The 72,089-nt window shown below is 38.0% G+C and overlaps 1 protein-coding gene across 5 annotated transcripts; it reads left to right on the top strand.

Moving 5' to 3' along the window:
• Positions 1–20,974: 20,974 nt before the first annotated feature.
• Positions 20,975–66,641, top strand: TBX5 (T-box transcription factor 5). 5 transcript variants are annotated; one of them, XM_072148052.1, is made up of 9 exons: positions 20,975–21,128; positions 26,900–27,060; positions 27,527–27,690; positions 31,696–31,815; positions 40,506–40,653; positions 59,435–59,587; positions 61,671–61,762; positions 63,705–63,934; positions 64,796–66,641. In XM_072148052.1, exons 2-9 carry the CDS (start codon positions 26,914–26,916, stop codon positions 65,368–65,370), a joined length of 1,629 nt encoding a protein of 542 aa, XP_072004153.1. In that variant the 5' UTR covers positions 20,975–21,128; positions 26,900–26,913; the 3' UTR covers positions 65,371–66,641. The 5 variants fall into 5 exon arrangements, with proteins under 5 accessions (XP_072004153.1, XP_072004143.1, XP_072004135.1 ...); XM_072148042.1 differs by having other exon boundaries at positions 26,895–27,060; XM_072148034.1 differs by lacking the exon at positions 20,975–21,128 and adding an exon at positions 22,440–23,071.
• The last annotated feature ends 5,448 nt before the right edge of the window (positions 66,642–72,089 follow it).

The following is a 72,089-nucleotide window of genomic DNA, read 5'->3' as shown; positions in this document are numbered from 1 at the left end:
ATGAAAGGGTTTCATTTATGCAACAGGTGTTTAGTTTAAGTTTGTAAGATCTTGGAATTCAAAGTCGTGAAACACCCTTTAAAGGGGTTTTCCAACTGTTTGTGGCAAGATCCAGTGGTGGCCTCAGCGCAAACGGTAATTGTCTGTCACTGCTGTTATTTGCCCCTCCCCCTTTATTAATTCTTTTATTTAGTCCTTGTTAAAGGATTATTTGTTGACAATAAAACAGATCATTACCAATAGCCAACAATCAGTAAAAACATCAGGAATAGTTATAATTGAAGAGCTTCAGTAAGTTATTTCATAAATCTGTTTTCCAGTACAAGAAATGTCTGCCTGTCTTCCTTGTGTTCTATGGTTCTCCTCCCCGCTCACTCACTAACAGTCTCTCTGTCTCCTCTTTGTCTTTTCTTATCTCTTATCTTTCTCTCTATGTCCTAACTCAAAGCACTTTCTCCCTTTGTGCCCCTCCTCCAAGCATCCTCACATCTCCTGTCTGCTTTTTCTCCTGAGCTAACTTTCAAATTGTAATTTCTGGTAAGTCACATTAGTCATTTCTATCAAAGAAGCAACTCTACGAGTGCTGTCACATTCCTCCATTGTGTTCTATGTACATAGAGGTACAGAGATGTTACACCGGGATTAGTGCAGGCCATCAGTGTCATGTAGACCTCAGAATACACATGTGAATATATACAGCAGTAACCATTTCTACAAATATATAGATTACTACACACATATCTGCAGAATTTCGAATCATGGAGGTTAATGATCTGACCTCATATAGGATGTAGTGGTACAGTCAGTATAGGATGTGGTCAGTGAAACAGACAGGTATCAATCAATGTTCCTCAGCATATCTGCAGCTCATTCCGATCTCTTAGAAGTTAAAAATATTGTTAAAATCGTGTGTTGTACCATAACAAACTCACCACATCTGTAAGAAGTTCTATCAAATCTAATACCAACATAAACTATCATTTGTAATTATATAAATTAATGTTGACATTATTGTCTGAACCTGATCATTTCAGCTCCACCAGTCAAACATCTATTGTGTATTGGCAAAGTAGTAGATATTGGGAATAAGAAGGAAAGCTCCACCAGAGATTTAAGCTGGCAATATCCTTATTATTACAATGGGGTTAGCCAACTGTCTAATGCGTATGGAGCCCTAGTCAATCTCTCTAGCGGCAGATGTCGGGGAGCTAAGGATTAAGAAGTTAGATTTTAATGGCATAATCATTTTGCTCTTTCCGAGTTAATAGCAAACAAACAAGAGAAATACCAAAAGGTAAATATATTAAGAACAATGTTCTAATATTCAACCAAATTGAAAAGGCCCAAGGTCTCCTTGGCATCCCTGAATAACACCAAGCTTACTCAGGTTAACCTTAGAATAATATATTGCCTATTGTATCCCAAAACTTGGGAAAATAAAGCCAAAGGATAACAATAAAAGAAAAAAAAGATACATCTTTTTTACTCATAAATTGATATGCAAACAGCTGGTGGTGTAACGCAGACAAGAAGTTATCCCCTATGGTACTCAGAGAAAGTGCAATAACTATACATCTCCGTATGAATCAAGTACACAAATGAATAAATGGTAGCTAATCAGATTCCGTTTTCACAAGAGCGATAGTGCATGGGTAAAGGAAGAAGTCACAATAGTCACCATGACTATATCAGGGTAACACTGTACCCGACGCTTGGGGCATGGAATAGTCTTTGTCTGGGTTGAGTAACACATGCATTGCTCACACCAACCAGTGTATGGCCAGCTTTAGACCCCAGCCTTATTCATAAAATGTGCCTGTAGCTGATGTATTGATGGAGACTTACAGAGCACACTGTAAAAACTTTAGGGACTTTTATATATGTATACCTTATAGCAGTGATAGCTAACCTATGACACTGGTGCCAGAGGTGGCACTCAGAGCCCTTTCTGTGGGCACTCAGGGCATCACCATAGATGACTCCAGGTATCTTCCTGCAATCCCAGACAGCCCAGGACTTGCTGTGCACAGAGCTATTTTAAAGTGACAGCTCTACCAGGGACTATTTTCTGCTTTATTGGTGTCCTCAGGGTGCTGGTATCAATGAAAACTGTGACAGAGAAGGGAGTATAAATCACAAATTAAATTTCTGTGTTGGCAATCTGCGATAAATAAGCGGGTCTTTGTTGTATTTTGGGCACTCGGCCTCTAAAAGGTTTGCCATCACTGCCCTATAGGATAAAATTTACAAATATTACAAATGCAGTATTGTAAGAAGGGCTTGTATTATAACAGTTTCCTTTGAGGAGAAGTAACCAATCACAGAACAGATTAATTTTTCAGGAGCAGACTATAAAATAAAGACTGGATTGTGATTAGTTGAATTGGGCAAGAAAAGCATAGTCATTCAGACATATAAACCCAAGATTATTGCACAAAAATAATAGAATTAAAATAGTAACATTATTAAAGTGCCCACCCTAGACTAATGCAAAGGTTACATCTGCCCAGAAGACTTTATTAAATGCACTTTGGTATTCAATGTCCCTTGAACAGAAACTCGTCTGAACAGAAGGTAGGGAGAGCATAAGCAACTAATATTTTGTTATTTTTCTAAAATCCAAATATTCCCAAATAAACCAATTTAGAGCTCCTTGGCAAAGTGTTCCACCACTCGTTCCTCCTAATGCATCCAGGAATAATTCTTGTGAACCATTAAGTTTCTGGAACACATATATATGTCTATTTTGCAAAATTTGGAAATAAGAAAACTTCTCAATATTCACTTCCAAAATAAAAAAAAATGCATCAGGTTTTTCCAAGAAGAAGCCATATTTCTATGTCCTTTGTCTACAATCACTGGAGGCAACAGTTAAGTACATTAAGGGACAACGTGGCCAACATGCTCCCAACCTCATCTTTATATGACATAGCTGCCTTTTCTTTTGAGTTTTTTTCAAGTGATATTAACTTTACACAATAGGCATTTTAGAGCTCGATTGATTACCCTATAAGGTTCAGTTCACACCTGTGTTGAGGGTGTAACGGAAATTAAAGAAAGTCTCTGTTCACTTTCCATTAGCCATTGACTTTAATGTAAATAAGGCTGCCTTCTATTACAAATTTGCTGGCTAGTTGCTGTTATTTTTTTCTGCTATTTCATAACGGAAGGTGAAACGGATCCTGGTGAATGCAGATTTTAAGTGAAACCTCAGTTGCTTCAATTGAGTGAAGTGGGCAGACAGATCACTGAAACTTATCAATGATCAAAAATGGGGGCTTCCTTTCAAGGTAGCAAAAGGAGGCATTTGTTTTCCATTCAATACCTTGGAAAACATATTTGCATAATTCCCAGAATTTCCTAGTGGAAATCTATGGCTTTAAGTCTCCACATGCCCACAAGGCAGCCTTAATTGGCAATATCTCCATAAGGAGAACTCTTACCTTCTGACCCTAGTCAATAGCCTCTCACTCAGCCAAACCAGGTCCCTAGGCTGTACTGAGGAGACCTAACCAGGTCGAAACAGCGCTGTCTACAGTTGGGAGTCTGTCCTTCTGGAATAGATATACTGGTTTGGCTTAATCCAACATCATGTTTTTAGACTTCTTGTAGGTCATACTTGGTGTTAAGGGGGCTGCCTTTCAAGGTAGCAAAAGGAGGCATTGTTTTCCATTGAACACCTTGAACATATTTGCATACTTCCCAGAATTCCCTAGTGGAGCATCTATGGCTCTACAGCCTATAAGGTGGCCTTAATTGGCAAACTCTTCATAAGGAGATCTCTTACCTTCGGACCTTGAGAAAGGTTATGGAAGTTACCATTCTGCTAAAAGTGTCCATGACTTCTACCACAATATCACAACAAGGACAAAGGCAGTATTCAGCAATACTTTTGGTTTCATTATTCCTTCCTTTTTGATATCAAGAACTTTTTCTAGAGCACTTCCTTATGATATTGGGGTGCAAATATAACCCAGGTGCTCCACTTTAACTTTATCTGACCATTCATCCAAGCACGATGAGCTAATAACCTTGGCCCGCAAACACATTTGGGGTAATATATTATTATCTTTGAAGTGGAAAACTGGCAATGTTCTTATGCCCTTTCTGCGCCTCTTGCGCTTAAATTTATGAAGTGTTGCCACCACAATATTGGTGTTTTCCGACCCTCTGTTTTCCGACCCTATTTTTGGTGCCACTTGTGAATCCAAGAGATTTCTGGAGCTTCTATTTTTCGACTCATTTTTCGGCACAATTTGTGGCTGCTCTAGGGTGTTGTAAACCATTTACTCTGTGCACCAATTCATTAATCCCTTAATGCCACAAACTTACATCTCACTGAAAAATATAGCACGGTTCCAGTGCAACCCTGTGTCCAAATTAATTAATGCCCCTCATTACCTACGAATCGATACATTGGTCCAAAGGCTTGTTACAAATCTGGCATTTATCTCTAAATCCAATCCAAATATTTTCTGATTCTCTTCTGATGAATATTTAGAAATGGCAGCTAGCTAATACTGTCATTTATCCCAGAGCTTAGGGAGAGGATATGGGAAAAGGAAAATGTAAAATAAATTATTACAAACTATCAAAATGAGATTCCATCCAGACCGATTTGACTTGGACCTAAAACAGATCTTTTGAAAGATTTGACAAAGCTTCTATGAACCAAGTCTTGGATGATTTGTTCATCTCTACCTGTGGAGTTTGATTCACTTAGGTTCTTTTCACACCAGATTTATTGGCTTCAATTAAAAAAAAAAATTCAGATAATCATAATTAAAAATAATAACTAATATCTACTCTTGATCAGATGCCTCTTCTGGGCTTTCTGTCTGACATTGCTAAATGGGAGTCTCTCTCATCTCATTTGACCACTGATCTGCCTTGCTCATAGTCTGTCAACATCACACTACACCAAAACTTTGCTCTTTCCTTTGGAGATAAGTCATATGACTTTATGATGTATTGTTCCTTTGGTCAGAAGTGTTGAAGCTGAGTACAAGAAAAGTAGTTATCAATCATACTCATATACTCAGCCAGGGATCAAAGCTAGGAAACTGTGTTTAGGGTGTGTTGCCCCATTCATTCATTACATCAGATTTTCACATGAGATAATTAGACTTCAGTCAAGTTCAGTTCAGTTGCTTAAAAGTGCAACCACTAAAGAATTGGCAAGGAGAGTTTTCAACAAAAGCTGTGTCCACAAACACACTGAACCTGCTATCTGTTTATCTTGGCTCAGAGCAGTAGAGCAGTTAAATCATTCTTATCTGTATGGGGTTGTGCTGGCAATTACTAGTGGTGTGAAAGGGCCCAGGGTCTGCAAAGTGCCCTCCTTTTATCACTTTATTGACTGACATACTAAAAGGAAATCATCCAATTTATTGGTAAGATACCCGTGCAGATACTGAGGACTTAAGGAGCACATCACTATTGATTGCCTTTATCCTAATCACACAAATGTATTTTAAAGCTTTTTATAAAAAAAATAATATATATTTTTTATTTTTATGTTTAAATATCTTTTTTTAATTTTCATTTATTACATTTTTTTTCCTCATAACTATATAATATAAATTGCCACCAAAATAGTTTTCCTTATCAAATATGGACCTTTTTTCATATAGGTCCTTATAGAACATTTGCTTGTACTGATTTTCTCTGTAACTAGAACCGCAGAGCCGAATCTGGGTCTCTTGAGATCTGGCATCTGATGTCCACAGTGCTGGATGGTGGAAGCTACATGCCAGCTCCTCATTCAATACTGTGTAATAGACAATGCAGGCATGGTAAAAAAAAAACTGCCATTGCTTGTCATGCCATTCCTTACAGAGTTGCGGTCAGCAAGTGGTTAACATTGTTTTTTAATTCACTTTCCTACCCAAAACTGGTTTTATTGCTTTGTTTTATTTATTTTTTTACTACACTCATAAAAATTTTATTTTGAAGCCTTATTGTGTGAGGAAATTTAAACTTCCAATTCTCTAAGTTTACGGTATTTAACTACCTAATATGTGAATTATTAGCTAAAATGGACAAAATGTATCCAAGTAAAAGAAATTTCCATTTTGTAGAAAAAGGAATCAGTGAAATAATATTGCAACAATGTGCTAGAAGTCATTCATTTAAATATTCATTCTACCCATCAAGATATATACCCAGCCTAAGCGAACCATGAGATACATTTGTCGAGTAATGTCCTACTCATACATTAAGAAATATTAAGGAGATTGTAGCAAACTAGTCAAGTTTAACATGATTGTTTAAAGATTATTGGGTTAGATAGTTACCAGCGAAGGAAGAGTGATCTAATGGAAACTGTAGAGAAAATTATTGGACAAGTTTTGAAAATCAATGATGGTTGAAACTAATCTAAATAGGTTAAAGATCCGTATCACATGGATAATGGATATCCTGGAAATATTTAATGCAGAATCTGCAGATTTTATTCTACTTTATTAGAATTTTTTTACAATTTACAATTACATCCCTATGCCAAAATAATAATACTGGGACATGTCAAAAATTCCAAAAGCCTATGCAAGCCAGAGTCAGATATTTCCATAACCCTCACAATCCTAACATTCTTTTCTTTTTACTTTTTTTAATATCTTGATTATTTACTATGTTTGCCTGTTTTATTCTAGTCTTCCCGGACCACTTTCCATTAGGCTTATAAATCTGTAGTTAGGTAGTTATGACCCTGCAGCTCTTCCATAATCAAAACTTCTCGCTCATCCACTGGAAAGGGGGTAAGTGTATGAATGGTAGAAGTCCAACCATAGGGACTCCAACATACACAACATAGGCAGTATTCTGTCTCACTGTTTGAATGGAGCCATGGTTTAGCAAGTGCAATAAGTCTCCACTCAAATTCTGCCATAGATAACCGAAGGTTGTCCTCACACATCTTTGGCAAGTCCATTGACTTTGAAAGGGGCTGCAGTGACCCAGACTAAATTCCTTCCAGCCACAGACTGAAAAATGGTTGAATAGACCCGAATATCCAGTAATGTATGATAATAATAATAACACTGTACATTCTGGGTTAATATGTATAATTGCATTTACAGTATCTGTCTTTGACATGTCCTAAAATAGTCGCTGCTGTTGTCTTGAGACAAGCCTGCTACTATTTTTTTGGAGCCAACCGACGCCACCTTCCACTTCAGACAACTTATTTCAGATTTAATTTAAATCCAAATATAGTAAAGAGATATATGAAGTCCCTTCATGGCACTGGAAACCTCAGGAACTGGTTGTGACTTTTTTGAGACTTTTAGTCAAAAAGTAGTAAATACTCTTCTAAAATTAAACAATAGGGTAAGTTCATCATTAGGCAGGTTTCTCATATCAGATTTTTGAAATGTCCGTGAAACTGTTTTGGTGTATGTAGTACATTAGATTTAGGCCTCATGCACACAGCTGTTGTATAAGGCTTTGTGCGATCGTCTCTTCCATGGTTGGCACAAATTACAGACTAAACTACAAATTCGTCTGAGAACTACAGAGGGGGTTCTTCCGAAAGGCATGTTTCTGGAAATGTTCTTGGCTATAACTACTGCAAAGATTTTGACACATTGATAATTATCCACCTTGTTGCTGTTTGATGGATATATAGGTGCATGAACAGGCAGCATACTGTAAAATAAGTTTTCTTCTGACAAAGTAAAATCCTGATCTTCTATTCTCTTTGTAATTGTTGCTTTATAATTCCATGCATATTATTAGAAGAAAAATCACTCCATGTGCTCAGTGGATTTAGATGTGATCTTGCTTCCTCTCTTCTCCCTCTTATCTTTTCTCTCTCCATTTCTCTCTTTAAACTGGAGGTCTGACACACTCTTTGAATTGATCTGATTCATGGATGGTTAGAAGTATTAGGTCAGTAAGTCCTATCAATCCCTTCTAAACTTGTCTAATAAACATGCATAGATATTTACATTTAAAATCAGTCTCAATAAATCTATTATTGAACGAATAACACAAAGGATTAAAAAAACAGTTGGGAAATTATTGAAATATCTGTCCAGATGTCAGAATAACTATCGAACTTCCATTTAATTTATACACACATCATGTGTATTAGAATTCAAGATACTGGAAATCATTTGCTGTATGTAAGAATATAACATAATAAATGAATAGATTCTTAGGTATCTATTCCTAACATGTGTAAACTGTCATTTGTTTTGTTATGTCAAGATTACAAACGTATACAAATATTTATTTAAGTGTATTTTTTTCGGATTATTTTTTCGTTGACATGTTAGGACATGTTCATTACCGTTCAAACCTCTGTTCCTTACCCCTGTTTAAAAAAAAGGTAATATATCATATCAATTAATAATGATATCAATGTAAATTTTATGTCATCCATTATGTTCAGTTAGGAGAAAAACTACTGCAGACACTATCATTAGATGCCTGCCTAACTGAACATAAGAGATGACATAAAACTTACATTGTGGTTTTTAATTGATACATTAATCCTCCATTCTTTACTTTTTTAACTGAGGTAAGGAACGTAGTTTTGAAGAGTAGTGTAAATTTAGCCTTACATATTACAGTCCATTAAACATGTTCATCCCTATAAATGTGTAAAGGAATATCTACCATCAGAAAGATCTTTTGTGTTATATGTATTACCAAATTCTCATTCAATCATAAATGAGTGATATTAGGCCAGTAATAAGGTCACCTACATGTAACTTGACTTGACGTGGATTTTCTTAACTTGAACTGGGAACTCCATGAATTGATGGACTGAAGCACCATTTGGCATCATGTGCTCTTAGAATTGGATATGTCCACATGTATGTTGATAGATATTAATTCCATTCACTTCATTAGAAATGCAAAGGTATGCACGTAGAGTCTATATATATTATGTATAGATCCAATAAAAGGAAATCCATTCAGATGTTTAGTTTTTAGTATATTAATATGCTACAGTTTGCACCCATGTCCAAGCCGTTTTAGCTTATTTTGATATCCAATTTTCTCCCTGAGTGCTCCACGCACCTGAGTAGTGGTGTTTACATAGCTATGCTACATGAAGGAAGTGAGATTGATTTACAAAATAGCTAATAACTTAGAATCAAGCTCTTCTATGGACCGAAAGAAAATATAAGTAATGAAGTAAAATACTAAATTACAACCAAAAAACACAACATCATTCTGAGTAATACATGAACTCTCACTTCCAAATATTATTTGACTAATCTTAACAAAGAAATTGTTTTTTTTCTGAATTTAGCTCAGTTACACAGAATTAAGTTAAACATTTTGCTGTTTTTATAGTGGATTACGTAACTTGATCTTATCCATGATTTTAGTAATGTATTAGTTTCTTCATGCTAACTTTTACTTTAGTTTTATTAGTTTTATGTATCATTTATATAGTAGAAACATAGTCCATAGTGCAGCACATAGAATGATTAAAGGTGCATTTTTAGCAAGATTTGCAGCTTCTACATAGTCGGTCATAAACATTAGATTTGCCATCCTTCGTATGGCAAGACAAGAGCTAATGTGTATGGAGGCATTTCTACTACAACCAGGTTGGGCCTGTATAGTCGTGCAGTAGCCAGACACAAAAAAATTGCTTGTATGCCAGATGCCTGCAAGGATCCACTCTAAAAGAATGGCATCGGTTCAGGCATTTGTTACCCTCTGGAATTGAAATAAAAGAGCAGGCATATGTGAACCCAGTGCTATTACGCTCTACATACTGGAAAATATACTTGCTCAGTCCCTCCGAGTAGGTATGTTTATGCGGGATACAAATAGGATAACTATTCAGACCACCACACACAAACACACAATTGTTATATTTACTAATAACACGAAAAGGCTTCACTTTTCACAGGAAAACTCTTCTTTAGTCAGTAGACCTTCACCACAAAGTTTGGGTTTGTACTGAACTTTGCCGGTTCAGTTCCTCCAGACTCGACCCAAAGTTCAGCTCTGGCTTCGACTCAACCTCCCAGCTGTTAACACCCCCAGCATTAACTCTTTAAATTCCACTGGCAAAATCGCCAGCTGCATTCATATAGGTGCTACCATTTTGAGGAGCATTGTTGCTCCCCAATGACGTCCCTTCCAGAAAATGGCTGCGTGCGGAACTGCCTGCATGCAGGCGCAGCCATTTAAACTCTGCATATCTGCTCATGACTACTCTTCTCCTATGCCTCATCCAAGGTGTTGGTCATATGGGATGTAGTGCAAGCATGAACACTATAACTATAACTAACTATAAAGTGGTCATCTGACAGTTATCTCTTCCAATTCCATAATACATGATCGATTATTTTCATGTGTAGAAAATAGAGAATGTTGCTCTCAGACACCTCTTGCAGAAACCTACCCTACCTACTGATATCTGCAGGGGCATAACTAGAAAAGACTGTTCCTCATAGTAAAATTGGCTGGGCCTGCCTTACTCCTCATAAGTATGAACTTCATAATCAAAAATGCACAACAGTTGTCATCTGGGCACTATGCATCCTGGCACTGGTGGATGGATGAGAATTAGCTCTTATTATCCGGCTATATCAACAAGTACAGACAGACATAGCCAGGCAACAAGTAGTAAGTCACATGGGTTTACATTAACCTAGCGTTGTAATGTTTTGAAGGGTACCTACTGCATTGTCATCTATCCCAACCTACAGATGGTTATAGCAAAGGGATTGAAAGGTGTAGGCAGTTCTGCATATAGTAAGGTGGGCATCACTATTGTGTGCCAATAAGTCTGAACTTCTCGGGAGTGAATGCTAAACCCCAATCAGCAGTTTTGGTAAGTATATGGGGTCTTCAGATTGGGTTCACATTTGAACAGAGAATTTAGAACATTCTCACCTTCCATTTCTCATATGTAGTTGCCAGGTAGGGATGCTGTTTTTTCCTTCATATATTTTTTACCATGTGTACCTATAACCTATTTTGGTTTTTAATGAGATGAAATAATGAATGGAATTTTTAAGAAACAGTGGAAGCAGGATGAATATTTTCTGCTTCTTGGTTCACATTTGATTTGCTTTCCCAAGAGAACTATTGCATTAACAGAAATTGACAATTTTAAAACTGCTGGCACTGGCGTGAAGTTTTTCCGCTGGTAGATCATACATTTTTTAAATGCTCAGTGTCAGGATATTGCTTCTTTAAAATTGTTCAAGAGCTCCTTTTTACTTGTGTAGAGTGCAATGTATGCACTGGAAGAAAATACTAGAAGCCACTTCTAGTTTACTGATCTACAATAGCAAGTAGCAGTTCCCTGCCAGTGTCTGTGTTCAGTGGCACTGGACATATAAGGTAAACATTCTGAGGAGGAATCTAGATCCAAAAAAATATGTAATATGTAGTTTCAGCAAAATTTTATTGAAGGAAAACAGAATGGTGCCTTACAATAGGTCACGGCAAAACACAAACCACTCGCAGGGGGAATTCACAGAGTTTGAATGATACCCGTATATACTCGAGTATAAGCCGACCCGAGTATAAGCCGAGGCCCCTAATTTTACCACAAAATACTGGGAAAACCTATTGACTCGAGTATAAGCCGAGGGTGGGAAATACATTGGTCACAGCCTCCCCAGTATATAGCCAGCCAGGCTCTGCCCCAGTGTATATAGCCAGCCAGCCCCTGCCCCAGTGTATATAGCCTGCCAGACCCTGCGCCAGTGTATATAGCCTGCCAGACCCTGCCCCGGTGTATATAGCCTGCCAGACCCTGCCCCGGTGTATATAGCCTGCCAGACCCTGCCCCAGTGTATATAGCCTGCCAGACCCTGCCCCAGTGTATATAGCCTGCCAGACCCTGCCCCAGTGTATATAGCCTGCCAGACCCTGCCCCAGTGTATATAGCCTGCCAGACCCTGCCCCAGTGTATATAGCCTGCCAGACCCTGCCCAAGTGTATATAGCCTGATAGGCCCTGCCCCTGTGTATATAGCCTGATAGGCCCTGCCCCAGTGTATATAGCCTGCCAGACCCTGCCCCAGTGTATATAGCCTGCCAGACCCTGCCCCAGTGTATATAGCCTGCCAGACCCTGCCCCAGTGTATATAGCCTGCCAGACCCTGCCCCAGTGTATATAGCCTGTCAGCGCTGCTGGACAGATCGCACAGAAGATATACAGGGGTTACTGGAAAGGTGAGTTTAGATATATTTATTTTTTTGACTCGAGTATAAGCTGAGTTTGGGTTTTTCAGCACATTTTTTGTGCCGAAAAACTAGGCTTATACTCGAGTATATAAGGTACATAGCCAGCTACTGTATCTATCTAAAAATAAAGAAAACGGAAGGGGGGATGAAAGGTGGGGGGCTTACGTGGGGGTTGGAAACCTGGAAATGGGATTAGTACAAGATCAGTATAGCTGTATATGTGTCAGTGTAGATTACCGGAGTAGCCATGTATACAGCTATGCCATGTGAGATTACTAAAGGTTATTATTATTAGAGCTAGAGCCATCTCAAGGGTTGGTGAACCTTGTGCTGTGATCCATGGGTTCCAAATGCCTTCAAATAGGGGTAAGGAGTCTGTCCTGTTGCCTTTATCCTTTCAAACATCATCAGTAAATTGATTCTGTTCTTAACCGCTGTGAACCATTCCTTCCATTTTTCTGCTATATGGATTCTAGTTGCTAAAGCTATAAACTCATGTAATATGTAAGCATTATATTCCAATTGAAAAATCTGATGTCCTGTATGATCTGTGGCTGGAGACAACACACTAACTGTAGTAAGTAGCTGGAGCTCTCCATCTGATCATGACCGATTGTGGAGGTAAATCTAAGGTAAAATAAATGTATATATCTCCGTGTCATTGACTATTGTAGATAGGTGGTGCTCTGACTGCATGCAGAGTGTGGGGCATATTTATCAGGACCTCTGCGCACCGCCAGTGGCGCAGAGGCCCTGAAATAATCACAAATGCTAGCTTATTGCTTGCTTTTGCGATTATTTTCCCCAATCTGCCACCTTCACGCCAGTGGGGCGTGAAGGGGCGTGAAGGGGGGCGCGGCCGGATGGGAGTGGGCCGGCGCGGGGGGCCCTGCCTGGCGTAGGATAAACGCTGCGCTACTGGCAGCCCAATACATCAAGAGGCAGAAGCCTCTTGATGTATCGGGCTGCGAATAAACAGCGGCGGGGCGATCATACGCTGGCGCACGAGCGCCAGCGTATGATAAATATCCCCCTGTGTCTCTACAGCCTCAGATAACACAGAACATAGGGGCCAATACATTAAGACAAGAAACTTTTGTGACACAGGTTATAGTAACCTTAGAAGGCCAGGACATCTTACCCTGGCCTGCCATGTTCCAGCCCCTTTCCTCCCATTATTTAGTACAATATAGAGGTGCAATTTTTATGGTGTGCACCAGAAATCACAACATTTTAATGCCTTGTGTATCGAGATATGTCATCTTCATAATTTTGTGGAGGAAAATTATCTAAAATTTCTGTTGTGTCTAAATATTGCTGTTACAGAATTGTTATGACGCCCCTTGAGGTTATTTTGATTTCCTTCACAGAGCACCCACTTCTATGCCCAGTACTTATCTACAATGCAAATGTATACCAAACCATCACAGGAACACAGGATGGCTCCATCCACATCCTGACATGCCTATTTACTTTTGTTGTAGAATTGAGAGGGGTACAGAACAGAAAAATATCTGTCAACTAATAAACCATTCAAACAAAATGTTGAGCTCACAACTTAGGCTCATTTTAATCTACCGTTCGTTCTTTAATTTTCTTCCCTCGTCGAAAAAGGAAAGAATAATGGTTTAACGGAGTTTTAAAGTATCACTTAAAAATCCCATTGACATCAATGTAAATTTAATGTCATCCGTTATGTTTAGTTTAGCCAGGGATCCATTATCCATGTGTTTTTTTTTTTAACAGAAAAAATGATCGAGGCTGCAGCACTTTTCCCCCATTTGAAAAAAACTTATGCATAACGGGTACCTGACTAACAGACCATAATGGATGACATTACATTTACATTGATGGGATTTCAACCTCCATTAAATCTCCATTCTTCACTTTTTTTAACGGAGGGAACGAACGGTAGTATGGATTTAGCCTTTTATAAGGATAATATTCAAAGATGCAGAAATTATAGGAAAATGTAACCTACATTGAGGAGTGCATTACATCTATAATAAGAGCACAGAAACTAGAACATAGATGCTAAAATTATAGTATTTTATCAAAGTGCTGAAGGAGACCAAACAATGTTAGCATAAGTGACAAAACAAGGCATGGTGGGTGAATGTGCAAAGATCCAGAATTACTACCTGTGAATAAGCAATAGTACTATCAGATCCCAGACTGCAATGTAAAGAAATCATGTTCTGCAATTGTGTCATGAAAAAAAAAACATTTTTCACAAATCCATTTTTAACATATATAAGTATAAGTTCACACTACTGTTCCTTACCTCTTTAAAAAAAAAGTAAAGGACAGAGGTTTAACGTATCAATTAAAAATCCCATTGACATCAATGTAAATGTTATGTCATCCGTTATGGTCGGTTAGGCATGGATCCATTATCCATGCATCTTCTTCAAGAGTACTGCAGCCACCGTCATATTTTCTGTAAAAAAAAAACGCATACCTGCCTAAACGGAACAGGACGGATGACATAAAATTTACATTCATGTCCATGGGTTTTAATTGGTACGTTAAACCTCCATTTTTTCCTTTTTTTTCAACAGTGGTAAGGAGGTTGGAACAGTAGTGTGAACGTGGCCTAAGAGAGTCATTCCGCTCTCTCTACTATTACCATAGGTTACATTGTAGAATCCATTAGCACAAATATAAGACACAAACATAAATCTGTAAAACAAATATGTTTTAAAAACTCACTGCAGACTTTTACTGGTATTCAATGAAAGGCAGCTCTTGCTGCCTGTGGCTCTACCAGAGCTTCACCTATTTTCTTCTCTGAAGGGCACTCTCTAAATTATTCACCATATCTTTTTAAGCTTTTAATTACAACCACAACATTGTTTTTGCATGTCACATAAAGCCTGAGTTGACTTGTGTTGATCTCCTGTTACAGGGATAAGTTCTGTTATTGAGGCACAAGCTATTCCTGAAAAAGGCCTACAGATATCACTAATGAGGGTCTTGGGGTCAGGAGCTAGGCAGACAGAGAATATATCATAGGGGAAAAATAAGCCACCTCTGATCTTAAATAGACCTTTTGTGGACTAGGTAGATAGAGTCTGACTGTAGAAGAGTGGAAGTGAGGAGAGAGGAGGTTGAAGGAGGAGATGGTAAGAGAAACCTGGTGGTAGAGGTGGTGAATATGGGGAGGGGGGCATAGTGATTTGGATGACAGGGGGGTGCCTTACACTGTCTGCTAGGAGAAGATATCAGAACTTATTGAATGGATTCTCTTCCTGCTCTGCTCCCCCTGGTCTCATATCATGAGTGTTAATGGGGATTTTATAATAATGTCCTCCACAGCTTCCAAATTGTTGTCGTAAAATGAATTTTAAAAGACTGAGAGCAAACCCGGTGTTAGCTGGCTGGCATCATTCACCTCAGCCTGGTGTCATTCATCCACTGTCTGTACACTGCAGGAAGAATGAACGGATATATATATTTTACTATGCAAAGCAAACGTTTTACAGGGAAGGGATAGAAGCCAGAAAGTGCTTCCATTTGTGACTAACGTTTCAATTAATTCTATGTGTGTATATATTACACTTCATTTACCTTGCATCATTGCTGTTCTTGATATGGGATGAAATAAAAGAATATTTCTAATACAAACACAAATTATATTTACAAGAATATCCTGAGAGTCAACAATGAAGTCAAATTATTAAAAGGTGATGGGGGGAAAAAGTCCTTTACAGAGCGCACAATGTGAACTTTCTAATCCAGAGCAGGAAAAGTTAGGAAAACTTCTGAATATAGTTTAACAAAGTTTTAGTGATTTATCTAGATTTTAAAGCATTAGAATGATGGTGATGTGTGAGGTTGCACACAGATAGTGTAATGTACACTAAATTATGTACACAATTATAAAGAAACGGGAATACCTGTGCTCTATAACACCCCACTGGTCTGAACACTGTACGATGCCTGTGATAGTAGTATATATAAGAGCAGGCATGCACAATAGAAATTACAGCAAACAGCTCCAAAGCAAATATTTGAAACGGAAAAACCCAGGAAACACGCACAACATACAAATACGGTGCGTGTTTGTATAGATTGATGTAAATATATACACACATGTATACACAATAATAAATAGAAACACAATACCACATACACACTAAAATGCTGGCAACTATGTGTGTGTATCTGTATATATATTTATATATACAAATATACACAAACGTAAATACATGTGCATTAAAAAGTAGAAACACACATCTACACACGAATATACTGCGTGTATATAATGCATATATATATATATATATATATATATATATATATTCCTTTCACATGAATGCCCATCATGAAATACATTTGTGTCTGTGTATATTTATGTATTTCCGTTCACATACATATATTTATGTTTACATGAAATTTACATACATTTATATTAATACATGGATAGAAATGTGTACATATAGAGAGGGAGATTTTGAGTGTATACATAGTTACAATTTGATATCAACTATTCTTTTTCAATGTACACTGTATACTGTAAAACGATTAAAGTACAAATGAAGTAAAAAAAAAACGTTAAACAGTTGTAATATCGAGATAAAATAAAAAGGTTTGAGTTGCTACAGAATACATAGAATATTACAGGAAGTTTGGAATATCCTTGGTGCTGTTCAATCCTTCTCTGGTTTTGCTGACGGCTTCTAGCTTTAGTTGACGGATTCCTTTTCAATAATGTTGGAATTATTTGAGAAATATAAACAAGTAAAGATAAATGTCTACATAAATATTCTCATGATGGCTCAATAATAATCAGGAAAGCGGCAGCTGTACTTAAACATATTCTACATTGTGTTACAAAGGAGAAAGAGGGTTTTAATGGCAAAAATACTATTCCTGAATGTCCATCCAAGCTTGTGCGGTACAGAGTGTCCTGGATACTATAAGTGCTCTACAGACAAAGAGATGTATCTGCTGACTAGTACAGTAATATTATGACACATGTCACAGCTCGCAGAGGGTTAAAGATAGTGCAGCCTTAGCAGTCGCTGTGATGTACAGGACTCCTATGTGCTTTATAATGGCTGGATACTAAATGAATAGTAACATCCTGGACTTCATGCACCTCTGATCTCTGTGTCATAGAGGACCTTGATGCTAGTAAAGACAAATTCACCAGCTGTATACAATATATATGTGATAAAAATGGCGCAGATGTAGCAGCACATATCACATTGTAATGCTGAGATACGTGTGTGCTATTGGATATATATTTCTGCACGTACGCATATTCGATGTGTATGTAAACGGGAATTGGAAAGATGGGTAGATAGATGGATACATAGATAGATAGATAGATAGATAGATAGATAGATAGATAGATAGATAGATAGATATGGGATAGATAGATAGATACATAGATAGGTAGATAGATGGATAGATAGATAGATAGATAGATAGATAGATAGAAGATAGATGAGATATGTATGTAGATAAATAGATATAGATATGAGAAATTATAAATAAATAGATAGACATAAGATATATAGGTATATACATGTTAGCAGATATGTGATGCAGATCAATATATAAATAATATCACATACATAGTTGTATGAGTACATTATATCAGATAAGTAAATATTAGCAAATATCATTTGATCGATAGATAGATAGATGATAGATAGATAGATAGATAGATAGATGATAGATAGATAGATAGATAGATAGATAGATAGTCTAATTGTAGAGCTTTGATACTAAGTAAATCTAAACAATACAAGGTTTCCCAAGTATTAAAGATTCCTTCAACGTTTATATCTCCTGACCTTTTGGGTATTTTTGCCAGGGTTTAGAGTGGGTTAACCCAGGGAAATGAAAATAAAAACCATAAGAGCCATTGATATATCTGATTTTGTGCCTCCATTTCCTGCTCAACTCATAAAAACCCTCTTTTTCATTTGATTTACAATGCATCTATGAACCTGCTCACGGGAACATGTGTTCGGTTTTGTAGAAGTGAACCATAAAAAGCAAATTGCTGCAGACTGGAACCCACCAAACCTACCCTCATTTTATTGGTACTTAATGGGAGAAGCTGGACTGGACTGGGTACTGCTCTCTCATTGTGGGAAGGATCAAAGAAGCCCACGAGGCGATGGGACCCTATACAGGAAACTTGGGTGCTGGACAATAAAAGTGGAGGCAGGAACAAGAGTCTTGATTCTTGATTATGTACCTTCCAGGGGTCACATATATATATATATATATATATATATATATATATATATATATATATATATATATAAGAATTGCAGATACTATTCTCCCTGGACACAACAAGTAGTGATTTACAGGCCTCCCCAAAACTTCAATTTGGGAGTGTATGGTGCATGCAGAATGCCGGCTATTCAGGGCCCCCTAATGAGCTGAATCGGTGTAATAACCTCAATCACATGTAAAGCAGAATGCACTTATTATGGAGGATTAAGGAAAAACCTAGACTTTATGAACTACATCCCCACTGCATCTCCCCCAAACATACCTAATATATTCCATAACCTGTGACAAGCTTCCATTTATTTCCTATTCCGACTGCTGGCTATCAACTTGGATTTCAGTTTAACCAGAAAAACAACTTTTTTTCTCTCTGGTAAACCATTTTAATTAAGTGTAGCAGAGGGCTTTTCTGCCCTAGACTAAAGGGACACGGGATCTCTGGAAATTAACTCTTTCGGGGAAGTAACATTTGGAATGAGAACTTCTATTATGTATGGGAAAGCCAGGAGGGGAATAATTGTAGGAATGTAGAATAGATTACAGCCTAGAAATGTCCTATTCGTATATATATATTGTGTGTATACAGAGAGAATGTGACAGATATGAGGAGGGAGAGAGGTGTGTAGATCTGGCTAAATCACCCACCTGGGCTCTCACTTCTGCTGCTTACAATGTGAAGATCTCGTTTTTGTTTTACATTAACCGTCTAAAATCTTAATCCAGGTGTTGACTAAGTGTTTATCCACTCAGCCTCAAGGGAGCGAGGACTGGAAGCCAGGAAATCTAAAGCATAGGCTATGCTAGACGAGATTGCATTTGCAGGCTGCTATTGCAGAAGGCAACAGTCTGGAATATATATATATATATATATATATATATATATATATATATATATATATATATATATACAGAGATATTATATGAAGTTTTTGTGCAGTGTGAAAGTTCAGCTCTAGATAGACTTTCGAACAAAGAGTTATGCCACAAAATGTATAGGCACAACTCCCCATAAATATTACTGAAGTATTGACTTTGCACCACTTTTATAATCTTGGCCAAAATTATGTAACTTTATAGGGTTAATATTTCATTTGAAACATACATTCAGTAACTGTCAAAAACACCTTGCATTGTAATGCAATGGCTCTTATCGTAAAATAATATTAATAATTAGAATAATAATAACGATAATGATAATAACAATATTCCTTTGTAAAAGTAGACATAGGCATGGTCTATCCTATCTCTCTCTCTATGTATTTATATATACTTAGACTGCCCATTGCTGAGTAATGGCTACGAGCTGCAGTAAATAAAGGACATGCCTTCTCACCCTTCCACTCTCCCCTCACATGATTTCATTGTTACATGTGCTCCATCATTTCTCTGGAAGACCAATCAGTCAATCTTCGTGGCTAAGCCCAGTGACTCCTCTTTCATACTGCAGACAATCTGGCAGCCCAAGTCAAGTTAATGTCAGAATTAGAACAACTAATGTCTTGACATTCCCAATGTTGCCAACTGGAATATCAAAGAAAGAGGGAAACAGTAGGGGTTAAGGGGCAATCAAATAGGGACAAGAATAGCTGGATATTAAGATATGGTGTCTAAACTAGAGATAGGTAATGGAGGGAGAGACAGAAAATTGGAGAATTCATTCATACCCAATTCCATGGGGATCCCGAGAAATTTTAAGGCGACTCTGAAATGCAATTTACAGTCAGCAACATTTAGACTATTGAGTTTTTTTCAAGAGGTGGATAATTGAGGTTGGGCTGAAAGTCTATTTATGGGTCGCAGCCAAATTTAGAAAAAAAAAAGAAAAGAAGTAAAAGTAGTTTGGGCTTTGTCACATAACTGCATATATGAACACAGCAGTATATGAGTCGGTATAATATATGTATGCTATACATGTTTCCTCTTTGTCCATGGAGAAAATCATGGCAATATAACAGCAATAACAATACACATGAGTTAACGCATCAGTCAAACCACAGAAAATAAACAGAGATAAGGGCTAAATGTGCCTGAGCGTCCTGGGCTGGGGATGCGCTGCGGCTCATCACGGGTTAATGCACAGTTTATCTAGGCAGAAGCAATGGGCGAGTCTTTATCATACAAAATAATTAGTCAGTGAAAGAGAAAAGGTCCAGGCAGGTTATCATTGGCTATATATAGCCGTGGCATGGAAGGTGTCAGTATATTCATTTGACGTCCCACTATATGTAAGCAATGAAATAAAAACAAAGTAAAAAAGACACACACACAAGTACCATAGACTTTCTATGCGCCATCTGCTCCTTCTATTTGAAAGCCTCCTGGTATCAGAGAAAGTACAAATAAAACAACTAGAAATCCTCTGCATGGTGATAAAGGGTGGAGGTCGTCTGCCCATCTCTGCACCAGGCATGCCCAGCAGCAGACAAGGGTGCAGGTGATGACGTCACCCAGCCCTGGAGGTGCCCTGTCTGCTCCCTCAGACAGACTCTCTGTATGCTCTGCTTCCACCAGTCATAAACAACAAGATTTCAATTTTTTTTTTTTTCTACAGGCATCTAAAAGTTGACTTTACTTCTACTATCCTAACTTTTCCTCAGTCAGGGAGGAGGATATCATTGCTTCTAGCTGTATCCAGAACCTCAGGGTATTGCCCCTACTGCGCCACTCATCTGGATCACTTGTGCCACCTTATCAGAGGTAAGAGCCAAAATTCACTGCAGACTACTGCTTGGTGTGCTCGCCTGTTATGTATCCCTATCACGAGATGAAACATTTCTACATATAGAAATTTATGTTTGTTTTTATGTTGTATTATATATATATATATATATATATATATATATATATATATATATATATATATATATATATATGTGTGTGTGTGTGTAGGTATGCAAATGCGCATACGCGGCAATTATGTATATAAAACAATGACACAAACTCTTAGTGTGTATATATATATATATATATATATATATATATATATATATATATATATATGTAATGGCTATGTGCCTGATCTTTCCATGAACAGTGCAGGGTAGTGTTTGTCTAGCACTATAAGCCCTAAGTAGTCTTCATATTGGTTGAGGCTAGTTCTTGGGAGATGCTCTTCATGCCAATAACAGCAGAGGCCTTTCCTGAGTAGAGATGTGCTTACTCCTGTGCTGTCAGTGTGAGGGATGGGAGGGAAATGTTCACCTGAAGCCCCCTCACAATAAATAAATAGGAGATCCATCATGTCACTTTACTATCATTACTATTATAATACTCTTTATTCCTTTGGTCACTAGTTATAAGCGATCATTGTCAGATTGTGATGAAAAATGTCAAAATGTAATAGATAAGAATATGGGGGAAACTTATATAAACTCATCTATACAATTACAGTGCTTATGTCCTTTGACACTTATGTGGATTAATATAAGTGTGGAGAAACTGGAACACAACTACGGGGTTTTACAATAGGTCTGAACAAGAAGTGGGGATTATGGGGTCAAACATGGAAAGTATAAAATAGTAGTAGTAAAAAGGAGCAAGAAAAAGAAAGAGGATGCTGGCCCATTTTAAGAAGAGGACATCAGGAAGAAAGAGGGGGAAGGAGCAAAGGGAAATATCCAGATAAAACCAATCTCCTTTGCAGTATGACGGTTTGATTATTTTATTATAGCCGGACCTGCTGCTTTGTATACATTGTACCATCAAGTTAAATAGTTAGAGCATTCCAAGGACTGACGACTCTATTTTTACATCTTTTGATGTCTCCTTCTTGCTGAGGGAGGCAGAGATACTATGTAGACTCACAATATGATTATTAGTTAAAGGTACAGAGAATAGATGTTACACTCTTTGGTGAAATGGCAGAAATGTCCTGGGCATGTATTGAGGAGTGTGGCAATGGAGGGGTTAATCAGGCAGGGGTTAGGGACGACTTAGCTGTGGAAGGCTTTCAGTGGAGGGTAACCACAGGCTGGGAAGATATACACGAGAGACAGAAGGGTCTGTGTGAGTGTGAGTATGAGTGAGGGATGCAGTAAGTGTGGTTGGTTGGGCAGTGTCTACACACTTGCACTGCTCCCACTCTCTCCCCTCCTCCCCATCTATACACTGGGCTGTGTGCAATACAAGTGCTTGGATTTCTCTGTGTATTCAGCGCACACTGCCCTCCAGAGAGGGATCCAGAGACACACAGAGGAGAGACACTGGGAGAGACAGCCACACAGTGCAGACCAGGCTCTAGACACCACCACCATCATCATCATCCTCCTCATCATCACAGGGCTGCCCTTCCTGTAACCCTACAACAGTGTCCCCACCTCAGGCTGGAAGAAGCCCCTCCATGCAGGCGATAAGACAAGCTCCAGGATTTATCTCCCCTCTCTGACAATCACAGGGAAGGATCCGCTGTGTCTGGGAATGAGACCCCGGCTCCTGCTCCAGCCACACAGCAAATCCAGCACGGGGTGAGCTGAGGAAGACCCTGCTGCCCCTCTGACCACATTAACACGTTCCTGCTCCACACTATCAGATAAGGACTGTGCATGCATTCCAGTGCCAGAAGCTTCACCATCTTTACTGCAAGAGCACACTACACTCCTAAGGAATAAAGCAGGGCCTTCCCACCGACAAAGGACTTCCAGGTATCGTTCTGCCCCAATTCTACCCCTACCCTCTGCTCTGGACTGGCCATGAAGGGCTCAAGCATACAATGACCACTATGATGATGATACTGCCTAGCATCACTATTCATTAGAATGTGAATGCATATTATTATCATTACTGTTATTATCAGGATACTTTCTATCACTTTTACTTTTATCTACCACTACTAATTGCTATCATTATTACTATTACTGCCATTAATATAACACTTCCTATTACTTTTACTATTGTCTACTACTACTACTAATTGCTATTGTTAGAATTACATGTATTATCACTATTATTATTGTCATTACCATTATAATGTCATAATAATCTGCCACTACTAATAAAATGACAGTAATTATTATTATTGTCGTCCCGAATATGTTCGTGTCTAAATGTGTCCTACATTCTGACACTTTATTATTGCAGTTAATATTATTGCTATAATTGTTGTGAATTTACTTCTGACTATTACTATCACTACTATTTACATTAAGAATTATTAATGCTACTTTTCCTATTGTTACCGCTATTAATATTATTATTAACATGAATATTCACTTTACTAGAATATAGCCTCATATCTTTGCTGCAGGCCTGCGTACATTGTCCACACATAAACAATTTTTCAAAATGATTTTGAATGTTGCTATAAAACTTATGATAGCCAGGAAATACTTGTTTAAGTTTTACATTTGTATGAATATTTCCTTCATATACATAGGCCTCTTCACGTCGTTTAGTTTTATATTTTCAAGTACTTACTCGAGAGATATTTGCTGATCATTTACCTCCTTGCTTGAGAAAATGCTCATCCCTGGCACTTCTAGGTTGAGGGAGTAAAATAATGTCATGGTTGTTCTTAAGACAAAATAATAATTCCAGTGCTTTGCAGAAGTAGGTGTAACACATAACATTATCATCTTAGAACCTGTGGGTAAAGTTTTGTAACTCATCTTCCTCTATTCTCTTCTATTTGCACCCACTTCCGCAGACAGTAAAAAGTGTCTTCTTCCTGCTGAAGGAATGTCAGCTATCTGGTCACTGGCTCCTTGCTTGTAGTAATGGCAGCTGGATATAGTTTGGGGTTAATTAGGTAAAGGCAAGTCAGTGGAAATCTACATACAGTACAGAGGCATTACCCACAGTAACTGCATGAAACAATAAATGGGACAGACGATAGACTTTTGTTGCTTTCGGATAATTACAGAATATATATATATATATATATATATATATATATATATATATATATATATATATATATATTGCATAGTTTCTGTTTATGTATTGTATTGAAAATATTTTTGTGTTTATCCCTGTTTGTTTTGTAAACCTGGAGTATAACAATCGTCCATCATTTGACACTATAGAGCAGTGTCTAGTTTAGAGCAACAGAGATGTATACACCATATACACGAGTTAAAACATTGGATGGATATTATAATCCTTCTTTATTCACGGTTTTATTAACCCCTTAAGGACGCAGCCATTTTACAGCTTAAGGCTCAGCCCGATTTTTTGGATTCTGACCTGCGTCGCTTTATATGGTTATAACTTTTGAACACTGTTACTTATCAAAACGATTCTGAGATTGTTTTTTCCCCACATGTTGTACTTCATTTTAGTGGTAAATTTTGGCTGATAAGTTTTGCGTTTATTTACAAAAAAAAAGAAAATATGATAAATTTTTTGAAAAATTTGCCATTTTCGAAATTCAAAATCATTGCGTTTTCAGGCAGATAGATTTACCACCCAAATAACTTGCAGAATAACATTTCCCATTTGTCTACTTTACATTTTCATAATTTCTGAAATGTTTGGATAATTTATTTTGACGTCACGCGGCCTACAAATAGAATATCGCTTTTCCGGATTTTCAGAATTGACTATTTTGGGGATAAATACAGTTTTGAATGAAATTTTACATATTTAGCATCAAAACCCCCTATATAATCTACCCATTTTCAAATCTGCACCCCTCAAGCTATCAGAAACAGCTTTTACGAAGATTGTTAACCCCTTGAGATCTTCATAGTAATTGAATCAAAATGGAGGTGAAATTTAGAATGGTCATACTGTTCCCTTATACGTTCATTTAGCCCTAAAATTTACACATTTCCAAAATATAAAAAGAGAAAACCCACCATACAATTTGTTCTGCAATTTCTCCTGAGTGCAGCGACCCCCCACATGTGGCTGTGACTTGTTTTATGGGCGCACAGCAAGGCGCAGAAGGGAAGGAGGGCGCTGCAGCTGCCAGGATTTTAGTTTCCTCATTGGCCCCTTTTGAAGGCTATAAAATTTTCGCTTTTTCGTTATTGGGGCCATGTGACGGCATTTTTTTTGCGGGATGAGATGCTTTTTCCATTGTTACCATTTTGGGGTTGGTATCACCTATTGTTGAAAATTTAGGAACTTTTTTTGAGGGCAGGAGTAGAAAAGCATCAATTCTGTACTGGATTTTTGACTTTTTTTTTTTTTGGTGTTCACCGTATAGACTAATAATCCTGTTATCTTTATTCTATGGGTCGATACGATTACGGGGATACCAGACATGAATATATTTTCTTACGTTTTACTAAATTTGTCAAACAAAACCCTAATGTGGGGAAAAATCTATAATTTTTGTATTGCCATCTTCCAAGTGGCATAACTTTGTTACGTTTTTGGCTACGGAGCTGGTTGATGGCTTGTTTTTTGCGGGACATGTTGTACTTTGCACCAGTATCATGTCTGAGTACATATGGTTTTTTGGTCGCATTTTATAGCATTTTTTGTGGGATTGAAAAGGTAAAAATCATAATTTTTGGAGGGTTTATAACATTTTTTTTTTACGGCGTTTATCGTGGGGGTTCAATAATGATTTACTTTTATTCTACGGGTTGTTACGGACGCGGTGATACTATATATGTGGGGTTTGTGTTATGATTTAGACTTTTTTTTTGAGTTATATGTCTCTTTATATGTTTTGGGGGTTTGGGGCATTTTTAGTGATTTATGACTTTATTTTTTTATTGAATAACTTTTTTTTTTACTTTTTCACTTTTATACCATGGTACATGAAGAAGCAATCTTCTGATTGCTTCTTCATGATAATATTCTGCAATACTGATGTATTGCAGAGTATTATCAGTGTCAGCCTATGCACTTGCATAGGCTGGCACTTTGCCAGTAAGATGACGTCACAGACGCCATCTTACTGGCAATTCTTGCTAGTAACTCTGGGGACCAGATCGGACCCCAGAGTTACTATAGCAACGATCGGCGCCCCCCGAAAACGGTTCGGGGGGGCCGATCGTGGGGGAAAGACCCCCCAGATACTTGTTAGATGCCGCGGTCGCGCTGACCGCGGCATCTAAAGGGTTAAGCACCCGCGATCGGAGACAACTCCGATCGCGGGTGTTACACTGGGGTGCCGGCTATTAGTTACAGCCGGCACCCCGTGTTTCCCGATGCCGGTTCGGCTCTGATCCAGAGCCGAACCGGCATAAGCGCCGTGGCGGATATATCCGCCACTGAGCGCTAAGTCACTGCGCTCCGTGGCGGATATATCCGCCGCGGAGCGTGAAGGGGTTAAACCTTAATTTATTGTGAGAAGTAAAAAGATGATACGATATATTTTTTACATATAGGTATAATATTGTGTAGTCTCTACAAAGAGCTGTGTCTGTGTATGGGGGGCCTTTTGGCGACCTGACTTACTAATAGATGTAAGTCATGAGATGGGAACTATTACAGATAGGGCCTCCTACTCCCTTGTAATGTGTAGACACTGAGATGCAGAAACATAATGCCATCTACATTTGCTTGAAGTGCAGGGTCCCTGTGTAATATGGCGGACACCGATGAGGGATATGGGATGCCTGATACACCAGTGGAACCAGACCCCAAGGAGCTGCAGTGTGATCCAAAGCAGGACAGCCAGATAGGGGCCAGCAGCAAGACCCCCACTTCCCCACAAGCGGCCTTTACTCAGCAGGTAAGCAGTCGGGTCGCCTCTAGAAGAAATATCAAGGCTAGTATGGGAAACTGAACACGTAGACATAAAAGTATGTAAGCATGGCTATGTGTGAAAGTAGGCATTCAGGTCATATGTAAAATATAGCACCCAATTTAATAACGCGAGCAAGAAACATTGTACACTATCCTGCAACAAGACCAATTGAACTTCCATGTCTTCATGTAGCTTGTACTGTGCATTTATACAAATGTATTTTTATTGTGGTAATATAAACAATAGGAGATAATCAACAATTTTATTATAAATCACATGAATATAATTTAGTTAATACATTTACATATAAGACTTAAAATATATATATACTTATATATATGTTTATATGTGTATGCATTATAGTTTGTTTTGGCGAGCAGATATAGGTTAATATTTTATCCTACAATATTTAGTGTTGGATCATTTGTTTTACATAACATTCTACATATAGAAATCCTCATCATTCGATATAGACGCAGGATCCTCACATGAAGTGACTAACATGTTGCTCTGTGCCCAGGGAATGGAGGGCATCAAGGTGTTCCTGCACGAACGGGAGTTATGGATGAAGTTTCATGAAGTGGGCACGGAGATGATAATCACCAAGGCTGGAAGGTAAGGGCAGTAAACTGTGAGGGTAAGTTTTATTATCTTATGATAGGTAGATGGCATGCTTTATAATTTCTAATAGAATTATAATAAATTATTCTATACATTGTAAGATTAATTACTATTACTCTAGAAAAGCCTCCTAGTATATACTTGGCATATAGAATAATAATAATAATCATTATTATTATTATTATTTTAATAAACGTTGGGAACTTTGAGGGATTTAAATAAAAAATATAACACAACACAGGATAATCTACTAGCTGTCCACAACAAAGCATAGAAAACAGAAAGTAAAGTCTAAAAAATGTATATAAGAAATAAGATCTCATATATTTATACAAGAAAGATACAAGAAAGAAGTGAAAGATTTGTAGAAGGAGGAAGACGCAGGCTTCCTAGTTACTATCACTGGAGCCTCTCTCCCTAGTGCACTGGAATGAATCCAGGAGATCGGCCTGGCAGATCCTCAGGATTTCCTGGTACAATCTAATAGAGACTTTTTATTGTAAGTGGGTTCTACATGTATGATGTGGGGGATGTGTACTGAATATCACACATTAATGGAGGCCATTGTGCAGACCTGGTATATACATCATATATGTGGTGTGTCTGACAAGTGCTTAATGGGCGCCTGTACATGCAGCTAAAAAGCAGGATATGTGCATAAAAGAGCAGAAATGTTCACGTGATGGATGGTGATAGGGATCCAGTTTCCTTCTAGAAGGGAAATAAATGGCTTCTACTGCACTTTTGTTTAAAAAATAAAATAGCAAAATCAACTTAATATAAAGCAGTGGCAGGAATAGGGGGCACAGGCGCATGTGTACCCAGCGTAAGGGCGCCGCTCTCCAGGGGGCGAAGACTATAGAATCTACAGCAATTCCCTTACCCCAATTAATACAGTTATGGATTTGTAGTATGTTATAGCCGGGACAGGGAAAGAACTCGCGAGAATCATCAGCATTTGTATTACAATCGGATAGAGACTAGTGCACAAGAGGAGACACAACATATATAAGTGTGGTAGTCCTTTCAATAACAATAACCACTATCTTCTATACATTTATCAGACTCTTTTTTTCCTCTTTCTTTTGTATTTTTATAGTAATGGGACTCGGGTCGGGACGGAGCTGGTGTAAGGCTGGTGGGAACATTGTAAATCAATTGTGCATAATACACACACACATATATATATATATATATATATATATATATATATATATATATATATATATATATATATATACTTTCTCAGCGCTTTCTTTCTCTTTCTATATATATATATATACATCCTAGATACCTAATTGATCGGGAGACCTGCCTGCAATACAAAGCCAGAGCAAATCCAGTATATTCATTACTACAGGAGGCTTCCCCTATAGTATATTAAGGTGATTTCCACATGTAAAATATAGCTTTATTGTAGCATAACACTCTAGAAATTACATTTAAGCCATTGTAAGTTATGTAAAACAATGAAAATGAGCAATCATCGCTTTCTTGTAAGATTCCAATCAGCTTTAAACATCCTCAACAACTGAAAACCTATTATTTGTTTTTTTTTACAAAAATATCTGTTTACGGTAAAAATCACTCCTCTATCTTTCTATCTGTCATCAGTTAGATTTATCTACGTACAAGCAAAACACACACACACATATATATATATATATATATATATATATATATATATATATATATATATATATATATATATATATATATATTCCACTATTAGCAGATACTGTGTGTATGAAGATTTGTCCCTAATGTATTGTCCCTAGTGATTCTCCCATAGCTTGGCATGAAGTTTGGTTTGAGCATTTTGCCCGATGCCGGTGCGATTGAAGACTGAAGTAGTTTGATCGCATCAGTATGGACCCTTATGGACGGCTTTGTAATGAGTTTTCGACAATGTTCATTCACTACAAGAAAAGTTTATAGGAATTTTTGCTACAAAAATTGAACATGAAACACTCACCTGCACAAACTGCCTTTATGATTATACTAATATCTAAGTTGATTGTAAAATAATTCCTGCGCCACAGTCAGGAGGTTACTTTGCTGTGTATTCTATTGAGATATTCAGGACTAGTCCAGCCATACATTTCTCATTACCAATCCTGTATCTTCGTACAGTACAATGTAGCCTGGGGCTAAAGTACAGTAAATTATCAAAATCCAGAGGTCCGTTTGTAACTAGAGGTCGTCTGTAAGTCGGGTGTTCTTAAGTAGGGGACTGCCTGTATATCCTTCTATAATTGCTGTTTACAAAACTCTCAAAACTTCTCTGATGGAACCACTCCAGAAATAAGCTCAGCTCCAGTTTTATCACAGAAAGGGGGATTCTGCAAAGTAAAAATAGATTCCTGAGTTTGTGGAATTATTGTTTGAAAGACTTTGCTTTCAGTTAGAAAACATAAACAAAGATGTTCCACAATATATTTAGTGAATATAAAACATTAAATATATAATATTTTATATAATGGATGTATATGTATTCCTGATCTACTTTAACCAATATTGATATATAAATGATAATAGTGAAATTCTTGATTTATTGATAATGTAATATTATTATTAGAACATAAATAACCTATGTAACAATGAATGTAACATTATCTTCTATGGAAGAAATTAGTTATTACTGACAAAGACATGAACTTAGACATACAAGAATATACAGTAAAAATATATGTATATTAGGGATTTTTAATTATTGATTAATGATATGAAAAATCATGTCATCAATACAATTACTGTATATTTGTCATCATTCTGATATATGAGTTATGCTGTGGAGGAATCATATTCTACCAGGGCAACTATGGTTTTTTACATGGTGAAACTTAATGAATAATAATTATGATATTTATGCCACTACACTTCCGTTTGAGGAAGGTTTGCTATATCAATTAAAAATCCCTTTGACATCAATGTAAATTTTATATAATCTGTTATGTTCTGTTCAGGCATGGATCAGTTATTTATGCTTTTTTTGACAGAAAAAAATGACAGTGGCTACAGTACTTTTTTCTCAGTTTGGAAAAAACGTGTGCATAACGGATACCTGCCTAACTGACTACAATGGATGACTTAAAATTTACACTGATGTCAATGGGATTTTAACTGATACATTATACCTTTGTTACTATTTTTAACAGAGGTTTGAACAGTAATGGGAACGTAGACTTATAGACTAGACATAGTTGTATAAATTGTTGGTGATCCTTTGCTAGAGTAACTTATACATCTGTATATGCATCTTAGATTTTGTAATTATGGGTAAGGTATAAATACAGATCAATAAATGTAACAATAATATAAAAAAGATAAATAACACAGTTAATTTCATGTTGATGTATGTAGGGTTATCCTTTTGTTAGGTGTAGTCAGTGTTGATGAACCTAATAATTGCACTATATAATGATAAAATATATATTAAAATATCTGTATGTGATTGACCTATAATCAGCACAACGTTACCTTCCCTACATAATCACTGAATGAGGCTCACCACAGAGAGTGCTTAATGGTAGAAATGGGAGAGAATATCATGTATATTCTGTAGTCGCCCTATGTAATTATTAGACCTCTAATAGTAGACTATATGATCCAAATGAAATATTAGGTATGCAACATCAGAAATGGAGATATTTTCTATGTCATTGGTACAGTAGTGCAGGAAAGCAATGCCATATTACTGGGCCTTTGCGTCAGAAGAAAAACTTTCCTTTCCTGTGTAATAGAGAATGGTATGTCTAGATAAATATGGGTGATAATTACAAACAGGGTGGACAGAGTAACCCATTAATCTGCATTTATGCACAGAAGGCACACCCTTAATAATAAAACTAATATTGCCTGAAGGCATCAAGTGGAAAGAATGTGCAAAAATATACATCTGTTCCATTTTTAATTTCCACTAAGAGATTGTGCATGTAGTTGAGTGTGAGGTTTGTTATTTAAAATCCTTTCTCATGCGCCTCTACTCTCCTGTTCCAGGCGTATGTTTCCAAGCTACAAGGTTAAAGTTACTGGCCTCAATCCGAAAACCAAGTATATCCTTCTGATGGATATTGTGCCAGCTGATGACCACAGATACAAGTTTGCTGATAACAAATGGTAAGTTGCTCTTCTTCTTTGATATGTTCTCAGCCAGTAACTGTGGCTAGTGGAAGATGCTTTCTGTTTTTGGCCTTTTTGGAGAATTATACAGTGAGATCAATTATTGGTCATGGGAACATTAATAAACATGAGATCATTGAATAGTCACAGGGATTAGGACTTTTTATTGGTTGTAAAATAAAAAATCATTCCTTATTGGTGATCTATAGTCACTTAAAATGAAATTCCTGTACACCAGGCACAGTTTGTCTTACATAAATACAATTCTAGAGCATTTAGCTAAATATGGTTGTTTGGAATCCCATCACAATACATACATAGTACATTTTCTATAGTACATGTTAAGAAAGGCCACAAGATAACACTATAGGAATGTGTGCAGCAGAAAACATACAACTATTGTGAATAGCTAATGTATTTATATGGATGATGTATGCTATCAGGGCAGTATTTACAGCACCCCTACTATTACTTTAATGATGTGTGCAGATATCATAATTGGTTAGTTCCCTGGGAGTTACACAGTGGATGTGGACTGGGCAAGTCTGTTTATTGAGCAAGAAAATGTTTGGCATCTAATAAGGAATCAGAATCCTTATTTTTTTCTAGATTAGGTGAGTGTTTTTCTTACCCATAAAGGTGCCAGGTACCAGTTCATAAGTGGCTCTTTATAAAGCTTGTAAATATTGTGGTAAACATGACCTGATGGAATTGAAAGGCGAGTTGCTCTGGTGACACCTTCTCGATTGCAAGTGTTAAATATAAGTTACAATGATGTTATAAATGTTACTTGTTTAAATGTCCATGGAATGTAAAAGATTTTAAATGATTCCACTGTGTAAGTGAACTATAAACTTGGCAACGCCTTGTAACTAATGTCTTAACTAAAGTCCTAAGACACCACTAAGTGTTCTATGACCTAGGTATGTCACTTATGGCTGCCCCTAATAGATAATATTTTAACCATTCCCTACCATGTCATAATGTTCTTACTGTTTTCTATTCTACAGACAATTCAATGTGCAACATATGTGGGCTGTATTATATGTGGTGTCAGGTTAGGAGTAGGCATGTTTCTTCATATACACAAATGAGAAGATAACAGCAAGTATATCTGTACAACATGATACAAGACAGAGACCTTAATCCCATGATATAAAATTCTGCTGTTAGCCTGTGTAAACATCTCAATCTGAAGATGGCTTTTACACATTGACATGGTATAGCTGTTCTCATGATGTAATCTATTCTGTTAGACATTTTGCCCACTGTCCTGACATTATTAAAGACTTACTTATTAAATGATGTTATTCCTGGGAGGACATGTTATCTTCTGTTTGGCAACTGCTATTGCAGGGCTTTATTTTGAATACATTGGTATCAGTGTAACAATGATTACCCTATCTAAACATATAAATAATAATTATTGATTATTTATGTTGCTTATATAGTGCAAACCAATCCCATTCCTTTCAGAGCCCAACAGGATTTACAGTGTAACATAGGGAGAGTATACAGGCTGAATGCAGATGTTACCTTTAGGTAAATTCAGACCCAGGACTCCAGTAGCACACAGCGCTATGTGCTAAGAATGGTGCTCAGTCTGTATAGCAACCTTTTGAAAGTAAAGTCACATTCATAATACTATTACTTGGTGACTCAGGTAAATGGGACGGACACAACTATAACTTGTTTTCCTGATTTATTTGTGAACTTGATTTCATCTAATGTCTTCACTGTCATTGAAAAACAGTCTTTGTGCTTCATCCACTCCATAGTAAAGAACATGTCCTGGTCAAATGTAAAATATTGCATATTTGGCTATAATGTTGGGGCCATTACTCTACCATTACACAATGGATTTAGAATCCATTAATAATAGCGCATTCTATAAGGTCCCACATAGTCTATCACATGCTGATCAGAAGATCCTCATTCCGGCTCTGGAAACTTTTCTCTCGCACTTCTACATTCTTGCTTTCTGCTCTTGCCCTTACAATCATTTATCAGTTGCCTTTATCATCTTTAGGTTGGAGGGCATTGTGATACTACACTGTATTCATCTCCAACTTTAGCAGTACCACATTGCAGTTTCTTTGCATTACTCAGTTTCTAATCTAAATTCAGTCTGGTCTATCATCCATCTCGTAGATCCATTTTCACTATGGAAAAATGATCATGGCACACTACTCAATACAGTGCGAATAGCAACTTCCAGGCATCAATAAGATGAAGTTCTTCTGCCACCATCATATTAAAAAGCAGCAGGAACTTAGTTATTACATAGGTGTGTGGGAAAAGTTTCTGCATGATTTTTCATATATTCATCTATGTGTTAGCTGTTTCTATATTTAGTAAAAGTAGCTGTGTCATATTAGTGACTGACAGCACTCCGTGACTGTGCATAAAGATTTAGCTGCCAATCCGAGATAAAACAGAGCATATAAAAATTTATCCTGAATCTTTATCCACAAATCTTTATCAGTCTGCTTTATTATGTTTACAGTTTACCTTTAAAATTTTACATAAAAGATAAGCTGTCATCTTTTCCTGATCTGTTGTTTTGGAAAATATTTGAACTGATCAAAAAGTTATCAATTCTGGGGCATTTTTTTTTTTAGAACTCTGCATTGTTCCCCCGCTATTTCTAGTAGGCTACATTGACAAATGACTAACACTAGAAGGACTTAGAAGTGTTATATTGGATAGTTGAGAAAAAAATACAGAAGTGTGAAAAGCCCATTGAAAAGAATGGGTCAGTGAGGCATCAGTGAAAAATTACTGAAGCCAGGAAGAGAACAATCTGTATGTGTCTGAAAGCCAAATTGGGTTCAGTGAAATACATGATATGAAAAAAAAGTCAATGTTAAACTCCCCTTAGTCTAAAGCCTGGCGGTTATTTACAACACATCCAGAGTTATAATGTTAATTTGTTTACTAGTGGCTGTTTTTGTGAATTATACAATCCTTCTTTGTACTACGTGACGTTGAAATGGACTCTCAAATTCAACTTTAGTAGGGACCAGAAGAGAAACAATACAGATCTTCTCCAGATCTTTTAGGTCTCGAGGCTGTTGCTGGGCAACATCGAGTTTCAACTCCCTCCAAAGATTTCTTTTGGGTTTAGGTCTGGGGACTAGCTAGGCCTCTATAGAACCTTGAAATTCTTGATCGATAGCCGCTTAGTTGTCCTGGGTGTGTGTTTTGGGTCATTGTCATAATGGAAGACCCAACAATGACCCATCTTCAATTCTCTTACTGAGAGAAGGAGATTTTTTTTTTTCCCAAAATCTTGTGATACATGGCCCTATGCATCCTCCCTTCAAAATGGTGCAGTTGTCTCATCTCCTTGCTTTACATTTTAGACAGTGTTCTTAGGGTTGTACTTATCCTTCTTCTTACTCTAAACCTAGTAAGTGGAGTTGATACTAAAAATCACATCACCTTCTCCCATGCCCCCTCTGGATCAGCCCAGATGGTCAGTGGAGAATGTACATGTTCTGGCATGAGTAGGGGGACCTTGCAAGCCCTGCAATGTTGTAATCCATGAAGGTATAGTGTGTTAATAATGGTAATATTTGAGACTGGGCATTGCCCAGGTCCTCCTGTGTAGTTGTGGAATGATTCCTGACCTTTCTCAGAATCATCCTTATACCATGTGGTAAGATCTTGCATGGAGCCCCAGACCAAGGAAGATTAAAAGTCATCTGGTGTTTCTTCCATTTTCTAATAATTGTGCCCACAGTTATCTTCTAACCAAGCTGCTTGCCTATTGTAATGTAGCCTATCCAATTGCAGGTCTACAATTTTGACCCTGGTGTCCTTAGACATCTCTTTGGTCTTGCCCCTGCCGGAGGGATTGTGGTGTGATTTAGTGTGTGGACAGGTGTCTTTTATACAGGAAACAAGTTTAAACAGGAGCAATTAATATAGGCAAGGGGTGCACAGGAGGAGCTTCTTAAAGCAAAACTAATAGCAGTGAGAGAGCCATAATTCCTGCTTGTTGGTCGTAGATCAAATGTTTTTTTCATGCAATAACATGCTAATTAATTATTTAAAAATCATACAATGTGATTTTCTGGATAAAAATGACAGACCTCTCCATTCTTTGTAGATAGGAAATACTTATTTCCCCCACTGTATTATAATCATTTTCTAGCAATAACTAAGTGTTTGTACACCTTACACAAAAAGTATTCATAGATCTGCAAAGCCATTCTCCATTAGGAGATATAGCCCCCCTCCTGCCTAACATTACTTATAACATATAATTTATACACTACATTATAAAACCAAAGTCCTGATATATGAGAGGCAAAAGTGGAAGTATTACAGAAACCCAAAGATCCATCATTTTATATTGGGATAGACTCTCAAAATATTAATCCTTTTGCTCAGATAGTCTCTGAAAAGTGTACATTTAAATGGAGGAGCAACTGACCAAAAAGGCACGCTCTAATAATTCCCCAGAAATACAACACAAACCCATAACATAACCTACATTTGCGGTGTACTTCTTAATGTTTAAGGTGTCACTTCGCTTTTAAAGCTCAACCTCACCACTCATGGACAGATGGAAGATATTAATACTAGTATATAGTTTGTTACTGTCAGGGCTGGAATAAGGGTGGTGGGGGGCCCTGGCCACAAACTGGTGAGGGCCTTTCCATTTTTTTCAATGGAGTAAATTTTGCTCTTGGGAAATCATAATGCTTCTCCAGATATTTCAGATAAGGGAGCCATCACACTTGCCGCTAATGTTGCGTTTCCTAACTCAACGCCAACACATGAGATTGGTAACCAGCACCCAGTGTCTTATATTGTTTAAATTAATTAGACTGGAAACGCACATGCGACCAAACCTAGGCTTTCCCCCGTGCGCTAGAGTTGTGTTAGGGAGACTGAACCCTACCAAAATCGGCCTTAACCTGATAGAGAACTGATTTACATTTATGTTTCAAACTTTCTACTTACATAGTGTCTAGTCCAAGCCAAGCCTAGACTAATGTTTGTATTTGCTGGCCTGGTACCGTAGCACGTAGTACTAATTAATGTCCCGATACACTTTTCATAGACGACTTGGCAGGTGGGGAGAAGTTGGGCTGAGTGATCAGTAAGCAAACATGCCCAAGGCTGATTCTATCCCATTTTCTGCCTGAGGCAAGGATGTCCTTTTATTTATATACCCTACCCTGTTATTTACCCTGTAAGTTACATACAACACCCGTATATACAGTGCAACCCTGACTAATGTATGTCCCCCCCCCCCCATTTAAATTATCAATATATTCCTACTCAGTTTAATTTTATACAAAACACCTTATACAGATCCCCTTTTTAGTTATATAGAGCTCCTAGTTTAACTGCAGTGTTCCATATACAGACCCCCCCAGGTTATGGTAATTAAAATCCTGCCCATATACAGATCCCCCAGTATATTTATATACAGGCCACTATATAAACAGAATCCCCATATACTCATATAAAGGCCCCTATATATACAGTTCCCAGTATACTTCTATACAGGCTTCTATATACAGAGCCCCGTATACTTCTATACAGACCCCTTTAAATACAGATCCCTGGCATACTTATATACAGACCCCTATATATACAGACCCCTATAAATACAGATCCCTGGCATACTTATATACAGACCCCTATATATACAGATCCCTGGCATACTTATATACAGGCCGATATATATACAGACCCCCCCTTTTCCAGTCTTATTAGATAGAGTAACCAATATTCTGCCTTTATAAGCAGGTAAATTCCTGTATATTTTGCCCTCTACAACTGCCTCCTATTTACATAGTCCAAGACATTTTATGCGGGCATTAGCAAAATAATGAAACTATATACTCACCTCACCTTTCCTTCCAATGCCCCCACGACGCTGCAGAAATCCTCTTCCTTCAGGTCTTCTAGCGGGCAGCCGCTGGCCTCTGTGGAGGGGCGCAGCGGCATGACATCATCACATGTCGCCGGTGTCCTCATAACACCCCCGTGCCACCGGAACTTCGCCAATCTCCTTATAAATGGCAGCTGTGTCTCACTGACACTAATGCCAATTGATGATTCTTGTATGCGATTTGGGCTGCCATAGGCCACTGAGCGTCACAACACAAATACAGTCAGTAAGTCAGCTGAGCTGAGTGGTTGCCCCTGTAAAAGCAAAGTGGTGGGGGCCCTGCTTTTATCCGGCCCTGGTTATTTTGGGCAACACATACAAATTCTGCTTTTAGTATAATTTTCATTATTTTTGATATTTTGCATCAAATTACAAGCCACCACATCAAAACATGTATTAAACATATATTTATAGCTTTTTACTAGAAGCTTTAAACACTAACATGGCTCTGAATAAAATGTAATAGTCATTAGTCGAGATGACATTTGTTTTATTGGTGTAATTACATTCTGATTGTAAAAAAACAAGTGGCATCATAAAATGAAAAATGCAGGATGCTACTTTCTGTCATAGACTTTGTCATAGTCGTTAGTACTTTCTCATGGTTTGGCAGATGAGTAAATAATCTGGTCCTACATTAACAGTCACATTTGGTTGACTATAACAATGTCTTCTAGGAGTTGGACACAGTTGTGCTGCTTGGAAAGCTTTCTGATACTTAAGACAGTTTTACTGTATATCACATCTTGTTCTATTTAAGAATGGGCGTTCCAAACATAAGCCGCAGTTTAAATATGTGTTCTTGGCGGAGAAGTAGAAGAGCCCTCTCAGTAGAAGCTGTTGATGGGGAATTGCTTCTGTGTTTAATTGTTTACCGTAAGCATTAAATATCGGTAACAGTAGCAAACGACAAGCACAGGTAATCAAACAATAGGTATACTATTACATAAAATATACAAAATAGTTCACCACAAAACAGGGGAGTAACTTGAGGGAGTGCAGAGGGTGTGGCTACAACCGGGCCCAAGAGGATTAGGGGGCCCATAAGTTGTCACTTCTTCATATGAAAAGACTAGTACAATAAGCCATACATTAAAGTGGGGGCCTGGCACAGACTTGGCACTGGGGCCTGTCAGATTCAGGTTACACCACTGCCACAGGACGGTTGTAGTGAAGGGCACCAAATTTATCAACACTTAAGAACACTCGACTTACATATGACCCATAGTTACAAACAGACCTCTGGATATTGGTCATTTATTGTACTTTAGTCCTAGGCTACAATAAACAGCTGAAACAGTTATCAAATGTGTCTGTAATGAAGCTTTAGTGTTAATATTGATTCTTATGACAACCCAACATTTTTAAAATCCAATTGTCACTGAGACCAAAAAAGTTCTGGCTGGGATTACAATGATAAAGTATACAGTTCCGACTTACATACAAATTCAACTTAAGAACAAACCTACAGACCCTATCTTGTATGTAACCCGGGGACTGCCTGTATTGCACTTGACGTAATAAACTTTGTAGAATTCTAAATGCTCTACATCCCTGTGTTTTGATCAATCACAAGAGTTCCAGTCTAATATTTTAATGTGTACCCCATGAGAATCTTTTTATTACCCCTTGGATCTGTACTCTTTATCTTTATTTTTCTTTCTGTTTTTTTCTGTATTTTTGGAGCCATTTTTTGGCCCAATGCAATTTTTACGCCTTTTTGGGGACATTTTGAAATGTTCACCGGACATTTGTCTTTCATCAGTAAGACACATTTATCTTCTATTCCAGATGTGCTAAATGTCGCAAATGACAATTATAATTTCTGATTGTCTAAAATCTGTGACATTTTTGGGGGCAAAAAACTCCAGACCAAACTATACTTTGAAAATGTAGAAAATGGAAAGAAATGACTTGAGGCATTTGAGCAACATTATTGCGACATTTGTCACAAATGTCTCAAAAAGAGATCTAAAAAAAATAATTTAACACAGTGAAAAAGTGAGATTGATAAATTACCAAAGAAAGAGATGGGGAAAAGAGATAGGCAAAAGTAGCCAAAACAAACAGAGATAAATGACCCCCTAAGTCTTGCAATCAGGTCTGTTGCCTGTTTTTTTAAATTGTTTCATAGGTAATGATTTGGCCTTTTCCTCTGTAAGAACATTTTTTTCGAAATCAAGATTCCCTATGGAAACACTAACTCAGTGGCCCACATTTATTGCAGTAAGTGCAGTTAGTCTGTGTAGTGTGCAGGGTGTGCCAGATTTATGAATTGTGGTGCATGTTTTTCAGCTGGCAGATGTCAGGGGAAAGGATATAAGCAGTTGGGTTTCACCGTGTCATACATTTGTCACTGGCTAGTAACTTACTGTCTTTGTTCTTCTGAGAACATGCATGTTTGGTTGGGGCAGGTGAGATATACAGTATTTTGGCAAAATCAGGATCTGGGCAACAGATTCAATACTTATGGCCAGCCTCAGACTTTTAAGAGAAAGTGCCATGTCTCATGCAGTAGGAGTGTAAATTCTGATAGATGGACAGAAAGAAAGAGTTTATACATGATGTTGTATTTTAAACTAATAACACAATATTATTGCTCAATTAGTATCATCTTCTTTCTTATTTGTGTTCTTATGATGTATATTTACAGTCTCCTGGGCTTTGTAACCAAATAGTCAACATATTATTAGTGTTATTATTACTTATTACCCTAATGATCATGGCCTAATTGTCATTCTATACAATTTACTGGTTTTTGTTCCTGCTGTAGGTCTGTCACTGGGAAAGCTGAACCTGCGATGCCTGGGCGTTTGTATGTTCATCCAGATTCTCCGGCTACTGGTGCACATTGGATGAGGCAGCTGGTGTCATTCCAGAAACTGAAGCTCACAAATAATCATCTAGATCCTTTTGGACATGTGAGTATTCTTTTCCTAATGTTTTAAAAATAATATTAATATGGTGAAATCCAGTTTTCATATTAAATATTAAAAAAGTGTTATAAAATACTAGCAGTAGCTCCTGGCGCTGTCCAAGATAGCAAGTAACTGCTCTTAGCAAAATATAATGGGTTAACAAAATATAATGGGTTAACAAAATATAATGGGTTAACAAAAATATTTTATTTGTATTTATCTCTGAATGTTTCTGTCTCTGAGTGTTTCTCACTGTCTCTGTCTGTGTCTATCTGCCTGTATCTATCCCTGATTTTCTCTGTCTCCGACCGTCTCTGGCACTGAATGTCTCTGACTTCTTGCCTATCTCGGTCTCCAACTGTCTCTGTCTCTGACTGTCTCTGGCACTGAACGTCTCTGTCTGTAACTGTCTGTCTCTGACTTTCTCTGACTGTCTCTGATTGCCTCTGACTGTCTCTGTATTCATACTGTCTGTCTCCGATTGCTTCTGACTGAGGCACTTGGTCCTGGGTTTTCAACTCGTGCCAATTGTAAATGTACATCACAGATTTAAAACTCCTAGAATGTTGGGTGCCATGCTTTTAGCCATGAAGAGAAGACAGATGCAGATTTATTTGCAGGCTTATACTAGAATTTGTGTATGGTTTACCTATATATCTATATATTGAGCTATGTGCCAAATAATTTTTTTTGGTCCAACTGAACTGATATGTGCAAAATCACAAAACATTCTGGTAATGTGGGTCCTTTCAAGCCTGACCATTTAGGGTTGAATTACAGAAGTTTCCATGCTAGTTGCCACATCTTGTTTAGTGATTCTATGCCAAATGTACGTCCATTTTAATCATCAGAGCTTTCCACCAGTATACATTGTTACAATGAGATGATATCCTTTACTGATTCCAAATGATGGAATGCACTACAGTTAGCATTACAACTCTAGACTGTACAAATTCATATGGGGACATTCTTGCTGGAAATATATGCCACCTTTTTGAAGTACAAGTCCAGAATTAATCAGAATGCCTAGCGATCTGAAAGGCAATTATTTACCCCTTTATACCACCTCTGTGGTAGGTGGTCATGAAGGTCTGTGAAGGAGGTGTGGCCAACAGTGGAGTATCTTTTACCTGTGGCAGTTCAAACCTCCATGGTCTCTGCAATATTGCACTTCTAAGACTGCGAAGCCGGCCGCTGGAAACATCAGGAGGCACAAAGTGCTGGCGTATGATAGATGTCCCCCATAGCGCTAAGGTTCTCTCTGTACCTACTTTTCCTAACCTGTTGGTGTACTCTCTTTTTGGCAAATGGCGTTCAATTAACTGAATAATAAATGTCCCCCATAATGTGTATGGTATAATCTTATAATTATTTGTAAATTGTGATTCTGATGCCCTTGTGATTCCTTTGCATTGGCTGCAAGTTGCATTTGTGGTCAGTTCAAAACTTAATTTTCACCATTTACTACAATTTTTTGTTATTATATATTCTTAAAAGATTTGTGGGGGCAGTATAGGAAGTTCTACAAAACAGAGGGGTATAATGTTTACATTGCATATTGAATTCAGTTACAAAATGCTACGTTCTAATATAATGAAAGTGTTTCTTTAAAACTCTATTAGTTAAACATTCCTTTAAACCGCACAATTGTGACATGCTGTGTAGGGAGATGAAAGGGGCATAACGTGGATGAGGTATGAGGGCTGTGTATTCATTGCCTGATTATATTCTGTTAGTGAAATCATGCAGGTTTCCATAGGAACAGACTGGGAAAACTGCCAAAAGGGATCTCAGATATTGCAACAAAATTCACGACCATTCCTCATTTTTTTAACTTCCAATGTAACAGATTCAATATTTAACCACAGAATAGGGATAGGGAATATGCAAAAGGTAATTTTAGGTCAATTTAATGTGTGTTTAAAGAATAGATTATAGCATATCAACCTCATTGAGTAGCTAATAGAGCTGCTGCCATCTAAACACACGGTATAATTATCTTACTTTTTGAGACTAATGTTCATGTTATGAGGGCCAAATTGGTGTTCTCATTGCACACGCTTCATGATCAGGCCCTCCCTAATCCTGGACTTATTTTTATTATTGTGTTATTGACTGTAACAGTCAATTAAAAATGTGATCTATGTAGGGATGATTTTTTAGATACCGTGTCATCTTCTCTAAATGGAGATGTTCCCTTCACCTTTTCTTCTCTATCCAACCCAGACCATCATGAAAACTTCTTCTAGGCATGAAGCATCTCTTTAGATTTTACTGTCTAGACATAGACACAGGTAGATTTATCAATCGCTTTGCACTAGAATTCTGGAGTAATTCTCACCTGAAATGATTTGTTCCATATTTACTACAGGTTTTAGACCATTTTCATTCAGTTGTAAACTAGACAAACTAATATTTTGCAGAATGGTGCAGAATATGACTGTGTAGTCTAATTCTGCACTGATCTATACACTGACACATTCACAAATCTCACCCAATGACTTTTCGCATCTGTCCCACATATTGCTGACCCCCTACACGGGCAACTAGTCTCAATTTTGTGTCATGTGTGTTGCTGCACCTGTTTCTGATGTGTTGCACAATGGGGGTCATTTATTAAGGACCCCAATCGCGTTTTTGCGACGAGTCACCCAAATTTATCCGTTTTGCGCCGATTTTCCCAGTATTGCCCCAGGATTTCGGCGCACGGGATTGGATTGTGGCGCATAGCCGCCGGCATGCACGCAACGGAAATGGGGGTGGGTGTAGCCGTGAAAAACCCCGACGGATTCGGAAAAAACGGCACATTTAAAAAAAAAAAATGCAGCTCGACACGCGCTTACCTTCATCCAGGATGGCTCGATGAACTCCAGTGTGTTCCGATGCTCTTCAGCGCAGCAGCGACACCTGGTGGACGTCGGAGGAACTGCCTTAGTGAATCCCGGCCGGGCCCGAATCCACCGCAGAGAACGCGCCGCTGGATCGCGAATGGACCGGGTAAGTAAATCTGCCCCAATAAGTTGCAAAAACTACATTTCATAAATTGGATAGGATAATGACCCCCAAATAATTCTGCCAGATAGTGTTCTTAAAGTAATAAGGCTTACAGGGAATCTGTCAACACATTTTCACAAATACAGCTAGTGGCAGGTTCCCACCCTGACACCCTTCTTTTAGCTAAAAATTGTTTCCCTCACATCCCCATAAAATCAACTTTGTTATCTTACCTAGCATACAGCCAGATCTTGAAGCGAGTCAGAGGGGGTCCCATGCCTCCTTCTCACCATTCAGCACTACCTGTCATATGATGAGGGTAATGTCATCTAAGGTTCTTTACCCACTTACATTTTCAAAATCTATGCCATGTATGTATCTGATCACATTAAATAGTAGTAGAAGTGCATGAGGACAGGAGGGCCCACTGGACCTGGCCAAGCAAGACACACCCCTTGGTACTCGCTGCTGGAACTGACTGTATGTCAGGTAAAATAATAAAGTTGATTTTATGGGGAAACAATAGCTAAAAGAAGTGTGGAATATTGTTAATAAGGCTCTATGGGAACCTGTCACAGGTTCCCTTTAACAGATAGTGCCAGTAATCCCCCAAATTGTGCTCTAAACAGAACATATGCTCCAAGTGAAAAGTATTTTTTCCCTCTCTGTGTCTAACGTAGTAATAGTACCCGTACCCAGGGCAGTGACCCAGGACTGTACTGCAACCCCCAGGTTATAGTATCTCTTTTTATGCCTCCTAAAATAATTCATCTTCTGTTTCTTCTCTGTCTGCCATTGTAAACCATGTGGGGCTTATTTACTAAGAGTCCCGGATCGCACTTTAGTCAGATTTTCCGTTTTTTTCGGGTATTGCGCCGCTATGACAGGCATTTAGCAGGGGATTGTGTTGTACGCGATCGGATTGTGGCACAGCTGCGCTGGCTTTCATGCGACAGAAATTGGAAAACAGGCTGATCCAACTGATTTGGACTGAGCGCAGGATTTAACAAGACAACGCACTTACATGCACCAGGAAGAATAAGGTGAACTCTGGTGGACATGAGCGGGGAAGCGACACATGCTGGATATCGGGCGCACGAATTGCGGCACAGTGCATTATTGTCGGAACAATGCAATTTGGGTGAACTCCTCGGACAGGTAAGTAAATGTGCCCCTGTGTCTCAACACTTACTTATATTGGTACTTAACACATAGTATAGTAAATATTTAAATTTATAATACAAGCCTACTATGAAGTTAAGGAACAGCAAACCATTCAAATGAAGCTACTACATTGATGTTACTTACAATTTATAGCAGAGACTTTATTTTACAAATGTAAATCTCTGTCCACGTTTGCTAAGAGTTGCATACGCTGCCCTAGTACATTGTCTGAAGAATCATGTTATTAAGTGACTCCTATTTTTGTAAGTCAGTACAGCACAGATGTTCATGGCCTGTGTGCGTGTTGTGGTTAGAAAATGGTTGAATAGCCCATATGTTTTATGTGCTCAGTTAAACACCACTGAAAATCAGACATTGTTCCATGTAAACACTTTCAAATGTTTCTATCTGGTTTCCAGTGTATGGCAATGTGATCTTTGGGTGCTGAATCATCATGATACTAGCAAACTAGCCAGTGAGATCTAGAATGTGGCATCACTTTTATAATTACTTGATTTTCTGTACTTAATTTTACATAAAACATCAATTATAAGTAAAAAAGTTTGACAAAAAAACTTTTTGGATATGGTGAAAATCAAACCTTTTAAATAATCGACTGTCTCAAATGTACCTTTACAAGCAGCTACACTGGTAGAATTCTTCACGCACCCTCTCCAAAATGTAGAGCTTTTAAAATATGTAAATGAGATGCAAGTGCTAGACGTCACCATAGCCCTTCCGGTCTACAGTTTTGCTCAAAATGACTGCCTCCGCAGCACTCACTGCACCCCCCTTCTGCTGCTTCATTGCTGCCTCCAGCGGTTATCAGGTGCCCCCTCTGCCCCATCATTGCTGTCTCCCGGATATATTCAATGACCCCTGCTGTGTCATTGTTGCCTCCACTAGTCGATGTCTAGGCATAGGAATCCTATGCACCTGCATAGAGCTTCCCTGGAGCCTACAGAGCAAAGGAGCTACTGCACAGTAATTACATGGCAGAGGGGGCTGCATTAAGTTTTATGGGGGTGTTTTGAACAGATCCAGGGACCACAGCTATGGTGACCCCCACAGCACTTGCAGCTCATTTAAATATTTTTAAAACTCAATTTTTAGGACATGCAAACCAAGAAAAGATCCTGGAATTGGGTGCAGAGCGGACTCTACCAGTGTATCTGCTTGTAACGGTAAATTTGAGCTAGTTGATTTTCTGTGAACACAACAATGATATCATAAACCCACATGTGAAAATCATCTTTTATTTGAAGTCCAAAACTTTTCCCTTTAGTAAATAATATAGGGTAAAATATGGCAACCTATCCAAGGCTCTTAAAGTTTGTGGGTGACAGCAAATGGGGTCTGAAAGGAAAAAATATGTTTAAAGATAATAAATACACAAGACCACATATTTACTTCAATAATACACTGATCAATAAAACAGGAGTTTTAGTTATCAGCTACACATATTGCAAATACTTTAATATCACAGCACTTAGGCTCATTTTACACTACCGTTCCTTACCTCCAATAAAAAAGTAAAGAATGGAGGTTTAACAGAGGTTTAATTAAAATCCCATTGACATCAATGCAAATTGTATGTCATTCGCTATGTTCCATTTAGGCAGGTATACGTTATCCAGGCATTTTTTGGATGGAAGTAATGGCGAAGGCTGTGGTATTTTTCCTCTGTTTGAAAAAAACGCATGGATAACGGGTACGTACCAAACTGACCATAACGGATTACATAAAATTTACATTGATGTCAATGGGATGTTTAACTGATATCTTCAACCTCCGTTAAACCTCCATTCTTCACATTTTTAACGGAGGGAAGGAATGCCAGAATAGATTTAGACCTAATGGGCAAGAGATTGAATTTTGTGGTGTGTAGGGGTTCAACCAAACATATCTTGTACAGATGCTTCCTAAAATGATTGTGACAAGGTAGGCTGGAGCATGGGAGGTTTTGGCAAGCATGGCCAAATCATAAGCTTTAATGCTCGTGTTACTTACATAGTCTTATATCACCTAGCCTGCTTATATTTTCTCAAAATCAAATTCAATCGTTCAGAGTGGTCTATGAAAGGGTTACTTAGAACACATTCGGATTAACCAAAATGCAGTGAGGAGATGGTAATTGTCAGGAATTACTTTGCAAGCAGCGTGCTGGGTACATCCTTCCAGGGATTGGTGTGGAGAGATTTAAGTAGCCATTGGGTAAGCTCCGTGATCAGATGGTGGTTAATGCAGGTGATGCCAGCGGAGAAACGGATTAAATCTCCGCCATACATCAGTGCATGAATGAACAGGGTTTTTATATGAACACTGCTGTTTGGCTGGGCCGTACTCTGCGGCTTTTCAGGATTGATGGAATGGTTGTCTTGGAAAAAAGGCAGAGAGGGAGAGAAGCCTACAGGGAGACAGGAACCACACAAAAGGGGAGGGCTTCTGGGATTTAACTGTATATGCAATCTTACCCACAATGATACATATTTTATGTGCTGCTTCCGTAGAATGGAATCAACAAAGGAAATGACAAGCAAAGGTTAAATGATTTCAACAGCTCAAATAACTGAATCTAACAAAGCTAGAGAAACAGCACTACATAAAGGTAAAAGCAAAACTAAACAAAGGTTACATACTTAGAATATTAAGTAAAATAGATAGGGGGTCATTGCAAATTACAATTGTGGAAAATCCTTTTAAATCAATAGAAAGGTATCTTTTATTGCTAATATGTGTCCACAGCATACTATGGGCTTACACTGCATCTCTGAGTTTTGTCTTGGAAAAGCTGGTAACACAATTCTCACAGTATATCATGGAAGGATAAATTGGAACATGTTTCAAATTGTGTATTACAAAGCTTCCCATGATAGTGTGTTTCTAACTCAAGCAGTATATGGCGAGGTGAGAGGTTGAGGTGTGAATGGTAAAGGGAGGGGGTTAGGGACAACAATGCAGCAATTCCTATGTATAATTGTTTGGCTGGAATAGCACTTTAATTGTTTGCTTTTTTTGATCCAAAGATCTTCCAACATGATAGGTGGCAATGTCATCTACCATTTTCGGCATGGGATGCCATCTAATGTGCATCCCAACCCTCTCTCAGTAGTGTTGAGGGAAAAAGAACATCCTGAGAAAACATACACACTTGCCAAAATTGTACATGTGTATGGCAGGAAGGTACAAGATGGGGGGGGGGGGGGGGTTTGGCGGTTGAAATAATTATTCCTGGATGTTGCCTCCACCGCTGATTGGTTCAGCTGTCCATCAGTCAAACCACACACCTAACACACACAGTTAGCTCCAAGATGATATTATCCAGTTTTCCACACCCAGCTCCACCAATGGAATTAAACTCCTCAGAGGAAGCTGTCAATCACAGTCTCAAGCAGATCAGCCCTGGATGTGGTTCCCACTGCATCAAGAACCTATTCATGGAGTTCTGACAGATCTCTCCTTGTATGATATGATCTTCTGATATGGCAAGCAGCTACTGTACCTCCTAACTCAGCAATATAACACAGGGAATCACACAGTCAGTTACTGAACACACTGGAGCTCAATCATTTTTTGGCTTGAGGAACATTTTAATCTCTATGTCAGCAACTAGTCAGTGTGATTGCCGAATGGCAGGAGATGGAGCAGCTCACATCCAAGTCTCATGAATGTACTGTAGTAGGAGAAATTGCAAATCGATGAAGATCCCTAATTCATATTTTATTTATATTATATTTATACTGAATGATGTGTTATCCTACATTTGTTAGTAGTTTCCTATTCTGTAGGTACTATATACTACACACAGAGAAAACACGAGATTCCCTTACTATGTCTCCCTCACGAATGAGCAGCATAGAGAACATTACGAAGCAGCCTTAAGCAGCATTGCTATGAATTATAAAACACTTAGGGTAAGATAGAAAACTAACTAGTAAATAAACCTGTATATTCCTGTGTGTCTCTCTGCTTCTCCTCTACTGGGATCACATCCAGCCCAATGAATTAACCAATTATAGGATGGGGATGGTGCTAATCCTTATATGTGAATTTAGAGAAGATGGATTTTTCTATGATAACATTTATTTGCAAGATTTCTTATATGCACCTGACTTGTAAAGTGACTTGTAAACGTGGATTAAACCATGTTGTGTAATACTTTGCCCCTCTATGGGAGACTGTATTAATTATACAATGCAATATGAATACGAACAACCTGCATATACAATGATAAAGAAATTATCTGAGCACTGTATTCATGTTACTTAAGACCCTCTTATATAGGGTGATAATCAACTGAACCTTTGGTTGTGCAAATGTTCCCAATCATTGCCTGCAATATCCTGCAATAGTTCATGATAGTTTGTAGTGGATGTGATTTTCTACTCATACCTGTAACAAAAATGGAAACTGTCAAAGAAATGAGCAAAACATTTTTTGTATAAAAAACTTCCTAAAAATTGGAACACATTAATTTAAGTTTTTAAGTGGAGATTGACTTTGAGTATTGTCATTCAGCACTCTTTATATGCTAAATGTGTATGGTCATTGTGAAGGCTTCCTCCAGTGATTGAGGGTGGCTGGACTCTCCAGAAATGATTACATCACCAGAATGTTTATTTGTACTATGTGAAACACAAAGGCAGGGATGAGGGGCTGAGAATGGTGCTGTGTGCTTATCTGGGAATACTGCTTGTGAGTATGCAGATAAGAGAGAGTGACTTTGGATTTAACCTTGGAGTTCCTGGGCCTTTCACATGGAGATATCATTCCAAATGTACTATCTAAAAGAAGTGCATTTATCTGCATGATAACCTGCATTTATATGTGCAGCTCATTATTTCAAAATATGATACATACCGTACACTAAAATTTTACCAATATATTACACCATATACGATAGTGTCACCTTGGTATTTCCATTTGATTAGATGTAAAATGTGTAATCCCTATACATTAGACTTGCACATAGGTAAGTAGAGGTTAATAGAACAGTATAAACAAAATTCTTATGATCTCAATTATACAATGGCCTATCAACATTAGAAATGTGTCACACGGTAACAGTACCAGATTATTCAATTGCATGAACTAAGAGGACATTGCAATGTGACACAATGCTTCAAAACATTATAGTTTTTAATCTCCCTTTTCAAAATATTTTATTTAATAAATATGTTTTCATTTATTTATTTATGCAGGGTAAAATGTGATAAATATCAAGTTTTATACAGTAATTTCTTGTCACTGTAATGTGCCATACGTGTTTGATAGTGTCCAAACAATAATTCAATACACGGTTGGGCTCCCAGGTACATACAAAATCAGACAAAAAACATATAACAGATTCCACTGTTTCATCATTTATTTACCAATTTATGTAAAAGCAATCAACTATGCATAACATAATCAGTCTCTCCATCGGTCTGATGAGGACATAGTGGGAACATTTACTATTTTTAATTGCGCAGATTGTGCCGTAAGGGCTTAATAATTTGGCGCAGGACAGAAAGTGTCTGAAATAACTCTCTACATTCATATAGGTGTAACTGAACTTGGTACATTTCTTTTTTGTGGGTATAATTCTACAGCACAAATTGTGCCAGAAAAGGTGTTGATAACCTAGAAGTGCAGGAGATAAAAAGCGTCATGAGCGTTGAAAAAAAGACAAATAGGTCAGAGGAGGCGAACACAAAAAAAGTTGTAGCCTACACCAAAAAACAGGCGCTAACAGTATAATAAATGTGCCCCATTGTGGTTAGTTTTTGTCAAATGTGGCGCTATGAATTATGGCAAAACATCCCCTCTATGGTCTCTTCTGTTTAAAGGACATTGTTCCTTCTGCTTTGTTCATATGCAGCTTTGAAAATTAAGAAAGTTTCTTCGAGCAACCTTTTCAAAAAAGTGATATTTGAACCAGAAAACTGAAACGTGTCTAGGATACAGCTTTTGTTTTTTTTGCAATATTTTTGAATGTTGCATGATCTGAGGTGAATTTGATGCTGGAACTATGGTCAACTGTGTTGAATGTTTTAAGTTGTAAATAAGATATAGAACTATAAAATGATGGATTTGCGATAAACCATATAACCCTTACCATATTAATGGGCGGCAACAATTGAGTTTCTTAGATCATTGCTTGAAAGCCTAAATGCACCACATCAGCAAACTGCCCAAACTTCTCCACTTATGGAGTTGGTCACACTTGCTGATGGTCTTATAATCAAGGCCATTCTTAGCACCTATATGCTACCTATCCTCTTCATTCCTATGGAAGCAGTAAGGTGGAACGTAATTCTTCATGTGCTGCTTTTGTGTTTTGGCTTAGTTTTTGTTACAAAAATAAGGACAGTGTAATTTTCCATGTGTTGTTCATCTTTACTTAAAATTGAAGACGACCAGATACTATGTTTAATTATATGGATATTATTTTTAATACTTTTTATTACCGAAAACTGTCAAATAGAAATGAAATTTACATTTAAATTGGCAAAGTAGAATGAGGGGGCACTTTCTTTTTCTCATGGCTGTACATTTCTTAAACCTTCCATTTTATTATCAAAGGAAGCAAAAAAGATGAAAGTATCTGGTAAATCATACATACAAAACTTTACCAAAAACTTGCCTATTGCTATTAAAGACTTAATGCATGACCCTCATTAGTTAAACTGACTTGGGCTTCTCAATTTATATGAACAAAGAGACAAAAGAGACATCTCTTGCAGTAAACAAAGGATCAAATCCAGCTCACATCCACTATTGGATAAGGAGTTCCAGAGACAAAGAGATCTAAGCATCGAGGAGAGCAGAGGGCAACATGAGGCCGGATGGAAGTGCAAGCAGCTCCTTCCAAACCTCAGTCACTCTTGCAAGGGTTAAGTCACTCTTCAAAGGCTTCTACAGATAAGTCCTGCTTTGAGCCGGTATATTTATCATAAGACAACAGGCAAATTCTATCAGCATCCGTTAGAATGGCTGGAAATTCCATTTCGACATATCTTGTCTACCTTAACCCTTTAACCTCCATATGCATGTAGATTACCCCTGAAGATGGCATAACTAAGATGCTGTAAATAATATCTGAAACAAATGAGTCTGAGAGATGCTCAAAACGCTGGTAGATAGTTGGCAGTAAAGTGGTTAAAGGTATTATGGACAATCTCACATTCTGCCATTCACCCTAGCTCTGGAATGTTTCTCTAATATTAATATTAATTTAGATACTCCTTCTGTTTGTCTCTTAGTACTCTTAGAACATAGAGTCAATGCTGAAGAAAAGGTGTATTGTCAGTGGTTCATAATAGAAATAAGAGAGACATCCTGTAAAAATGTGTTGCTATTCCGAATGAAAAATGCCATATTACACTGCTTTAATGTATAGTTGTGTGTAGTCTCTGTGCTTGTGTATACAGAGAAGCATCTTCAAAAGACCACCTGTTTGAGAAGACCACCTCCTTATCCAGACCAGATTTTCTGTGAACAGTTTTCAGTCCTTCCAAATATTATGCATGCTAACAATCTGCTATTGGAAGATCACCCTTGTAGTATCATCTCAAAATAGTTCCGCTGTGTACGGTTACAGCCTTAAAGCCTTAGCCTTAATTTGGTACCAATCTGGAGATTCTAGGCAACAGTTGACATTTGTTGACATGTGGTCAACCATGACAACCAGGCAGCACTTTGTGGCTGCTGAAGGAAACATGTTTTTTGAGTATTTGCCTGTGAAACAACTATTTTAGTCAACCATATATTCTGGTCATATTTGCATCACCGAAGAATAGAACAAACCATTAATATCTGTATAACCTTCTGCTTCACTCTTTCCACTCTTCTAACATTCATCTTCATGATTTCTCCTCTGCATCTCCCATAAAGTGGAACACTCTACAAAAATGTGTGAGACTCTCCTCCATTTTCCAAACCTTCAAACGTAATCTGAAATCCCACCTGTTCAGGATTGCCAACAATATGCAGTAACTTTGCTGCTCGGTTCCCTCACCTTGTGTCTAAATCTACCCTCCAATATAGATTGTGACCCCTCACCTTGTGCTCTCACGGGCAGGGTCCTCCTTCCACTTGTCTCCTGATCACTGTATTTTTTGTATTTGTACTTGCATTTGTTCTTGTCTTAATGTGATGTATGTGAACCCCCTATTGAATGTACAGCACCGTGGAATTAATAATAATAATAATAATACACTGCAGAACAAAAAATGATCCAATGCAGTCTTTGTAATTGAGATTGTATGGGCCCTCTTATTCCAAGTTATCTTATTTGGGGAATTTACATTCCCACAAAAGAGGTAGCGATGGTTAATCTCTTTAGTCTCAATGTATGTAAAAATAGTATATTGTTTAAGAGTTGTCATAAACTGACCATGGACATGAGACAAATTCCAATTTGCAGCATTGACATGTCTGTCACCACATACACAAAAATAGCCACCTTCATAAAAATGACATTGATATGTAAACAACCAGCACTAAACTTTATAACTGCATAAATTCTTATTCAGGTAAAAGCTATCTCAATCACAACACAAACATTCATGCTCATTTTGGCTGAGACAGCGGTGCACATTTACTTAACCGTCCACTGGAGTTCACCAAAAGTCCATTGTCTGATGATCATGCACTGTGCCGCGATTCACTAAGATCATGTTCCTGATATCCTGCATGAGTCGCTTCCCTGTTCAGGTCCGAGAGAGTTCACCATCCTTGGTGGTGCATGTAATTGCATGGGCTTGTGACACAATTTGAAAGTTAAATCCTGAGCTCAGTAAGAATCAGTCGGATCGTCCGATGGCATGCCCCACAATTTGTGTCGCATAGAAGCCGGCGCAGCTGTGCCCAAAAACGTTTGCGCGTGCCAAAATCCCGGCGCATACACCTGTTAAATACCTGTGCAAGCCGTGCAATCCCTGAAACAGACGAACAGTCCAACAAAAGTGAGGAGCACAACCCTTAGTAAAATTGGTAATTTCACCAATTTAATTTTGTCCTTTTTCTTTTAGTCTCAGGGAAATTCCCACCAAACTAACTTACACAACCTATACATAAGGAATTTTACCACTTTTATAATAAAACAATCTTTACATTTTTATTTCATAATTTTTAAAAATTACATATATTACACAAATACACATTAGAAAAGGGTCCCAAATAACCGGGGCATAAGGCAGCTCAAAAACAGTAAAGTGCTAAGTGTTATAACTTTATTCATTGTTCTCTATGCTTTCTCATAATTAGCTAGCTCAAGGTTTATCCCAAATTTTAAACCACTTTTGCCTAAACAAGTATATATAATTGTTAGGGAAATAAATACCTTTGTCGTTTGGCTACCTTCTCACCCTCGCCCTGACACGCGTTTCTTTCGCTTGTTGCTTCCTCAGGAGGCGTGTCTAACCACAGGAAGGACCTGGCTTATTAAATGAGCCCCAGCATGTTATTTTTATTGATATGGGTCAAGCACTTGCTTGACTCATCCAATGCCACTTAATTCCTGTGTAACTAAGAATCTATTGCACTTATGTTGCATTACGGGCAGACTGTAAGGCAAAATAATCATTGTCCAGGGTAAACACAAGAGGCATCAATCTTCCAGTCCATTCAAAGAAGATGTTTATGCAATACATATGCACACTGCCAAAGAAGATAGAAATTAATTCCATTCATTCCAACAATGGATAAATAAATATCCAACATGTTGCATCCTTATCTTCCTCAGTAGAAAACATTAAGTGACATTTATACAATCATTCTGAGGTGTAACATGGTGATGGGTCTAAAGCCTCAATGTGCAATTTGGCCTTCAGTTGTCTGGCATCAATAAATATTGGCAAATTCTTATGTGGCAGTGGAGCTTTTGTGCCCCTCAGATTATACTGAAAGAAAGCCTTTCTCCACCCTTACACATTGGGGGGAATTTATTAAGAATTTTAATTTTAATGCCAGCCTTAGAATTCGCTCCACTGAAGCTCTGTTGTCGGGGTCAACTTAAAGGGGTTGTCCATTTTCAGCAAATAATTGATATGGTTTGTGTAAGGAAAAGTTGCACAATTTCCAATGTATGTTCTGTATCAATTCCTCACAGTTTTTTAGATCTCTGCTTGCTCTCCTGCCATTGAAAGCGTCTATGTTTTTTTTTCCAGTGGCTAGCAATCTGTCCATGGTCACACAGGTGCACTAACATTCAGTGCACTTGTGTGACCATGGTCAAATTTCTATTCACTGGAAGTAAACATAGATGCTTTATATAGCAGGAAAGCAAGCAGGGATCTAGAAAACAGTGAGGAATTGATACAGAAAGTATATTGGAAAATTGTATAGTTTTTCTTGCATAACCATATTAATAATATCAATTAATTTTCTGAAAGTGGACAACCCCTTTAAACATCCAGACTCAATCTCCCCAAACCCATACTATTTCTGGTGGAGTTTATAGACCAGGAGCAGGTTTATACTGCTGAAAATGTTCTGAACTGGCAGAGTTGGGGATGTGTACATGCCTACCGCGCCTGAAAACTCATGAAGGCATAATAAATTTCCTTAATTGATTATATGGCCTAATTAGGTTGCCACACCATAGAACACTTGCTGGGAAAGTAGATCCCACCAAACATCTTGTCTATGGGCCTTATTCATTCTTGTCCCAACTCTTGATTGGTCTTTAATGTTTTTGGTCTTTAATGTTTTTAAGTCTTAAATGTTAATTCCAGTATACCCTGCTGTGATACTGCAATGTAAATAATAAATTGAAACCTTTTACTGGTTCATGATGGATTTCCTTCTTGAGCCAACAACTTGGGTTCTGGTGAACCCCCTCCTTTAGCTGACAACTTGGGTTCTGGTAAACTTCCTGATTGAGCTGGCAACCTGAGTACTGGTGGACTTCTTCCTGGAGCTGACAACCTGGGTCATGATTGATGCTCCTTGAGATGAAAATTCATCATCAACCACCATACTCAGTGCACAACAATGCCAACTTTCTATAGGCAGTAGAGGAAAATAACAGGTCACAGAGTTGTGATTTTAAAAGTAAATTTAGGGTCTTTAGAGGTAGTAGGGGGCTCAGTCAATAAGGTTGCGAAACATTAAGGCACAACTCTAGTTACAGTTTGGGTTTTATGGTGTCGGGTGCTGCTCCCATGCAGGATTGTTGGGTCTCAGTTGCCACAATGGTCCTGATCAATAGTAATGGAGCGAAAAATGGACAGTACTCTATTGTGAAACACCAATTTCAAAAGAATAATATTAGAGAATGGAGCAAATCATCCTTATTATGTCACAAGTTCACTATGCGTTTTTGGGGCTATAAATGCCCCTTTTTCAAGTGTATGGACAAGAATGTTGCATGGACATTATAATAAACATATGAATACCACATTTTAAACCTAATGAAAAATAGATTTTTATTATAAAATTCAGACTTAAATATCTCTCTACAACTGCTACTTTAATTTACTAAAACTTAAGGACTGCAACATTTCTCCCTAACAATACAAACCAGAGACCCTGTTAGTAGTTGAGAGTGAATTATCTTCAGAGTAGATACACAGAGAGATGCATCATCACTACAGGCTACAAAGAGTCAGAGTGTAACGAAGCATGTAGTTATTGCAGCAAAGTGGTGGGAGGTGAGGAGGGAGACTGGGGGTGGAGAAGACACAAGGGGGTAACAGCCATGCACCTACTGTGAGAAGAGACTGAGGGTAGCCTGCCCCCCCCAGAGCAAAAGTGCAGCAGTAGCCTCTCAATTAGAGTCACTGTAATGAAATTAAAAGCCATTAGATCATTCACTGCTGAGGCCTGCAAGTTACCTACATGTCAAAGGAATTTGGCTAAGCCAACAGGATGAGAGGGGCCTCGTGAGCTAGGATGTCTCCCTTGCAGCAGTGGCTGGCGCGACTTGGCTTCTACTGACGCCAAACCTAGTGTCATAGTGATGTATATGTAACCAACCATTTTCAATTACATTTTCTACACAATCTATGCAATTCAGTATAAGATAATAACATTAGAATTTAGATATATTTTTCTTATAGAAATCCAACTTTCGAGTTCTCTATCTTTCAAATTTTTTATTAATATGCAAATTATTATATACTCATAATATTGTACGTAATATATGGCATCTCAGAACCACATAACCTCAAAACTAGATGATAATCTTTCAAGCAATACTCAGTATATTAGTATGTGATTTTTTTGATTACAGAATAGTATGTTGTACATTTTTCTAATATACATGCAGGCAACCCCCCGGTTACATACAAGAAAGTGTGTTCTTAAGTTGAATTTGTATGTACCCATATTTTTCAGACTATAAGGTGCACAAAAAATCCTTTGATTTTCTCAGAAATCAAAGGTGCGCCTTATTGTCCAGTGCGCCTTATATATGAACCGTACTTACAGACAACAGCTGCCTTGAACTGTGCACAGGTCTGCCACCTGCTGGTCATTCATCCTTATAATCAGGTGCGCCTTATATATGATCCTAGACATTTTAGCAGGCATTTATTGACGGTGCGTCTTATAATCCGGTGCGCCTTATAGTCCGAAAAATACATAAGTTGAAACTGTATATTTTATAATTGGGAGCTCCAGATTACAAAATTATTTGCCCCAGTGATAATCAAAGTTTTAAAATTATTTACTGTAATGGGACAAAGAGTTATCAATAAAGCTTCATTACAGACACCTTACAGCTGATCATTGCAGTCTGGTCTATAGTACAGCATGCAGAGAGCTTCACCAGAGGTCACGTTGAGCAGCGGGGTCCGTCTTTAACTAGGGGTCATCTGTAAGTTGGGTGTCCTAAAGTAGGGGACTTAACACAAAGAATTGCTGAACATTTCACCAACATTTTGGCACTTTTGGAAGATGAAAAACTATCAATATAAATATGAGGTAAGGCATATAGTCTGGTTTTCTGTCATACCTTTATACCAGCATATAATCACATTTGCATGTGAAAAACAATCCCATCTCTAATGCATTAGGCTTGGTGAAATGCGTACATTCATTTGACGCAATTTGTCCTGTCTCATTCAGTGACTCAGTGATAACATGATAAGTGTACAGCTACTGCAGAAAGCTTTTGAGATCAAAGAGTTAATGTTCCTTCAAAAACCCATGATTTCTTAAAATCAACATAACTGCCTTGGAAGAGATGGCATAAGCCCGCTTCTGCAACCTGGCACCTAGCCCTAGAAATGGTTATTCTTCCAGATTCTGTAAATTTTATGGATTTTCCTATTCAGAAGTGGAAATCATTACAGCTCTAAAGGGTGACATCAATTAACCCTTTACATGAGGAAGATTGAATGATAATATAGAACTCTTTAAGCATTTTGTACAAGGAACATCTGTGTTTACTGGTCAATCACAGCTAAAGAAAAATTATGATGAGGTTTCCACATGTTTCACTCATCATAGAGCACTACTCCAAATGCCTACAAATTGTCAGCAATGTACAGTCTAGAGAACATATACAATATGAGTTGAGTAAAAATGAGTGGTGCTTTGCATTATGGCCAAAGCTCTGTACTCTGCTTCAGCAGCACGTGTCTCCTCATGCATTCTTCCTCTCCTCCACACCATCCCCCTCCCTCCCCTGCCTGCTCTATGTACTTGACAGGATGTGAAGAGGGGTGAGGGAGGTGCATGAGTGTGGGGAAGAGGAGACAGAGGCATACAGGCTGCATCTGCCCTTTCCCCAGGACTCGCCACATGGTGCTGGCAGGGAGCCAGGTAATGTGAAGGAAATCTATATAAACTACTGAAATGATTCAGAATGCTGACAAAGGCATAGGCCATTGGAACCATTCACCAGCTAAAAATAACATTCCTGATCACAGTTCCTTTTGATCCATTTCACTGATGTGATTCTACAATCACACATGTGTTTACAAGCTCTTCCCCTTGTCCTACTCCTATGGTTCATTATAGTTAATTTGTTTTTATTACTTTTTACCCATTTTAGGTAAGGCTCAGTTGATACTTGAATTTGTCAGGTTTCATCCCCCCTTCTGCTTTCAAATTGTGAAAAAAATATCGCAAAAGTCAGACTATTTTTTTTTATAATCGGGATTGTACGGGGAAACAAAGAAGACATGGGGAACGGAAGGTGAATGGAGACTTTTCATTCACCTTCCGTGCTTAGTTTCCCCCTGACACAAGTCTGGGGCTACGTTCACAGTACTGTTCAACTTCCAATACTTACCTCTGTTAATAACGGAGGATTACCGTATCAATTAAAAATCCCACTGAAATAAATGTAAATTATATGTCATCTGTCATGGTCAGTTAGGCAGGTATCTGTTACGTTACATTGTGTTTTTCCCAATACTGCAGTCACCGTCATTTTTTCTGGCAAAAAAACCTCTATGCATAATAGTTATTTGCCCAACTGAACATAACGGATGAGATGAAATTTAGATTAATGTCTATGGGATTTTGAATTGATTCATTAAACTTCCTTGCTTTTTAACAGAGGTAAGGAAAGGAGGTTTGAACGGAAGTGTGAACTGAGCCTAATACAGATAATGTGATAATCAAGGCAGAAGGCATTGCATGTTAGTAATATTTAATGCTCACTGTATTAGTGTTGTGTTCTTTCTTTCAGATCATTCTAAATTCCATGCACAAGTACCAGCCTCGCCTACACATAGTTAAAGCGGATGAAAATAATGGATTTGGGTCCAAGAACACTGCTTTTTGTACCCATGTCTTCTCAGAGACTGCATTTATAGCTGTAACATCTTACCAAAATCACAAGGTAAAAATGACTTGTTATTAACTTGTTTCTCTCCTCACAAGTAAGAGTCTGTGTCGAAAAAATGGAAAGAAATGAAATAGTACAAGGGATGTTACTGCTTCCCTCTGTTGGAAGAGAGTATGCTGACACCATGGATCCTCTTATCTCCAAAATAGCTGAACCTTAATGTCAGAAAGATAAACACACATTTGGGTAATTCTGGGAAGGAGTGAAAGAGTTAATGAAAAAAGTCTCATCCAAAGGTCCGTTTCTGAGCTGCCAAGCCTCTCTCAGGCTTATGCACACATTTTACGGGTTTCTGGAAAGAAGCACAGCCAGCCAATCCTTTTTTCTTCAGTAACATCTGTATATAAAGTGAACGATTTTGCCCATGTGGAGAAATGTTAAAATGAAGAAAGAAATAAAAATATATACAGACCCTTGGAAAGAATTCCATCTCCACATTTTCAATTAAGGGAGGAGGGGAGATTATAAAATGCCTCCATTGTAAACTACATGGTCTGACAACCAGCCCAAATAATGCAGTTTTTTATCTTGAAAATGCACTTAATGTCCCAGTATTTTTTGGCAAGCTCCAATATGATGGACACATGTTCTTTATTGTTAACTTTCATCGGAGTCCTTTCTATGCAACATTCTATCAATGAGAAATAATTGAAAAAAAATGTTTTGAATGAAAGAAGCATGGCACTAAGCTGTTGCTTGTTTGTTAGTAAAATGGAAACTCATAAGACTCCACATGTCTACTTATAGGATGTAAATACCCCATGGAGTCACAAACCCTTTAATTGTGATAGCACATTATGATATTGCACATGGTGATAATGAACATGGCCTGCAACTCACCATCCTTAGTTGTGAAAGACTGCACAAAGTTTGTGATCATAATGTTGTATACGTATATCACATATATCACGGTCAAGCATGTGATATGAGGATCTGTCATGTATCATAAGGTGTGTTTTGGTGTGTTATATAAGGTATATAAGGTAAAATAACTTAAAGTGGGGAAACCTCATCACATGTTAAAAGCATAACAAGCCAAAAATCTTCTTCTCCTCACCTGCAGTGTTTCAGAAAACAGTTTTGAAGTCTGTATTAAGCAGGCAAATAAGTAGGTTAAAGCTTGAAGGGAATCCATCATCAGCTTTTACCATAATAAGCTTCGTACAGTGCTAGGTAGAGGTCCTGTGAGCTGTGTAATCATTCCTCTTTGTGTGGAGTAAGTAATGTCAGGGCTGTGAAAAATGAATTTTACAATCCAGGTTTTGGAGATTCTGCAAGTGCTCTGGGTTAGTCTTTCAGCCTGAAGAGCTTTCTGCTCTTTTAATGAACTGTTCCACAGCCCTCCCATCTGCTCTGAGTGACTGCTGTAAGTATCCAAGATTCTAAAACAGCTCTTACACTTAGTAGAGGGGGGGGGGGGACTGTGGAGCAGCACATTGAAGAGAGCAGAGGGCTGTTAAGGCTAAAAAGATCCACCCAGAACCCTTGCAAGAGCTGCATAGCTGGATTATAACTTCACTTTTCACTCTTGTGTCACTACTAACAACATACAAAAAGGTATGACTCCCCATGGCTCTCCAGGTCCAATACCTAACACTGCCTGCAGCTTCGTATAGTCAAAACTACTGACAGATTCCCTTTAATAATTAATATATATATTATATATCATGATTAATTTCATGGTGCTGTAATTTCAATAAGTGGTTTACATACATTACAAGTAGAAGGGGGGCCCATCAGGGCTCACAATCTACATAGATAGATATGTCAAATATCTGTAAGGAGTTAAGTCACTAGGAACATTAACAATGTCTCCTTAACTGTCTACTTTCTGAGAGAAAGCTTTTTTAAACACTACTAAGAACAGAAAAAACATAGGACGAAGAAGTATTTTCCTTTGATAAAGTATATGACTATTTATTATTCTTTTACTTGGCTTTAAATATTTAGTTATGCATAGTTAAACACTGTAATATGGTGTAAAGAATATATGTAGGGAACAAACTGTGGGTGTATAACAATGCAATGAATGGATTGTTTTAATACATATGCTGATTACAGTCCCACTGTTTGACAGATAACCCAGTTAAAGATTGAAAATAATCCATTTGCCAAGGGATTTAGAGGAAGTGATGATATGGAGCTCCATCGGATGTCCAGGATGCAAAGGTATACCCACATTTATTTTCTACATTAGAATCAGGATCAAGTCAGGATCAAAACCTGGAGGCTAGAGAAAAGCAATTTTTACTTTGTTTTTCAAACAATCAGACTTGTGCATTGGCCCATGTATTTTAATTTGTCAGTAAGTCTGAATACCCTTGATTTAAACTCAGGACCTTACTCCACATAATGACTGTATGTTGCATAGGTATTATATATGTTATCATTTATAGTAATAAGCAGATCAGTCGAAGTTTGGGTTCGACAAGTTCGTCTGAACAACAGGAAAAAGTTCAGTTTGGATACTGGGAATTGACCCAACCTTGAACCTGAACCCCATTGAAATCAATGCAACCTGCACATAAGACCCAAAACTGGCTAAATGGTGATAGTAGGGGTAGAGGGCTGCAAAATTGTGGTAATAACAGTGCAACTGCCCTGCCACAAAAGGGCTTGGAAAGTACCTAAAATAATATCATAAGATAAAAAAAATAAATAAACAAATAGTAATGTTAAAAACAAACAAATTAAATGCTGTTGTTAAAGGGGTATTCCCACAAAGACAAGATTCTTAAATATACTCGGGATAACAAAATAACACATTCTCTAATTCACTGTTACAGCATTTCACAGATATAATTACAACCTGTTTCTATCAGTCCGGGTGTTTACAATTTTGGTTGCCCCTGGATCTAACCATAAATCTTCTGACTAGGGTTGGATTCTTCTCATGATTAGCTTCTCTTGTCTGCATGATGCAGTGCTCTCTGCCTCCTACCCCTCCCCCTGCATTACAAGACCAGCTCAGACAGCTCCTGACAGCAAGCAGCAGTGTGCAGAGACTTACTCTACTAGCTACAAACAGATAAGGTCTTTATAGCAGAGCTGACTCTGGGTTTTAATGATAAGGTGAGTTAGCAGATATGAGAGTGTGATTGTGTTTTATATCCATCTCAAGGATCTCATCATCTCTCATCTCTGACCCGTCTCATCTCTCTTTTTCTATGTGTCAGATACTAGTAGATTGATCAGAAGTTAAATAAAAGTGTAGATAAACCTAAACCCTGATAATCTAAGCACATTGTCAGCACACTGCATCTCAAAGCACAAGTTATAGGAGCTAAAACAGCAATATGGCTTAGTAAAATTGTAAAGTAAGGAGGTTAAAAATTATCTGTATTGTGTAAACATCACAAGAGGATGAAAATTTGAAAACTTTCCTTCGTGGGCAAACCCCTTTAATGTAACAGCAGTATAAGACACTTCTGGGTATCCAGACCTAGTTATTCTCTTGGCGGTAAAAGAAGCAATGGGAAACCCATATACCCTTCCTCTTTCCTTCCATTTTAAGAATAAACAGTTATCTATTTAGGAGTATACACATGCAGTTATCAATGGCACTGGACTTTAGGAGTAAACGGATGCAGCTATCACAGACACTGCAATTTAGGAATACAAGCAGTTTATATAGGTTTGCACTTAAGTTGAATTTGTGTGTAAATCAGAACAAGTAAATTTTGTAATTGTATCTTCAGACAAATTTTTATTTAGTCCCTGTGACAATTGGATTTTGATAACTCTTACAGTTGGTCATTACAGTCTGGGACTAAAGTATTGCTTTAAGAGAGTCACAGTGGGCAAAGAGGTGCATCTGTAACTAGGGCTCCTCTGTAATTCTCGCACTGCTAACTTTGCTAGGTGAGCGGATAAGATAAATGACCCGTAATGATTTCCTCCATACAACAGCAATACATTTGGACTGAATCCTTACTGATAAAATGATGGACGTTTCAAAAGTTTGTGGTTTTTTTTAAATAAATTCCCCACCTTGATGTTTTTAAATTCTAAAAATCCCTTTAAGATCTTAGTTTACATTATGCTATATGTATAGCTTTTCCTTTTGATTATATGATACATCATTCTACACCTGCCTATGTTTTCTCTGCAGCAAAGAGTATCCTGTTGTTCCAAGAAGCACTGTTCGACAAAAAGTTACATCCAACCATAGTCCATTCCCCTCGGAATCGCGCAATATAACTAGTTCCTCTAACCTCAGTTCCCAGTATCAGTGTGAGAATGGTGTGAGCAGCACCTCTCAGGATCTAATGCCTCCATCCAACACATACTCTTCACTGCCACACGAACCTGGTCCTATATACCACTGTACAAAAAGAAAAGGTAAGTGGACACAAGTCTTTGTAATGAGAGAGTTCATGCATATGCATTTTTTTAACATTAATGATTGAAAAAGCTGAACCTTTTACAGGTTCTATTTTATTCTATATACTATATTTGTTAATACATAAGGTCAGTGCTCCGAAATGGCTTTTACAATGGAGACACACCTAGCGTAATTGTTGGCCACCGTATGGACCTCCTTTCTCTAGTGGAAAAGCTTTCTTACAATTTCTTAGTTCATGCTCTATGACTTTTTTAAGGGTCAATGTTATCTGTATAGACAGGAATAGGTGCTGCTAAAATCATTCATCACCCCCATATTGTTCCCTTATGTCTGCATAAAGGGCCATCTACTGGCAACAAATGATTTTTGCTTCCATATAAAAGACAAGAGCTAACAAACAGCTGACTCCTGGCACCGGGTACCAACATTCCTATAAATATTCATTTGGCAAATTATCAACACATGTAAGAATGCCTTGATGGTTAATTGTGGTACAAAGGTCTCCGCATTGAGGTATAGTGTAATACCAAACCTCCCCTTTTCACGGGTTACATAGTTGTAGTATAAACCACAGGTATGTTTCTGGATTTATGTATGTGAGTACGGGCAGGGTATATTTCACTAAGGAGACCATGTTTTCTCCACTATGAATTCTGGGAAAGGTATATGTTTTATTTTCTGTAAAAAAAAAGGTAAACTTTGCCTCTAATGCCACCTTTTAGGAAGTGATATGAATGGATAAGGAACTATTAACTCTGAAAGATCATTGCTCTGAAAGTTGGACTTGTTTGACTTCATTTAAATGATGTCCCAAGTGTTTCTATGAGATTTTTAAATGTGTTGTATCTTCTATGCAGCAAGTGAAGAATCTGCAGAGCATCCTTATAAGAAGCCCTATATGGATACATCTCCAAGTGAGGAAGACCCATACTACAGGTCCGGATATCCCCAGCCATCCTCCTCCTCTTCATCTTCAACGTCCTTCCGCACAGAGTCTGCCCAGCGACAGGCCTGCATGTATGCCAATTCAACGCCTGCCACAGAGCAAGTTACAGGCATAGAAGACATTTCTTGTAATAATTGGTCTAGTGTTCCCTCCTATAGCAGCTGTACTGTAAGTGGGGGAATGCAATCCATGGAACGACTGCCCTATCAGCACTTCTCTGCCCATTTCACCTCTAGCTCACTCATGCCCAGATTGGGTAACCATGCAGGTTCACAATCTGCCGACACCCACAGTATGTTCCAACATCAACCTTCACACCAGGCTATTGTGAGGCAATGTGCTCCTCAGTCTGGATTACAACAGGCATCATCCCTTCAGTCCTCTGACTTCCTCTATCCGCATGGTGTTCCACGGACCCTATCCCCACACCAGTACCACTCTGTCCATGGGGTGGGCATGGTCCCAGACTGGAATGAAAACAGCTAACAAAACTGACAATTGTCTTGGGTACAGTCAAAACAAATGATCTCCTGGAACACAGAAAGTGGACCTATGTCAAAAGGAGAGGATTAAGCTCAACTGTTATTCCTCGAACACCTCAAAACAAACAATCACATTGGTCTTTTTCCCATTTCTTTTGACACCAGGATGACAAATGGGAAAGAACAGAATGTTGAATGGCTGATATATGGTGGAAATAAGAAGTCTGTTGGAAAGAGCCTATTTAGAGGCTTTGCACTTCACACAGCAGGCTACACCGTGGTGGTGTCTACAGATTGAGAAAGAAAGTGAAAAACTCATGCACTTCATGAATTCACCTGCATGCCTCTGCCATAAATAATTGGTGTTTGCATTGGGTTATGCTGTTTGATATCGGAGGCTTGAACTATGGGTTGAGAAACATGTCAGAAAAAAGTGGACACAGTAAGGTTGTGTTGGAGAGTGGCAAAGATATCATCATGCAACAAAGCTTTCAGGATATACTGGTGTTTTTTTTTCTTTAAAGGGAGTGGGGGTGGGGGTGGGTTGTCTCATATGTTTTAATATCCACACATAAATGTACACTCAACCTAACATGTATGTGTGCGTGCAAAATTCAGGTCAATAAGTTTTGATATTTAACACAACACAGAACAATTTGTAATGAATACAACAAATCCAAATAGCCCAGGTATACTGCAAATCACTTCTAACCCTTTAAGTCCAATGCACAAAACGCTATATTTTAAATGAAACACTCTTAACACAAGAAGTTTATTAAAGGGAACCTGTCATTCATTTTTTGCCACTAAACCTAATGACAGGTTCTCACAGAAGTCTTCTAATTGTTTCTCATTCAGTTTTTTATTCTACACATCCATAGCTCACATCTTTATAAAATCAAATGTAAAAAGTAGCTGTCACCGTGACGCACCAAGTCATAAGTGGCATGTTTTTTCTTATCCAATGTCTCTTTCAGTTCCCTCCTTCACCCCTCCCTTTGGGAATGAAGGAGGGAGAAATGAAGGAGTTGGCTGATTCAAAAAGTAACTTGCTGAAAACTTCTATGGGAACCTGTTAATAGGTTTAATGGTGAAAACCTGATGACATTATCCCTTTACAAGATATTTACCATAGTAGAATTGACGTTATGTTGAACCTCTTACCATTGATCTCAGTGCCAGTTCAACCCTCTTCCATGCCTGGGCTTTTGGACCCTGCCCTCTCCAGAAACACGCTGTGCTATGTTTGTTAACTGTTGTGTTTTGACATTGTTATATAATAAAAGATAATATATTTTTTCTGCTTGATCTTTTCTGGAGATTTTCTTACACAAGTTATCCTTATGCAGAGAGTTTTATATTTACCTTCTTAAATGTTCACCAGGAGAAAAAAAAAATTGATATAATTATATATATATATATATATATATATATATATATATATATATATAGATAGCAAAATAAGATTAAATCTCTCACTGCTAACGAGACAGATGTAGCCATCCTGAATGTGAATCTGAAAATCGCAACACAGACCAAAAGGCCAAAGTGTGTGCCACAATTATTTCCCTGATAACTTTGTTTCTTCATTATTATACTTTCCCCAATCTAAAATCTTTGTTGAATTTCATCTTGCTAGCAGGATAGACAGAAGTTCTCTGAGGTATCAGCTTACATAGAAGCTCCATGTACAGTGGAGAATGAAGAGTGAGTTAGTGCAGCTGGGTCTTTATCTCTTACTTCAGAGAGGACAACAAAAAGATACAAGAGGAGAGGAAATTTATTGAGAAAATGGAATACAAGTCACAATTCCTCATGTACACACATTGAGCTGCTGATTTATGCAAGGCTCATGGAAAGGGAAGGTGTGTAATACTTGATTGAGTTGTTAATTCATTCTTGGTGGTGTTTGCTTTTCTTCACAAAATGCTGATTCTTACTTACTTTTTAAGTGCTTGTTTTCTCATTTGCCATTAAAATGTCTTCCAGTTATTGAAACAACACAAAGGTTGTTAAATACACTACTAAACACTAAAAGTTCCTTATTAATCCATTCACTGATGATCTAGAGGTTTCCTGCCATCTTTGTATACAGGTAGAAAACAATGTTGTACTGGATGACCTGTACAGCCAATCTGTATTGGCAGTAATACAGCATGTGACAGCTTTGGCCACTAAACTGCTGCAGAAATCACAAGCAGCCATTGTACCGTACTGCTCTGTAATATTACACAGATTTCTAATCCTGCAACACAAATGTAGCATGTTGAAATGACCAATGATTGGCATTTATCAGAGCCTTTTTGGAGCAGACAAAGGTTCAAACCACCCTCATTACTTCCGGAAAGTTGGCATGACAAGGGTGGGTTAAAGTACATCTACCATCTGTTTGACTGATGTTAAACTAGTAGAACTCACATGCTCGTTCTCTTTCACAGGTATCGGGACTTGCAATTTTAATGAAAGAGACTTTTCAAAAATATGCAAATTAGCCACAGGTGCTCAGGCTTATGTAACCTGAGCACCTCTCGTCTCTGCTGCCTTTTAAGTTATGCACAACCTGCACTGTCAAAGCCTGCCTGTAGAGCCAGTGATGTCAAATGGCTTTCGTGTCTTCAGCTAATTTACATATTTGTAAAACTAATTTTCTTGAAAATCATGTTGTTCCTGTACATAATAAGAACAGTCCATATTCTTGTGAAAGAGACTGAGCATGTGAGTTCTACTAGTCTGCCATCAGTCAAACGGATGGTAGATGTCCTTGGGATTTACTAAGTTTCATGATAGATTTCTGGTGTGAAACTCCCCTACTGGAGTCATCTGTAGCGATCTGTGCGCCATATATATGACAAGGTTGTCACCTTATTATTTATAAGGCACATAGGGGCAGATTTATCTTAGTCTGATGCACGGTTTTCGGTAGTACCTTAGCAACTTTTTGGCCACATTTGGGTATTTGCTCAATTTTTCTGCTGCTTTTTCTTGCAGTTCACCCTAGTTTGCCGTGTAACAGTAATCCCGGCTTGCCCCTAATTTGTCTTTGTATTTCTCCTGCTTCCAGATTCTTGCGCAATATTTATCATTGATATGTGCCTAAATGGGCGCAAATAACTGTGCAATAATACGCCAGTCTCAACAATGCTTAGGAAAGGCAATGGTATGAGTTGTGCAACAAAATTGCGCCTTTTTTTAACAAATGAGGTGCAAAAAACAGACAAAAAAGACCTCAGAGTAGGGCAAAATAAGATAAATGACCCCCATACAGGTTTAAGGGCAAGTTGGGCATCAAAAATTTTTGACCTTGATAAATGAAATGGACCATATCAAACGGACACATTTTACCAGGCTAAAGTAAATAACATTATGATCTGATTCATTTACTTATGTCTTGCATTGTTTTATAATTTTTACTTGCTGAGCAAAGACAGGGCTAAGATGGGATTTTCTGTAGCGCTACTTATTGATTTTAACTATTGAGCTACAGCTGCAGTACAAATGAATTCACTGAGTTGTAAGCAATCATGTGGGCTGCAATTGTCACTCAATAGTTAAAATCGATGAGTAGCGTTACAAAACATTGCAACATAGTCATAGCCTACAAGAATGTATCCTCTGCAGATTTGCTTCCTCTTACTGAACACACTGCATGAAGTGCTTACGTTACATCAAAAACTTTAATGCATTGAACCGCACCAAACAACGCATGAAAAGCAATAGTTAGTAAGTGAGCCATGTGATCTAACCAAAGAAGTACATAGAGTCTTTGTTCAGATATTCTGGTATAAGTTTTTGTCTAAGACTTCCCTAGCAAGTGAATATATACTGTATGCATTATGTAGATACACTATATATAAGTTTGGTATTTTTATTTTTTTAATAAATATTTGAGAGAAACCCCCATTCTACTGACATTGTTGACAGCAATAATTTTGAGACAGGAGTTAAGTAATCATCACTTCTGATTGAGTCAAGATTTTCGTGAATGCATGGAAAGGCAACAAAAGAAAGAAAAAAAACCACAGCTATCTCTCGGGGGGGTATTTAAGAAGAAAGGCAGCAATGGATCTGCCAACATGAGCCAAGAATCAGGAAACCTGGAATGTGTTCCAGACCTTCTTTATGTGGTGATCACGAGGAAAGACCCAAGTTATCTGGAGGTCCCCCAACACCTCACTAGTTTGGGACAGCCAGAGGAATTATCTACAAAATGGCTAAGATGTGAGAGAAAATTAGATGTGTTGAAGTGTGATGAGATATTACTTAAAATGGCACAGACCGGCTTGGTGCATGTTATGCTCATGTAGCTGATGATAAAAATAAAGTTTAATCACATACAGCAGGAGGAAATGAATACGCAGCACCTTAGCTTCATTAACAGAAAACATGGATAAAGGCATAAAAATAGAGGAAAAGAACCATCTACAGTGTTAAAGAGCTGATTTACACATCAGATTGCTCCTTATTCGTGACATGTAAGGGTGCTTTCACATTAGCGGTTTTTTTTCACATCAGTGATTTTTCACTGAACCCATTTGGTTTATAGACACATACAGATGAGGTTCACTCTGCAGCATATGAGCTATTGTTATGCAACAATCCCTGTATCTTCATAATGGGCAACATACAAAATATATTTATATGAAGGGATGCAATTTATAATAAAGAATAAGAAGTGTGTTTTCCATGTATATTTCCATATACAAAGCGGAAAGACGGCTTGTTTACTTGAGGGACAAATCGAACTTTCTAGCGGTACCATTAAAGAGGACCTGTCACCAGAATTTTACCTAATTTTTACCTATTTTGACTAACAATACTTGCTGATAAAGGGTTACAAGTCTTCCCCATATCATCAAAAGAGAGGCACTGTACCTTATTTACAGTCTTTTTTTTCTGATATACTAATTAGGTTTCCTGACTCATTTCTGCTGGCTCTGACTCTTCTCTCTCCTGGGCTGTCAGTGAACCACGCCCCTTTATTTTGACTGACAGCTCTGCATTGTGTTACATTCGTGTCATGTGACCAGGGTGACATCATCTCAGGTCCTTTAGCCTCCTCACATTAACAAACTGTACCTGTACTGTACTGTATGTATCTGATGACATGAAATCACAGCAGTCTACATAGAGGATGGAGAGCAGTGGAAGCCCATGGAGGGTGCTGTGATTTCATGTCATCAGAAACATACATGCAGTACATTTTGCAAATGTAAAGGGTACAAAACCTTTGATGACATCACCCTGGTCACATGACATGACCTTCTGAATAGTAATGAGGTATAAGGCATGGGGAGGAGTAGATGGGAGGAGCCGGACGAGCAGGAGATGCCCCCCTTTGATTCGAGGTAATATAAGATAAAAGGTGATTTATAAGGATGTGAAGAAAACTATTTTTAGCTAAAATACGGGTGTCAGTTAGTTATAAGGGCTCTATAGGAACCTGCCACTAGCTGTATATGTGCAAATGTGGTGACAGGTTTCCCTAAAGTATTCAATGCTATGTACTGAGAAGCTGGAAAAAAATTAAGGTGCAGTGAAATTGAGATAAGAACACAGTTGCACCATTATTTTTATTTGCTTTATTTTCATGGATTGGATTTGCTGTGTTGTTTGGGTGAGAACCACCACTGAGATACCAAATTCATATGTCGCTGTATTAAGACACCCATAATTGCTTACACTTTGGTGTTTGGAGAAATGCGACGTGTAATATTGAGCGGGAATAGCTGCAATTTTGATTTACATTTTGGAAGTGTATTTGATCACTTTTAATTGAAATGTTAAAAGTCACACTTCATAAATCTGTCTAACACATGGATTCACTTGGTAAATCTGGAGAAAGTTGACTGATTTGAAAAGTGGAGTAGGACAAATAAGTCACTTTATTTTGAAGACAAAATATTACTGTAACTGCAATGATGCACCCCACATTGGCTACCGTTTATGAGGATCTGTGAAAAATGGATGCCATACCGATGCAAATTGGCCATGAAAATGGTGATTTTGGGCACTACTGTGTAAGGAAACCCTAGTTTATTTACGTCACAATGCAAGTTTTCTCATGATGCTGGTATCCCAAGGAAATAGACTGCATTAGTGTATGTCCCTGAAAAGCCACGCCTCCTTCCACAATCAGGTGGGGTATAAAATATGCTTTCTAGGATTCCTTCTTTAATGTTAAAATTTTTCCATTTCCCCTCAAAAATTACCTTTGAAGTCATGAGTTGAGAAGTGTCACTCTATGCCTGAGATGTGTCACTTTTAGATGGTGGTGGTGTAAATGTCAGTCCAAATGCCCCTACCTTGGGCTCTATAGCATACAATGTACTGCTGCCCGCAAACGTCTGCAACTCCCTTAGATTTATAGGGCCAAAGTGTCTTCTTCTAATATGCCACTGGCCACATCTCTGGCACCAATGGGAGGTGCCTGAGCGTCAAGGTACCTGTGTGTTCTTATTGAAGGTCTGTTTTGCATCTGCTCTTTGGATTTCCTGTGTTTGGCTCTGGCTTTGCTCTCAGGCCACAATCATGTACTGTTATCCTCCATGTACAACCCTGGCTCCTAAACCTGTGGTGCTGGCTCTCTACACGTTATTAATTTCTGCAACTTTGCCTCCTGCCCTGACTAAGGACTGCTACTGACCAATCGCTTGCCTGATCCCTTTGTATCACACTCTGTGCCCACTTAGCTAGCTGCTATTACACAAGGATCACCTAAAGTGG

The sequence above is a fragment of the Engystomops pustulosus genome, chromosome 1 (assembly GCF_040894005.1).
Source record: "Engystomops pustulosus chromosome 1, aEngPut4.maternal, whole genome shotgun sequence".
In the NCBI taxonomy this organism is placed as follows: domain Eukaryota; kingdom Metazoa; phylum Chordata; class Amphibia; order Anura; family Leptodactylidae; genus Engystomops; species Engystomops pustulosus.
The sequence above is the reverse complement of the archived record's forward strand: the minus strand, read 5'-3'. Positions and strand labels throughout refer to the sequence as shown.

Coding starts and splice junctions, on each gene's coding strand:
- TBX5 (XM_072148052.1), top strand. CDS start 26,914: ATGGCGGACACCGATGAGGGATATGGGATGCCTGATACACCAGTGGAA. Junction 27,061..27,526: donor AAGCGGCCTTTACTCAGCAG/GTAAGCAGTCGG, acceptor TTCTACATATAG/AAATCCTCATCATTCGATAT. Junction 27,691..31,695: donor ATAATCACCAAGGCTGGAAG/GTAAGGGCAGTA, acceptor CTCCTGTTCCAG/GCGTATGTTTCCAAGCTACA.